This window comes from Halichoerus grypus, chromosome 10 (genome assembly GCF_964656455.1).
Source record: "Halichoerus grypus chromosome 10, mHalGry1.hap1.1, whole genome shotgun sequence".
NCBI lineage: Eukaryota > Metazoa > Chordata > Mammalia > Carnivora > Phocidae > Halichoerus > Halichoerus grypus.
The window spans coordinates 93043750-93115838 of record NC_135721.1 but is presented as its reverse complement, the minus strand read 5'-3'; the positions used below and the strand labels follow the sequence as shown (position 1 = coordinate 93115838).

The window sequence follows — 72089 nt, the reverse complement described above, 5'->3', positions numbered from 1 at the left end:
CACTGAGCAGGGAGCCTGATGCGGGGCTCGATCCCAGGATCCCAGGATCATGACCTGAGCCGAAGTCAGACGCTTAACCAGCTGAGCCACCCCAGATCCCCTGTGTTTACCTTTTCAATCACTTAACTATAGTGAGCATCTTTCCATGTTGATAAATGACAATGATATTATTACATGGCATTTGGTGGATACATACTCTATGTCAAATTCTCTGCCAAGCATTTTCTAGCATTGTCTCATTGATTCCTTGCCCAAACCCTAGGAAGATGGTATTATTGTCTTCATCTTATGGATAAGGAAAGTGAGGCAGAGAAAAATTAACCAGCTTGCCAAGGTCACACAACTTGTGGGTACATGAGGTAGAATTTGAAGCTAGGCTGTATGATTCTGGAGCCTGCACTTTGAATCACTATTATTTTACTTCCTAAATATACTGGATCCTTTCTGTGTGATTATATCATATTCTGCTTTAGATGCACCATGAATGATCTGACCAATACCAAAATGTTCATAATATTGCACACTTTGGTTCATTTAAGTTTTCACCACCAAAACTGTGTTACAGTGAATGTTCCTATGATCAAGTTTTTACAGGTCCTGGGTGATCCTTTCTGTAGGACAGATTGGTAAGTCTGTCTTTCCTGTGTCCATTTCTACGGCCTTGACACATATCAGCAAACTGCTCTTCAGAAAGGTAGTACACACCCACTGTGCTATACAAAAGTTCTCTTCGCTCTCCACCTGCAACACTGGGGGTCATCCACTTGTAAATTTTTGGTATTCTAAGAAAATATTGCTGTCTCATAGTTTTCCTTGTGAGTTATAACATTTCATTGCATATTTGCTGTATGTCTCAGGTGTTTTTCCTGCTATCATCCTTTGCTCTCTGAAATTTGTCTTTTTCTTATTGACTGTAGAGCTCTTCACATGTCTTATGTTTTGGAAATTAATAAATTTAGTAAGTAAATCCAATAGAGAGACAAAAGGAGACTTTAATGTTTTCCACAGCATTTTTACATCTTGTTCTTCCTCAATGCTGATGATAAACCCTAAGAAATGACTCGTGTGCTTAGAGGATGAAAGCTTACCCATTTTAACAAAAAGTCACTTGGAAACATTCCCCTTCTCCAGATGAAGCCTCCACCATCTCTCTTTGCTCTTCAGTCTCAGAGAAAGGGGACATGTCAGAGTGGAGTGCCAAAACTCCCTCAGCAGTGGGCCACATGGTCAGAAATCTGGCTTGCGGGGCACCTGAGTGGCTCAGTTGGTTAAGCTTCAGCCTTTGGCTCAGATTATAATCCCAGGGCCTGGGATTGAGCCCTGCATCTGGCTCCCTGCTCAGCGGGGAGTCTGCTTCTCCCTCTGCCTGTGCCCCTCACCTTGCTTGTGCTCTCTTGCTCACTCTCACTCTCTCACTCTATAAATAAATAAATAAAATCTTAAAAAATAAAAAAAAAAAGAAAAAGATATCTGGTTTGAGCAGGCTCTGTGCCATCTTTTGGTGAGTCAAGAGGGTCCAGGCCTGGTGTGTGAGTTCTGGATGTGACTCAAAAGTGGAGTAGTCTTGGGCGCCTGGGTGGCTCAGTCGTTAAGCGTCTGCCTTCGGCTCAGGTCATGATCCCAGGGTCCTGGGATCGAGTCCCGTGTAGGGCTCCCTGCTCCGCAGGAAGCCTGCTTCTCCCTCTCCCACTCCCCCTGCTTGTGTTCCCTCTCTCGCTGTGTCTCTCTCTGTCAAATAAATAAATAAAATTTTAAAAAAAAGTGGAGTAGTCTTGAATTTATTTATACTTCTTTTCTCTTTTTCCTGACGTTGACATTATTCTTGATAATACTGCTGTTTTAAGATGAAATTTCAGTGCCACTAAACTTTAACAGTTCAGTATCACACAGTTGATTCCATACAGCTTTCATTTCCAAGTGACCCAGGTCTGCCAGCATGACCAACCCTGGGGGTGTTGAGGGACCCTGTGGTACAATGGTCCCCAAAGGCTGGTCACAAACTAGTAGTGGAGATCTGGGAATGCAGAGTTTAAGGAGGTTGCTGTTCAGAATCAGTGGGCTGAGTGAGACCAATGGCTCAATGCTTGAACCTCAGGTCTTTCTTAGAAGGCTGGCCTCCCATCCATGCCTAGATGTACCCTATGTCCCTTGATCCCAGCTGTCACAGGAGGGTTCCTCAGGAAGCTGGCTCTGAGATGGAAGGTAGCATGCAGGATGTTCCCTCAGGAGTGCCCTTGGGATCGATGTGTGTGGGAGGGGAAGGAAGGAAGTGGGAGCAGGCAGAGGGAGGAGTGGAGCCCCGATGCAGGTCCAAGAACAACCTCCACCAGCCCACAGGGAGCTCTACGGTAGGATGGTCCTTCTGAGTTGTTCTGAGTTGGTCTAATGGCCAGGCTTTATACTTCCATGGTAATGAGCCACTGGGCATGGGATACAGGACACGGAGCAGCCTAGGCAAGTGGGTGGATGGGGGTAGGCAGCTCTCTGACCCAGACCCAAGTCACGGTGTCCACCATACCCTGTCCTTTATCTCTGAGGCTGTTTCTTTTCTGGGTCTTGTTCCTCTACCTTTTCTCTGTTTCAGAGAATCTTTGCTTGACTCCTGCTCTCTCTCATTCCTTCTGCTCGAAATATGCCTTCACTCTGTCACCATTTTGGCCCCTTCCTATCTGGTTTCTCGTTCCACTCCCCTGAAAATATTTCCCCTATCACCAAAAGGATGGGCATCCATACACTCTGATGCCCCTCTGACATCTGCATCTGAAGGAGACCATCACTCGCCCTCCCCAGCCAGCACCAGCTGTGCCTCTCAGATTTTGTACCGCAAGTTCTGCCCTGGGTCAACAGGCAGGCTCTCGCTCCATCCCTTTCCTTCCTCTTCAAGGAAAGCAAGCAAGTGAGTTGAACAAGCTCAGATCTGCTCTAGTTTATTAAGAGAAGTTGCTGATTAGAACCTTGTCAATATTTCAACAACTATTAGTTATGGATTCCTTGTGACAAACCTCCAAACCGATATAGACCAAAGGGTGTGCGGGGCTGGGAACAAGTTGTGGCACCCAGTGCAAGAGAAAAAATGTAGGACCCCCAGCTGGGAGCAGGGAACTTGGTGTCCCCTTCCCTCTGGGCCACTGCCCAGTCCACAACTGCTAGGTGAACCCCAAGGGATTATAACCTCCATGATACGGGGACACGCTGGATGAGCAGTGGGCAAGAGACCCTACCAAGTGACCCACCCGATGCATGTGGTGCTGCCAGCCTGGAGCAGGATGGCTGCCATTTTGCCCTGCCCTGAGACACTGTGGGGTGAAACATCTGATCCTAACCTCCCTTTGCCTGGGCCCCAGATCCTCCCGCCTGTTGAGACCAAGTCACTGCTCCATGCGGAGGGTCACAGGAACCAGGGGGCAGGGAACAGGTGGCCAAGACCCCATTCTAGGAAAGCGGGGAGCTGGGGGCTGAAGGATTACGTGTGGGAGGAGGCTCCAAGCCCCTGGCACATGCCCCATGTCCCACAGGACTTCACTTACAAACCACAAATCCAAAAGTAATATCAAGCATTTGAAAACAACAGATGCAGAGCCATAAACCCCAGGCAGGAGTTCCTCTTACTGCTTCTAGCTCCAGCTCATGTCTGACCTAGCTTTAGCTCGCTGAGTGCCTGGTGTACAGTCTTGCCTGCTTCTGTCACTTCTCAACTCCGGTAAGCCCACATTGATCTCCAAACTAGCACCCTGTCCAATTTTACTTGTCTTGTACAAAGTACCACCACTCCCCCAGGCCAGTTTTTTTTTTTAAGATCTTATTTATTTATTTGTCAGAGAGAAAGAGCACAAGCAGAGGGAGGAACAAGCAGAGAGAGAAGCAGGCTCCCCACTGAGCAAGGAGCCCGATGCAGGACTTGATCCCAGGACCCTGGGATTATGACCTCAGCTGAAAGCAGATGCTTAACCGACTGAGCCATCCAGGCGTCCCCTACCCCCCAGGCCAGTTTTCAATTGGGGGGATCATCTTTGTGTCTTTGTTCAGCAGAGTGTTGTTGATAAGGACAACCATATATCTGTCTGTTGTTTCAATCTCCTTCCTCCACACACGCACGTGTACTTGCACACACACATACACACCTCTCCCTCTGATTGGGTTGGTCCTGGCAGAACAGGACTTGTTTCCTTTTCTGAGTGTGGCCTGATGTAGGATGGGCCTGAAGATGCTTCTGATGAATGCCTCGCTCATGGTCACATACACTTCTTAGAAACCATGTCTTTTGAGAAGCTGGTTACCTTTCTGTGGTTCCAGGAGAAACTCCACAGTCTTGGGATTAACTTTTATTTATCCTTCCTTTGGGCTTTGAAAATACATTCATTATCATTATATTGAATATCACTATAAATTATTGTAAAATTCTAATTGCACTGACGTAAAAGGAGATCATGAAAGCAGTTTGAAGTGTAAGTCTGTCACCCACATGTACCCTTTCCCTTCTTTGCCTTCTCTTTTTTCTTATAATAATTTTGTACAGGATTTGACTTGGGTCATTTTTTTGGTTCTCATTTTTATGAGAGGTTTAGAAGGAGGCATGATTTAGGGTCACTTTTATAAAATGGCTCCAGAAAGCCTCTTCTATGGTTGGTGGGAGGTATTAACGAACCTGGCAGGTGACTTTTGGAGGTCTTTGGGGTCTGTGTGTCCCCCACACTTCCCTGGACCTTCCCTTTTCTTTATCTCTCCCATGACCATCTTGTGCAGGTGGGATTCCCACCTCTATGGTCTACTCCCAGGCTTGCCCTGAGGGAGTGTGGGCGACTGGTTTTGGGAGTGTGTTAGTCCCATCTGCTCCAACCCCTGGGGACATTAACTAAGCTTTGTGGAGAAGGCAAGCACCTCTGGGTTCAGCTGGTGGTTTGAGGGAGTATCTTTGTCTCAGGGCTCAAGATACCCCTTCACTTTCTGCTGCTTCCTCATGAGCAGAAGCCGGTACTGTGCAGGTCCTGACACAGCTGGGTGGTTTGTTTCCATCCACTGGTGTGTGGGGCTCATGGGATTTGGGTTTCTCTATTCTAGCTGCTCTATGTGTTTTGATGGTGGTGATTGAAGAGATTAAAAGCTCATGCCACCTCACCACCATCCTCTTGTGCACCCTCCTTAAACTCTTGTAACCTCAGCCACCTCAAATAAGAAAAGCTATGAGACATTGCAACATTGCAGGGACACTTTTATCATATATTGTAAATGGCAAAAGGGTTGACTCTCCCTTGCTCACCTGGTCTACTGTGTGGCCCAAGGCAAGACTTTGAAACCCTCTGAGCCTTGGTTTCTTCGTCAGGAAGGAGATCAGACTTACTACATCACAGGATGGATGTGAAAACGAAATGAGTCATTGTAGGAGAAATCACATTTCAAATAGTACAATTCAAAATATAAGGTGCTGTTATGATTATTATTGGGAAGAGTCATCAGTCTGGGTATCTATCCATGTTGAAAACGTAGCTCCAGTAATAGGGGTGGTCTTTGTGAATATATCAGCAGCTCTGCGCTTTGGGACATCCTTCCAATTCTGTCTCAGGATGGGTTAGAATCATTACAAGAATGTCAACACAAAGAGTCAATGTTCAACTTTTGTCAGATCAAGGATGATGGTTTAGTTCCTGACTCTAATATTGAAAGTTAGGCTTTCCAAGAGGGGGGGTGGGGGAGGGACACAAATATTTTCTAAACTCCTTTAGTCCATCAGCATATCAAGAGCCCAGCTTCATGGGGAGCATCATGAAGTTTTACTATAAATTAGGGCTAGAGAGGGAATGTCAAGACTTAAAGGAAGTCCATGCAAAAGAAAAATAAAAAAAGGATGATACACATATTAGCGTGGGGAAAAGGGAGGAGGCAGGGGCAAAGTTCTGGTTTTCCACTTCTGAGCCAAAATCCTGCAAAGGATGTGTTGGGTATTTTGCAGGGTTAAACCAAAGGCAGGGACTTGTTTCCTTTCCCACACTGAGTGCCAGATGGAGGTCACCTTGCAGGGTGGCTTGGTGGCCTCAGGGGTGCAAGAACGCATGGTGCAGCAGCGGGAGGCAGAGGAGTCCAGACAGATGACCCTGGGTGCACGTTCCCAACTCCCTCATGGCTCCTGTATGGCACAGAAGAAACCACAAGTCCTCATATGCTGAAAGGGGGTGGCGATTGTTCCAGTTACCTGCTGCTGCCCTATAAACTACCCCAAAACTTAGTGGTATAAAACAATAACCATTTTTATTATGCTCAAGGATTCTGTGGGTCAGGAATTCAGACAAGGCCCCAAGGGGATGACTTGTCTCTGTTCTGTGATGTCTGAGGTCTCAGCTGAGAAGATTCAAACTTTAGGGGCCTGGAGTCATCACAAGGCACCTCTGCTCTCGTGTCTGGTGCCTGGGAGGGAAAACTGAAGGATGGGAACTGTTGCCTGGAGCAACAGTGGTGTGGGCTTCCTCACAACATGGTTGCCTCAGGGCAGTTGACTCCTCAAGTGGCAACCTATGGTTTTAACAGTGACCTATGGTTTTCCAGTAGGACAAGGCAGAACCTCTCATGGTCTTTTATTACCTGACGTCAGGAGCCACATACACCATACTTTAGCTATATCTAGTGATCCAAGTAGCCACAAATCTTTCCAGATTCAAAGGACAAGGATGGAGACACTGCCTCTCAATGGGAAGTGCAAAGAATTTGCAGCTATGTCCTTCTTCTTCTTCTTCTCCTTTTTTTTAAAAAGATTATTTATTTTAGAGAGAGAAAGAGAGAGAGCACACACATGCATGAATGGGGGAAGGGGCAGAGGGAAAGAATCTCAAGCAGACTCCTCGCTGAGCATGGAGCCCGATGCAGGGCTTCATCTCATGACCCATGAAATCATGACATGAGCCGAAACCAAGAGTCAGAGGCTTAACCAACTGAGCCACGCAGGTGCCCCTACAGCTATGTTCTAAAACTATCACAATGATGTAGTTAAAAGTGTGGCCAGGGAATTTATACATGGCAAGGGGAAAATGCCAGTAACTGAGAAATACAGGGCAAGTAACCAGACTGAGGACCACTTAGGAGCAAGGGCAGGGGGCTCTGCAGTGCCAGCAAGAGTCAGGGTGGCTGAGCCAATAAGAAGAGATCACTTGACTATTAGAGAGTCAGGGGAAGACAGTGAGCTCCCCAGAGGCAGACACTGGCAGAGAACACCAACAACGCTCCCAGAGGTGGTCACCATAAGCCGTACCTTAGCTATACCATCTGGCCCACAGCCCCTCAGCCACACCGCGTAAAGATAGATAGGAGTTGAGGGAGACCTGTCTATCTCTGCCCCAGGTGACATCTTGAGAAGGAGGCAAGGAAAGCAACAGGAGCCCAAGTTTGGACCCTACAGAATATTGCACCAACAGAGATTCCTTGAAATAGAAAGTGATTATAATAGCATGGAGTGTACATGGAACACCAACACACCAGCAGAGGAGACTTCCATATATGTTCTTTTCCCACTTAGCGCTTGTTATGATTTTAATAATTCACATTCATGTTTAAGATTATTTACAAATATCTCTTTAGTGTATTGTTAACTTCACAGGGGCAGGTGTGGTGGTTATAAAACATGGCCACAGATTTTTAAACCCCTCTCATGGAGAGGTGGGATCTGTGTATTTCTTCCCTGGAACCTAGGTGGGCTTGTGACTCACTTGTAATCTACAGACTGTGTGGAAGTGATCCCTGGGACTTGTGAGGGGAGGTCCTGACAAACCAGGCAGGCTCCAACCTGTACATTGGAACGCCTGAGTCTTGAGCCGTGTGTAGGAAGTCCAGGCCTCCTGAGGCCACCATGAGGAAGCCCGAGCCACAAGGAGAGGCTTCTGTGGGCCTTCCTGTCAGTTGCCTTGTTCTTGGAGTCATCCCAGCCAGGGCACCACACTCAGGAGTGACTGCACCTCCAGAAGATTCCAGTCAGTCACATCTTCCTGGCTGAAGCCTCAGATGTGGAGGGGCAGACACAGGCCACCTTCCCTTTGCTCTGTCCAAATTCCTGACACACAGAATCCCTGAGAAGAATCAGTGGGTCAACAAAGGATATTGTTTCACACCACTAAGTTGTGGGGTGGTTGTTACACAGCAATAAATAACAGAACAGCAGGGATGGAGTCATTCTTTCTGGGGGTTCTCAATCCCACAGGATACCCTGGATGAGATGCCCAATGTGTAACTGGGAATTTGGACAAATCTGCTTTCATCCAACATTGAAAAACCAGAGCTGCTCTACCTAATGGGGGTCTGTTATTGCTTAGATGCGGGCTTCAGTTTGAAAGCGTTTGTCAAATAAAGTAAAACTGCCACAATGCCACATTGTGGATAATTTCTGATTACCTTATTAGGAGGTTAGTTTTTTTATTTAAGAAAATATGGGCTTTGGTAAACAAACTCAAAGCAGACACACACAAACGTACACACGTACACACACATACACCCCGCGCCCCTCTCCCATGCAAGGTCATACCCTCTCTCAATCTCTAGACTATGGGGATGTATTTGTCTGATGTGACTATGTTACAGGAATTTTGCTCCTTTAGTGCCCATGGTTCTTGGTCACACCCCTTCGAAGAATAAAGAGATAGACCAGACGGAGAGCGGTAGGCAGCAAAGCAAAGTTTATTGAGTGAAAGTATAAAGCTCCTGGAGAGGGAGGGGACCCAAGAGGGTTGCCGTTTTGGTGTTCAAATCTAGGGGTTTTTATAAGCTCTTTCAGGGAAATATCTTAAGCATCCTGAGAGTGGGCCCTCTGTGGACTGGCTGCTAAGATGTGCCAATCAAGGCTTTGGTCATGCACCTGTACACCTATCAGGTTATTGTTCATGTGTTGATGGTCTTTTGGGCTGAGATCTGGAGACTAACTGCCTCAACTTGTGATAGTGACCATTGTTTTATGGTTAATTGTTTTTTTTTTTGGGATGTTTTGCAAATGTTACTTCTGTAGAAGCTGCTCAACAGGACCAGCTATTGTGGTCTTGTCTAAGCTGTAAAATAGGATGCTAGTGCGGTTTTGTCTTAGCTGCCCTGGCTCCCTGTTTTCTTCTTGGGGACCCTGGCCCTGATTACCTAAGTGTCCAATTAACTCCTAACTACTACAGTTAGGTGAGACAATAACCGAAATTTCTCAGTGAGAAAGTCTTCCAATCCAGAAACTTAGGAGAAAGAAACACAGTATGGAAAACCTGTCTAATGAAGCCCCTCTGCCTTGGTGCATCCAGACTCTGGGTGCCCCTATCCCTGCCACCCCCAAGTGGCCTCCAGGTTCAGGTCCTGGGCTGCAGTTCTCACTTCCCTTCCCCTACATCGTTCTTCAGTTTGGAGAGGGATTCAGAGGGCGCAGGGCCTGGGGAGACTTGGGTTGTCAGTAGGAGAATGACATTGCACTATGGGAAGGGATGAGAAGGAGGGGGTCGGGGTCCAGAGGCAGGGCTGAGAGTCCTGGGCCCCTGCCTGAGCAGAGCAATTGCTGGGATGTGAGGCTTGTGGTGCATGGTGGGGGCTGTGGGAAGCAAGGCTGGTTGGTGGGATGGGAATGGGGGACCAGGCTTCAGAGGATGACAGAGGATGAGGGGGCCGAGGCTGGGAGTGTTGACAAAACCAACAGCAACCCCACAATGCAGGTGCTGAGAACGATTTCCTGGAACGGTCTTTCAAACCTCAATGAGATCTGAGATTCCAGCGTCCAGAGAAATGTGATAAGCAATGAGCACAACCTCCCCCTCATCTCCTAAACGGGCATTTTGGTGAGTCTGCAGTCCTAAATAGGAGTGTAATGTGTCTGTTAGGGACCTGCCTTTCATTCAAAGGCAGCATTTTTAGGCAGCACAGAGCACTCCTTCCTGAAAGCCACCCTCCTCAGCCTCCCCATTCCAGTTGCTGAAGTGGGAAGAAAAGCATCCCTAGGTAGGAACAGATGTCCTGACGTTCTGGAGCTTTTGCCTTGCCAGCTCTGTCTCCACACAGGGTGAGTGGGCATGTGTGGTTTGCCAGCTATTTGAAAGGGGATGTCTGCTCAATTGGTTTCCTGTCAGCTCTGGAGCAAAAGCTTTTGGGATTTTCTCCACCAACTCTCTCTTTGGTAGACTTTTCTATTGAAAAGCTGCCTGAAGTCAGATGAAAACTTCCCTCCCCTGACCTTTTCCAGTGTTATTTTCAATGTGACTGGATCTAGGCATGTATCCTAAAACAGAGTCATATGCATGAAAGTAGTATTTTTTGACAGTAGTAAGGAAGATAATAAGAGCTGATACTTTTTGACTGTCTACCATGCGCTTAATCCTAATTTAATCCTTACAATGCCCTTATGAGGTGGATGCTATTATAACCCATTTTACAGATAACACTGAGGCACAGAGAGGTTAAGTACTTTTCCCAACGTCACACAGCTAGTAAGTGGCAGAGCAAGATTTTACTCCAGACAAACTCATAAAATTGTACACATTAAATACATGTAGGTTTTTTTTTTTTCCCCACATATCAATCGTACCTCAATAAAACTAAAAAGAAAAAAAAGATTGGAGTCCTGGGAGTGTGGTTCTAACATTCATGTTCTAGTCAAACATCAGTGTTGCCCCACTGCACCATCCAGCTATGCTCATCATTTTGATTTTGAACTCGTATTGCAAAAAAGTTAATTTCATTCACTCACAAAGACTTTCCCCCACTCCACACCTTGATTAAATTAACTTCCTTTCCTGAAATCTACTTTGTTTTAAGAAGATGAGGATCAGTCTCAAGACTACTTCAAGTGTTGTTTTTCAGCAAAGACATTCCAAGACCATCACTGGCTTCTATTTCTTCAGGTACAAAATGAGTAGAAAAGCAATATTCGAAAGAATTGCCATAGCCAGAGACTTCCAAAGGCTTTACCAATCTACCCTCCCACCGGCAATGTTTGTACACTGTCCCCCCCACCCCTCATTCACAGTTGGCTTTGTGACCTGGCCCCCATCCCAGCTGCTCAGGGGGCATTTACATTAAGTATTCACTGAGGCTGAGGCTGCCTCAAGAATGGGTGGGTAATCCATTCTTATGGATTATAAATGTTTATGGATTATAAATGTTTCCAAAATACACCGTTCAACAGGGAAGGGAAATGGTGTGGTGCCCTCTCAGGACCTGTGCAGAATAATGCCCCCTCTGGACCCTTCTATGGCACCACAGAACAATGGACTGGTTTATGGTGCCTGCTTACTGGGTGGAAAAAATAAACGAGATTTAGTGGTTGTGAATAAAAGATATACTGAATTCTCAAAAGTTTTAAGTCATGAGAATGTAATAGAGATATCCATATCCCACCATCACGAAAAAGGTGCTCCGTTTAACTACATTTCAATGCCCTTGACTTACCTATTTTTCAAGAGTTCAAGCTTTACTCTTTAAAAAATCCCATGTTCTGGGGATAGAGGTGGTAACCCTTTTGTAATATAAAAATGTGTCAAGTCAACACGTTGTACACCTTAACTTACACAATAAGTTAAAATGTCAAGTATACTTCAGTAAAGGTGAGAAAAAACATCTTGTGTTCTATCAGTAGACTAGGTCTATGATGATGATTTTAAAACCCAATGACCTGTAAACTCCTCGCAGCCATCCTTCTGTCTCCAGGTCACTGTGTTGCTCCCATTTTGCAGATGAAGATAGAGGTGCTGGTTGTTAATGATGTGTTCAGGGAAAGGCTGGGGGTGAGAGACAGGAGGGAACCTGGAACATTATATCCCCTCGCCTGGCCTCCTCCCTCCCAAAAAATGTGTAGATTAAAATAAAATGAGTCTGACAGAGGTTTCACCCAGTTCTGGGCCATTGCTTCTTCCTGCAGTGCCGGCTTTGAAGAGAGGCCACCTCCATGAGAAAGAAATTGTCAGGGGGGGTCAGAGGAATCCACCCCAGTTACCTGAGAATCCAAGGTGCAGACATTTTTGCATTATAATAATTTCTGCTTTTAAAACCCTCTGGACACGCTAAGTAGCCCACCCAGCAAATGCACATAAGGATGACCGTCATCTGTCCTGCAGATGAGACAGCTGGGGAACGGAGAGAGAGGGCTGCAACCCATGGACACTGGGCCTCTGTCCTTTCCTGGAAAGTTACTACAGAGATGTTCATGCAGCCTGTTGAGAAGTCTCTTCTCAGGCAGCCAGTCTGAACTGCACTCACACAAGCGCTTTGCTAAGGCCTGAGGCTGGGAAGGGCTCCCCAGATGCGGATGTCTAGGAATGTCCCAGGCAGCTGATGAAATGTGCTCTCTGGTTCCTCCTTCTGCCACTTCTTCACTCTTGGCTCTACGCTCCGGTTCAGACACTTGGTCTTCCGCAGCTTCTCCCAAGCCAGATACCAGGCAACACCCATCTGTGTGTGTGCTGGGGAGGGCTGGCCTGGGCCAAGATGGTGCAAAAACCCAGCCTCACTGCACAGTGCTTTCACTCCCCCAGGCAGTGACAGCCTCTTGGTCTGCTCTGCTGGCAACGGCTGCCTTGGGGTCCCACCGATTCATCACGTCTCCAAAGTGCGGTGGCTGCAGGCAGCAGATCTCCTGGCACTCCACTGGAGCTGCTGCATTTGGAAGTGATTTGGGACTGAGAAAGCTGGCAGAACGAGGAAATGCAGGGCTGCTCTCTTCCATTTCTGGCCACCCACTTTCTGAGCCGAGAAAGTGGGATCTGGCCAAGCTGGGGCAAAGTGAAACTGTCTGAAATCAAGAAAGATGGTAGCCAACATGATGGGAGGGAATGGGTGAGAATCCCTTCATCCTTCTCAGCTTAGTGGGCTGTCAACTCACATACCTGGGATGGGGCTTTGCCAGCCCTTCTGCCACTCTGTCTGTGTGGCCTGGCATCCATTTTCCATCTGCATAGGACAGTTCTTCCTGAGTCGTTCAAGTGCCCGACACATCTGCTTCCACAGACATCACGATTTCTCAAGCTGGCCATCGATTTGATTTTCTTGTGGTCTAGAGACCCATCCTCTTCTCATGAGCTCATGTCCCTTTGCAGAATGTAAAGGTTCTTTACACAATTGAGGTCCTTTGTGGTCCTCTTCCCCTTAAGCCACTGTCCCCCCTTTCTGTTCCTACTCCCCCAATCTAAGCAGATGTTGAACTTTCCCATCACATATTTCAACTGCATATCACCAACTGCATGTCAAATGGTGATGTTAGAAACGACTTTCCCTAATGATCCAGAAAAAGTCCCATTTTTCATTAAGTTTTTCTCCCCAACTTGGTTTTACATATGATTATTGTTTGCTATAAAGTCCAAGTTTTCCAATCAATCATGCTTCCTTTCTGACGCCCCTCTCCCCGAGGTGCTGTCCCCCCTTCCATGTTCATCTGCCCTCCCCGAGCCCCCTCCCTCTGTGGACTGTGCCAACAGTGTAGCAGGAGGAATTTATGGAAGGAGGCCAAATTTGGCTTCAGATCATTTCTCTTCAACACACACCGGCCTCTGAAAACCAGATTCTGTTTGTCATTTGGTTTGCTCCCCCAGCATTGTGTCATTCCGATGGTAATGCTGATGGATTTCAAGCTTGCCTGGTAGAGTAACGCACAAGGTTTTCATAAGCACATTAATCTTAAAAGAAAAACTGTCAGATGCAAACAATACCCATATGACTGATGTTGTAAAGACACAAACTAACTCTTAACATCCATTCCCAAAGAATATTATCTTACCAGGGCCTTATGTTGGCTTTAACTCCCTTCATACAACCATACCTGTGTGTTGCAGGGGTTCGTGGCATCTAAAAAGCTTGCTTTCCACACCAAAAGGCTGGGGATTAATGGCATGTCTGCTCATTTGCCAAGTCCAAATAATAGGCTCGGTCACGTGACCATGTAAATAAGACCATGATTACAAGAAATATGTAATTTCATTACTTTTCACAAAATGTAATATAAGCAGTCCTTATGAAAACCAAATTGGAAAATCATTATACCACAAGCAAAGGGACTCTAGTCTCCTTGAAACACTAAGAACTCATTAGCAGATGGGACGAGCTGCCCCAACCCTCTCTCCAGTGGAAGTGTCCCTAGCTCACAAATGGATTTGTGGAAGGCATTTTCCTGTTTTGTTCCGAAGTTAGCAAAATGTGTGGTATGAATTAAATATCTGATATTGCTGTAAACGTCATTTGGAAGTGTGCCAGGCCACAATCAAGAATAAGCTAGTAGCTTGTTTTAATTTAATGGTGTTGAAGTGTTCCACTGTAATTAAGCAACTGAAAATTAAATAGAAACAGTCATTAGACTCAGCGATACAAAGCCACCAGACCAAAGAATATACATTTTTTCAAACAGAGACCCTGAAGCGTTATGGGGCCTTCAACACAGGCTTGACTGACCACCAGACTTTTGAGCCATTGAAATGAATAAGCGCGGGCAGTTCATCTCAGGGTTGCCAGGGAAGCCTGAGTTTGTAAGCAGTGGCCATGTTTGGTTAACAATTTCTGGGCAAGGTTAGGCCCAGCCCAAGTACTGTGACCCCACCTGACTCCTACCTGGTCAGTGTGAATCAGAACCTGAGATGGAGCCGTGGCCAAGCACTGACTCCATAAGATGAAGGAGACCGATCCTTTCATATGCCCTTAGCACCGAGGCTCTCCTCTCTCTGCATCTCAGCTCTTGGGCCACTGGGGAGGCCAGAGTCCTTGCAACTGGGAAAACAGTGGTGTTTCCCAACATCCAACCTAAAGAAGGACAAGTGAATCTCTTTCCAATGCCCACCTTTCGTGGAAGGGAAAGATCTATGGGGTATTTGGTGAGGCAGGATGACTACTTGTCCTTCATCACTCTCCAAAGCTTAGGGCAGCATTATGTACTGACTCTGGGGGACATTCTCTGGGGTCCAAGTACTTCCCAAGGCAATTTTATAATTTTCAGACCCACAACTGAACCACCGCAGTTGGTAGGCAAGATAGATATTGTTATGCTCCTTCACAGATAAGCTGGCTGAGAATGAGTAGTACATGTCTATCCTTGGGACACATATTGGTCAGTGGCTGAGCTGGCTCCATAACCAAGGTCTTCCAATTCCAAGTTCAACGTGTCTTTGGAAAGGCTAAGTTGACTCCTGGTAAGAAACAATAGAACTTGCTGTGCTACCACAAGTGATTTTTTATTTGCCACCAATCCTATTTCACAATAAACTTTCATTTGTCCACAAGTTTGAATAACAAAGAAAATAATGATTTTAGTTTTTTGTGTTTTTTTTTTTTTTTTTTAGTTAAGCTCTTTGACAATATAATGAAAACAAAGGATACTCTCCTGAGAAAATATACAGACACAGCTTCTCAATCAATTTTAGGGGTTTGTGGACCTGTTGCCCATGGGACCCAAGACCTCCAGTTAAAAAGTAATGGATGTATAATTGAAATCTTCAAATTATCCCAGGTCTTCACTTTATGAATCACCTTCAAGCATCTCCTCTACCGATTCGTTTTGAAACCAGCTTTAGTCAAATTTCCCTATTACCTACCATCATCTGGCTTCCCACCAGCCACCACCTGGTGGGGGTGCTGGTGAGCAATCAACACATCTCTAGGTGGGAAGCTGGAGGGTTCACAGGAGACATTCAGGACCTTGATAGCCCACTGGCCAGAAATCGGTCCTGGGAAATTCTGAGTGGACTGTGTAATGGATCTCAGAGGAGGGTTGAAGCCTCCTGGATTGAGAACGGAGTGTCTGTTCCTCAATGTTTCCATCCGCATAGCGTAGTGAATAAATGTACACCCTGGAGAAAGATGTCAGGTTCAAATCCTGGCTCAGCCACTTCCTGGTTTTTGTGGCCAGGGACACACTGGCCTCTGTGTGCCTCAATGTTCTCATCTGTACAATGGGAATAATTCCACATTAGTTTAGTCTCCAAGGGCTGTTGTGAGACTCATATAAGATAATATGTACAAATGCTTAAAATAATGTCTGGCGCAAAAAAGGTACATGGATAGAAGAAATGTTCCCTCTAAGCAGACTTTTAATTTAAAAGCACCTCATCTTCGTTTTTTATTTTTTCATTTCTTATCAATCTTTTTTAATGTTAGGAAGCTTTTCAACTCTTCTGAAATTCAGAGTTCCAATTCTACTTTCATGACCTGAATTGTCAGTTTAATGCAATGTAGGGTATTCCTACCTGGAAATATTAAAGAACATCCTTCCCCACACGCCCCCCCCACAAGTGCTCTTGGGACTGTTGCAAAGCAGGCTTACAGGAACACACTTCATTCATTGGGCACAGCTGACACCCAAGACACTCAGCCTGGGTGGCTCTTTCTCAGTGGGTGCTTTTGGCTAGGGCAGTTCTGGTGTGGGAGTGGAGATGACCCAGGACAATTCACATGCAGGTGAAGCAAAGCATCAAGAAGGGCTGATGACCCTGAAGGCCATGGTGCACAACGACATTGCTGTATCTGAGCTTCACACCACACTGTGGTTGCTGCCTTCCTTCATTGTGGAGCAGTAGGCAGAATCTGCTTGTGTTTATCAGGAATAACGTGGTGCTCTCTTGGCTGTCCACCATGACCCATAAAAACCTGTGAGCCAAGAGATGAGGGAAGCACATGAAATGAGATGGCTGATGTCCCATTCCAGAGGAAAAAATGTACTCACAGATAGAGCTGTTTTATGCAAGACTGTAGAGGGAAGACTTCCCCCCAAATACCAGGCCATCACTTATCTTTGTCTTCCACCACATCAACACCTGACTTTGTCACCATCATATGCAGTAGGGTCTGGCTGCTACTACACATGTCAAGCTTCTTTGAAAGTTCAAAATCTTGGTTTTATTTTATGTTAGTGTACAATAGGGTTCCATATCAATAAGACCAATAAAATAGCAAGGTCACAAAAGGATTATGACATAAATGCTCCAGGCATGCCTGCTGGCTCAGTTGGTGGAGCATGTGACTCTTGATCTGGGGTCATGAATTCAAGCCCCATTGGGCCTAAGGCTTACTTAAAAAAAAAAAAAAAAAAGGAGGTCACCTGGGTGGCTCAGTTGGTTAAGGATCCAACTCTTAATTTTGGCTCAGGTCATGATATCAGGGTTGTGAGATCGAGCCCTGCATCAGGCTCTGTGCTGAGCATGGAGCCTGCTTAAGATTCTCTCTCTTCCTCTACCTCTACTCCCCTAATCCCCCTCAAAAGGAAATAAATGCTCCAGTGATGATATCCAATATAATTGTGGTAGTTGAATGTTAAAATTTGGGGAAAACATGATGGTTATACAGTTCTGCTTTGGAAAGAAAGCAGGGCAGTCCTTTTTTTTTTTAATATTTCATTTATTTATTTGAGAGACTGAGAGAGAGAGAGAGAGGTGGCAGAGGGAGGAGCAGAGAGGGACAAGGCAGATTATACCCTGAGAGCGGAAGCTGACACTGGGCCTGACCCACTGCCTTGAGATCATGACCTGAGTTGAAATCAAGAGTCCGACACTTAACAGACTGAGAAACCCAAGTGCCCCAAAGCAGGCCAGTTCTTTAAGAAAGACAAATGGGGAGTGGGTCTAGGAAAGATTCTGCCCAAGGATATCATGCAGGGAACACTGATGGATAAGTTTTTTAGTATCCCCCATGGTGATGTCCTGATAAAATCAACACTAGAAAAGTACGCTTCATATTACATGTATAGACTTAGCCTCAAAATTTAGATCAATATATTGCACACAAGTAAGAATTGTAGATCTATAAATTATAGGTGAGCAAGAAGTTGACACTTATTTTTTAAAAAAGATTTTATTTATTTATTTGTCAGAGAAAGAGAGAGAGAACAAGCAGGGGGAGTGGCAGGCAGAGGGAGAAGCAGGCTCCCTGATAAATAAATAAATAAAATCTTTTCTAAAAAATAAAATTGTTTTTAATTGTCACTGCTTTTTTTTTTTTAATTGTCACTGCTCTGCAGAGGAAAACTTTTCTATCCCTCAACTTTTTCAGTATCCGTATTGATTCATCAATTTTTTTAAAAATTTTATTTTATTATGGACCATTTCCTTACACCACACACAAAAATAGACTCAAAATGGATGAAAGACCTAGATGTGAGACAGGAGTCCATCAAAATCCTAGAGGAGAACACAGGCAGCAACCTCTTTGACCTCAGCCGCAGCAACTTCTTCCTAGACACATTGCCAAAGGCAAGGGAAGCAAGGGCAAAAATGAACTATTGGGACTTCATCAGGATAAAAAGCTTTTGCACAGCAAAGGAAACAGTCAACAAAACCAAAAGACAACCGATAGAATGGGAGACTATATTTGCAAAAAACATATCAGATAAAGGGCTACTATCCAAAATCTATAAAGAACTTACCAAATTGAACACCCAAAGAACAAATAATCCAATCAAGAAATGGACAGAAGACATGAACAGACATTTTTCCAAAGAAGACATCAATTCTTATTATATTTAGTGTGTTTCTGACATTTAGAAGGACGAGCAGAATGATTGACTGGCCATTCTTGGAGAACCGTTTGAGTTCAACCATGTTTGGGAACAAAACAAAACAAGTTTTAAGAACCATTTGAAATTGACTACATTGATTTTTTTATTTTCTTGTGCCTCAAACACTTAAGAAGGGGTTGGTGGCTCTTGCTACCACTATTTTCCAAGCTCCTGTGAGGAAGGAGACTAGGTATTAAAAATAGGTTTGACAATGTCTTCAATGAAAAACTAAGAATTCAACTCTCACCAAACTAACTGCATCTTATCAGATTCATGTGATGACCCAGCTTGCCTAGAGGTAACCCTCATATTGAGGGGCACTTGGAAACCAAGCTATGCTCCTATGTTCATGTAACTCTGTGCTGGGAGAATTCTGCAAATGCCTCCTGGAAACTCAATGCTTGAGGCCCCGTGGAAGGATGTAGGACCTGCCTCCTGACTTTAAAGAGCTCCTGACATAGTAAGCATGGGTTAGAAATGTACTAGAATACAGGTACATTTGCTGGATTGTGGTAAAGTCAATCCCTGATGCCATTTTATCAGTAAATGTTTTAATATATACAGCTAAGAGATGAAGATTTTTTAAAAAACAAAAACACCATTATACACCTAAATAACTAACAGTACCTTTAATATCTTTTAATATCTTGTCAGTGTGCCTATTTCCATGTTTGATCAATAAATTTGTTTTTGCAGTTGTTTTCTTTGAATCAGGATTCAGTCAAGATCAACTCTTTCCATTGGTTGATATACCTCTTTGGGCTTTTTTATTTATCTTAATTTTATTTTTATCTATTTTATTTTTATTTTAAGTAGGCTCCACGCCCAACGTGGAGCTTGAACTCATGACCCTGAGATTAAGAGTCACATAGTCTACCGACTGAGCCAGCCAGGTACCCCTATATGTTCTATTTTTTTTAAACTTGCCATTTATTTATTGAATAAATTAGGTCACTCACATGTGTAGCATTTCTCACATTTTGGATTTGATTAATTGCATCCTCATGAGGTCATTTAATAACAATCTTTATCTTTCATGTCCTGTAAACTGACAATTTCAGCTAGAGTTTTTTGATCAGACTCAGGTTCACTCTTCGGGCCTTCCACGGCAACATACAGAGGCAGACATGGTCTGGTTTTTCCTCTTTTTGTGATAAGATTGGTTGTTGGGTTCAAGTGTTGTCAGTCTTATTGATGGACAGTTTTTCACCTTTCATGAAAGGCCGGAAGACAATTTTTGAACTCTAACGTGTTTCAGGTATAGCTGACAGACTAGTATCAAAAAATAAAGAGCTCGTATAAGGACACAAGGCAAGATGTAGAAGTGCAGAGGCGTTTTAGAAGGAGACACCGGGCAATCACATATACACAGGGGGAATGGCATGAGATGACATTATCAGAGGCCAAGAATGGCAGGTTAGGAAGCTTTGGTCATCATCAAGCCAGGAATTGTGCAGTTGTCAGCTCAAAGTGACACTTCTATGAGTGAATCCTCTCCCAGGTGGCCCTCTGGAGAAAGACAGACTCACACCTCACACCACACACTCAGGTTAATGCCAATGGATCACAGATTAAATGTAAAACATGGACCCATGAAAGTACCAGATGGAAGCATGAAAGGCTTACAACATGGAAGGAGGCAAGCTTTTCTAATGGTGACACAAAATCCAGAACCCATAAAATTAAAGAAAAAAGGAGTGATCCAATTCTTAAAAGTCAAGAATCTCTATGTCAAAAAAAAAAAAAATCACCATAAGCAAAGTCAAAGACAAGTGAGAAACTGGGGGGAAATCTGCGTCTTATATTACAGATAAAGTGTGAATTTCCCTAATATATGAGGATTTCCTAGAAACTGAGAAAAGAGCCAACAACCCAATATAAAAATGGGCACAGACATTTCACAGAAAAAAGAACTGCAAAATGCCTTCAGCATGTGATAAGATGTTCCATCTCGCGCATATAAAGAGAAATGCAAACTATGACCGCAACAACACACCATCCATCCCCTAACAGATTAGCTGAAAAAAGTTGCTTTGGGAGTGCAAAATGGCACAACCCCCATGGAGGACCATTTGGCAGTATTTATCAAGATTACGATGCATATATCCTTTGGTACAGAAATTCCACTTCTGGAATTTATCCCACAGATGCATACCTGTGTACCCACAACATAGCAAAAAACTGGACACAATTCAAACACTGAATAAACTCTGGTACTCAGACAGTGGAACACTATGCTGCTATTAAGAAAAGAACGTGAGGTTCTTCATGTGCTGATATAGAAAGATCTCCAAGATAAGTGAAAACAGCCAAGTGCAGAGCAATGTGCCTGGCACACTGCCTTTCTTGGAAGAAAGGGAGAAAAGACTATGTGTTCTTTGCATATATTTGCATAAAAGGACACAAAAACAAATAACAAGAATGTGTCCATGTACATTGCAGGGAGGGGACAGGGCAGGTTGTGGGTGAGAACAAGGCTTCTCAAAGGGAAGCTTTTTATATCTTTTAGACACTTGGGTCATATGAATATCTTACCTATTAACAAAAAATAAAATCAAACTTAAAATTATTTATTTATTTATTTATTTATTTATTTATTTTGAGAGAAAGAGAGAGAGAGAGAACACATGGGAGCGGTGGGGGGAGGGACAGGGGCAGAGGGAGAAAGAGAGAGTCTCAAGCAGGCTCCACACTTTGCACAGAGTCCCACATGGGGTTGGATCTCAGGACCCTGAGATCGTGACCTGAGCTGAAATCAAGAGTTGGCTGCTTCACTGACTGAGCCACCCAGGCGCCCCTAAAGTCAAATTTTGAAGAATGAGTAGTCCATGGTCTCAAAGATGTATAACTTCGTCAGGGAAGAGACCTGTGTACTGGTGTAGATGGTCCCACCATAGGCCTGGCCCATCAATCTCCAAGGAGGCCCTGGACATGATGCCTTTGTTTCCCTCTCGCCCCTGGGCCCTCTAGGTTATCCCCAAAGTGCCATTTTGCTCTCCAATGGCTGCTCCCATATTGAGTGTTTTGGGATGGGATGTGGGGGGTTGTGGGGGTGGAGAGAACATTTTGAAAGCAAAACTCAATTAAAAAGCGTTTTTTTTAAAATGAGGTCCTGTTGTTCTCCAGGGATAAATAAATTGGAGGCCAGCAGGCTGTGGCTCACAGAAATTCTGCCTTAGTGAATAACTTGAGTGTTTTACAATTAGCAGAGCAAAATGCCTTCCTGGGTGACTCTCCTCTCTGGCATTCCTGGCTCATGGCTCACCCGGCTTCCTCTTGATTTCTCACTCACATTTCTTGAGAACCATCATAGCCAGTATATATTATATTAAAAATGTTATGTATCATTATAACCAATAATTGTTACTATAACATTTATTGGGCACTTGCTATGCAGCTGGCTCTTTACTAAGGGCCTTATCTTCTTCATCTCATTACCTCCTGACATTCTCAAGAAACGGGTTCCACTGTGATCCCATTTTCCAGATGGCAAAACCGTAGGTTTGATGCCTTGCCCACAGGAGGAAAGTGGGGGAGCAGAAGTTACCCTTGGTGTGCACAGCCTGGGTTCTGAAGCCAGTGCTCTTTCCCCTGGGATCCGGGCCTCAGCTCAGCAGCCTCCCCTCCCTGGGGCCCCCGAATTCCACAGCTACCCCTCGACTGGTTTTCCACGGCCTCCGCTGCACAATCTCCACCCCCGCCCTGCTTTTCTTGCCACCACTTTCCGCGTGGGGCCCTGCTCCACTCCCAAACCAAACTGTTTACTCTTCACCCCTGCTTTCCCATGACCTTCCCTCTGCTCACTTACCTTTCCTGGAAACGCCCTTCCTGCTCCTCCTTTGCCCTCTGGGCCTCCACCTGTCAAAACCCACTCACCCTTCAAGGTTGATCTCAGAAGCAAATTCCTTCCCCAAACGCCCAGCGGCCCCTAGCCATTTGTCACTTCTTCCACCTAGGAACTATGTTTTTACCTCTGATTTGCTCTGCCTGCAGTGGGGCTCAGAGGTTTCCACCACAGCACTCCTCCTGATGCCCATAGGTTCCAGGGTGATATCTATTTTGTTTTTCAAATGGGCAAAAATTCTGTATCCTATGCCATGAAGAATCCATGCTTGTTTTTTTTTTTTTAGGGAAGAAAATTTTAGTTTTTTATATATATTTAATTTAATTCCAGTATAGTTAACATACAGTGTTATATTAGTTTCAGGTGTACAATATAGTGTTTTAACAATTCCATACATCATTCAGTGCTCATCATGACAAGTGCACTCCTTAATCCCCATCACCTGTTTCCCCCATCCCCCCACCCACCTCCCCTTTGGTAACCATCAGTTTGTTCTCTATAGTTGAGTCTGTTTCTTGGTTTGTCTTTGTTTTTTTTTCCCCTTTGCTTGTTTGTTTTGTTACTTATTTTTTTAAAGATTTTATTTATTTATTTGACAGAGAGAAAGAGAAAGAGAGTGCACGCAAGTGCACAAGCAGGGGGAGGGGGAGCAGGAGATGGAGAAGTAGGCTCCCCACTGAGCAGGGAGCAGGACTCAGGGCTCAATCATGATCATGACCTGAGCCCAAGACAGACGCTCAACCAACTGAGCCACTCAGGAGCCCCTTGTCTGTTACTTAAATTCCATATATGAGGGGCGCCTGGGTGGCTCAGTTGTTAAGCGTCTGCCTTCGGCTCAGGTCATGATCCCAGGGTCCTGGGATTGAGCCCCGAATCAGGATCCTTGCTCCATGGGGAGCCTGCTTCTCCCTCTCCCACTCCCCCTGCTTGTGTTCCCTCTCTTGCTGTGTCTCTCTCTCTCAAAAAATAAATAAAATCTTTAAAAAAATTCCACATATGAGTGAAATCATATGGTATTTGTCTTTCTCTGACTTATTTTGCTTAGCATTATACTCTCTAGCTCCACCTATGTCACTGCAAATGGCAAGATTTCATCCTTTTTATGGCTGAGTAATAGTCTATTGTATATCTATACCACATCTTCTTTATCCATTCATCAGTCAATGGACACTTGGGCTGCTTCCGTAATTTGGCTATTGTAAATAATGCTGCTAGAAACATAGGGACTATGCTTGTTTTGATATAAAAATAATGTTATTTTCCAAAATCATTAGGTGAGATTGACATTTCAGGAAGGTGTGCTTTCCCATGGCTGGAAGCACCAGCTAGAGATGCATACCCAAGTTTAAGAAACAGGTAACCAGAACATAAAGTCTATAAGGGACAAAAACTACATCTTGATCCCAAACCCTGAATTACCACCCATGTGTTGATTGTAGAAAGAACTTTATATTTTCGCAAATGAAATACCCATTAACACAACTCTTTTAAAGAGGCTGAAAGTCATTTATTTCTCAGTAGATATAATTTTTCCTTGTAATCGAAGCTAGTTGATTAATTTGCTCAGTGAAGCTATTTTTTAGAGCTGGTACCAGCCCACCAACACAGTTTGTATTCCCTAATTCTAATTTGTGGAGACCCTAGGAGTTCTGTTGTATTTCCATTTCAGAAATTTACATACATTGGAAACAGAGCCAGACCACATTTTTAAACCGCTGCCTTTGTCCCAGAGCCGCCCCCACCCCGATGCCTTCATGCTTAGTGCCCTTCTCTTGCTTCTCAGATTCTAAGAGCCCTGATATTAATCTGAGATGGCCCTGCTAGAGATTCCCCAGCTCCCTCCTAAATAATTTCCCTTCTCTGAGAACTGCCACCTGCTTAGCGCAGCTCCCTCGGTTGGTCAGGAGGATGGTGGGGCAGCTGGAAGCCACACTGGCTTCCATCTCTGTGTCATTTGGTAGCAATGATTTTCACTCCATGTCTCCACCCTTCATCTTTGGAACAAACCCACACGATTGGCAAAGGAGGTAATATACATCATGGGCTGGGTTCCCCAGAAGCAGACTGGGTTGGGATTTGTGTCAGGAAGTTTATTGCAGAGTGTTTTGGGGATCAGCATCTCTGAGGGATGAAGGCCCACAACGGAGCTAGGGGAGAAGTTTGGTTGTGATGCCGTGATGGACGACAAAAGCCTTCACCATCCCTTTTAGCTCTGGTGCTGAGACAGCCCTTGGCAGGTGCCCTTCTTTGGGGAAGTCTGTACCTCCACATGAGCAGTCATTAGATGGGAGCTGCCCCCAGAAAGGGGTGTCTGCGTGTGTGTGTGTGACGGCTGTCATCAGCCCAGGGCAATGGGAAGGGGGCTCAGCTGCAAACTGCCAACAACAGCATTCTTAGCAGTGGAGGTGAGTGTCTCAGAGCTGGATAGCGGGGAGGGTGTGGGGTCTGGGCAGCACCCAACAATGCCCACTGTAGTACATAAAGTGCCTGTCCTATAATAAACAGAGGTCATCAGAACACTAAAGATAAAGCACTTTGCCTCCATGAATAAGGTATAAATAACAAATAGCCTGGTTATCTCAAGGGTATTGACCTTTTTAAGAATAGAAGATGCCACATTACCAAAATCTTGGATCTGAGGCACTTCAGGGTATGGGGAAGAGTTAAAAATGTGGGACACCTCAAGAGAGATGTGAATTTCTGGGGAAAAATGGTAATTCGTGGTAGTTAGGAGACTCAAACCTCAGTCTTATTCAGCCAGGGACATGCCGTCACAGAAGGGGTCTCTGTGGGGAGACAGCCCCTTAACACCAAAACCTTGGGTTTGGTTCATAAAACAGTAGGCCTATTCCCTGTGGGAGCCCCCAGTGCTTCCTCTGGGAGAAAGAACATGTTTAAAAGGCAGACAAGCAAGGGAAAACTCTCCACTCAGGACAAAAGAGCAAGAAAGTAAACACAGAAGTAAAGGTCTTCTTATCTCTGACAAAGGAAGAGAGTGACATTACAGCGGGTGAAGCCAGAACAGGCCTGGGATCCTGTTAGTGCAGAGGGCCCAACATTTCCAGAAGAACTGGCTCCAATAAAAACCGCAGTTCTCCAATGTTATTGAAAAACTCTGGGCCAACTATTGATTTCCTTCATCCTTACTTTCCTCAAACTGGAGAGTTTACAGCTTCCACTTGACACCTCTGTTACTTGCCTTCCTTTGGCAGTAGACCCTGTCTCCCCAATGGGTGTCATTATAGTGCCCTGAGCAAGTCCCGTGCCTCAGAACCACAAAAGAATGTGGCAAGCAAACAGAAACTCAGGAAAATGCTTTAAGCTGTTTTCTTCTGAAGACACAATTTAATACAGCTTGATTTATAAATATTTCTATTAGCAAATCACCCACTACATGTCTAACAGATGTCATATAAAAGAGACAAAAATTAAAATGTATTAGTTTCTTAAAAATATGGAAAAATAATGTAATGAGAACAATAGCCACTGATTAACCACCTCCTGTTGTGAAGCATTTTCCATGGTTGGAGTAGTTAATCCTTACTATGACCCTCTCTTGTAGGTGAGCCCACAGAGACTCAACAGGGTTAGGTCTCAGTAAGTGGTAAAGCCTGTGTTCCAACGGGGACTTTAGAACTAATAAAAGGCCCAGACTCATCAATATTGTGCTTTCCGCAGCCAGGTCATTTTCTGAGTTTGAGGTGCATGTGCATTTTTGATCCAATAGATAGTGAGCCTTAAAGAGGATGTATAGACCCTCTGCACCAACTCCACAATTAAAAACACACGATCCTGCCCTGAATAGTAGCTCTAATCACATCTGATCATAAATTTCCCCAACCTTCCCATCAGCTTAAATATTAGAGACACAAATAAAAGCTCTAAAGGCACAGTGAGAACAGAGAGCCATCAAATTAAATCCCCATTCCCTCTGTGATGAAGGGCAGGGTGAGTACAGCCTAAAATGACAGAAGCACCTCAAGCCTATGATGCCATTAAACCACCATCAAACTGCACCTAAGGCTATTCATCCAAATTAAAGCTCCGCTGGTCCCCAAGCCCCAGCCAATTCCACCGCCCCTCTTCCAGAGTTACCTACGCCCTAGTTTAAAGAGAGACTAAGATGAAAGTGCCAGATTTGTTCTGCCCAAATCAGTTGGCTGACATTGCAAACATGAACACATGTCTCACACATGCAAAGACCAGCTCCTCGCAAAATGACCTGGGTTGTATTTTGTGAAACGTAATTACAGAAGAGACATGAAACCAAGCAGACTCTTGGCTCAACCAGAGGTGTTATTACAAAAAGAAAAATGGACGGCACCTCTGGTGCTGCCCTATTACAGGGGAGCAAATCTCTCGCCTGCTCGCCTGTCAAGAGGCAATATTCCAAATGCTGAGTATTTCCTAGTCGGATGGCTATTAATTCAGTTATCCACTTTGCCAACGTCTCAGTGCTTAGAAACCCTGTCAAAATTCATTTTCTCAGCATATCCGTTTGTAGGGTCTACAGTCCTGTAGCTGTCCATGTTCAGCATCTGTTACTGCCTTTTTACAGTCCTGTAACCTTTAAGCTTCTGGTTGTTGCTGAGAAATGCTGGATCACTTTAAGAGCATTTTAGTTTTTATTGTTACTATTATTATTCATTTTCATGTACCATTAAATTATTTTAACATTATCTTAGAACACAGTATAAACAGGATAATCTTATTAAAGTAGATGAATATAAAGAATTTTTTACAAGATTGATACTTTGTAAAACATACATTTTAAGGTCTCCTCAAGAGGTGCCCGTGTAAGATTTTAAAAAATAAACAAGACCTAAAAGCCCCACAAAAATTAGTGTATTTGTTCTTAGTTGTGGCAGTGGCTTAGAAACAAAAATTTATAGCTAAAAAGGCTCTTTAAAACCTGCACTTTAAAAGTCAAAGACATTTAGATCCTGCAGCAACGGACTTACTCTCAGATTTCCTTGGAACTTGTTTAAAAATGAAATGCAGTTTATATTTTGAAATATGCATGAGCTTATAAAATAATAAAAATCAGATCAAATAAAGCAGGCTAAATCTTAACGTTTATTACCAATGTGAGGTTAATAAAAATGAAAAGTTTTCTTTTAATTGATTTCTAAGACTTAAAAGAAGATCCATGAAGTATTTCTCCTTTTTTTCTCTTACCTCCTCCCTCCTTCTCTTTCTACCCTCCCCTGATGATATTGACATTTCTATTGTTATCCCAAGACAGCAATCTTGTGAGAAAGCAACCCTGAGATCTAAAATGCAACACCGCCAGAGCCTTTGTAAAAAAGTTGTCCTACCCTAAATGCACGGCAATCAGATAATGCTAACATAAGAGCAATGATAATAAAAACATGAAACGAAGATTCAGTGTTTCTTAGGTGCTACCAGAAGCTTGAGCGTTTTGCTTGTTCGGCTATGTTAGGTGTCTAGGATACAGTGTTAAAAGTCTAGCTGGACTCCCACTTCCTTGGACAATGCAAATATTCTGACTCTCTTTGGGCCAGCGTTTTTGATTCATTGCCACCTCTCTCAAAGTCCATCTTCTTCAACGGGCATGGCTGTCAATTGCTCCCTCCAGGGTGGCCCCCACCCCCAGCTCACTGGGCAGATGGTTACACTTAACCAGGAGGTTGTGATCACCTGTGTGGGACAGGGAGACAGAGGATTCTTGTTTTAAAAGACATCAAACCTAGAGCAGCAAACAGACTGAGAAGGCAGCGGTCTTCCTTTTCAGCTGTTTCCAAGAGCCAGAGTGACACCGTATAAAAATGCACAGGATGGATGTTTTAGATGTGGATTTAAACATGTTTTCACTGTGTCATGATCCAGGAAAACAGTGGCAAAGCAAGAAGCATCACATTCTATAGTCCCTCCCCTAAGGCAGAGATTCCAAAACTTAAATGCACATTAGAATCACCTGGGCAGCTCTTCAAAATTCTGGCATCCAGGCTGCACCCCAACAATGAACCAGAATCTCTGGGGATGGGACTCAGGCATCAAATGTTCTAAAGCTCCCCTCCTCCGCCCCCCCTTCCCCCGCTTCCTGGTGTTTCTAACGTGCAGCCACCTGGAGAAGCAGTGTCTTCAAGAACCCTTTTTGCATAAGCAGGACTGGCTGAAGTGGTCTTCATCCAAAGGCATAAAAACTGAACATTGATTCTAGATGGCTGTGCAGTCGGCTTATTGCAGCACTGGGGACGAGCACTCAGCTCACAATTGTGATGCGGGTCTTTTCCTGCATACAATCTGCAGACCCTGTCTAATATTTTCCATACCGGGCAATGAGATCACAAACTCCAAAACACTAAATCAAAACCGGAGGCATTACGGGTCTTCAATAAAACTCCATAGCCCATACACGAGGGGGAGGGGGGGGAGAAAATCAAAACCATCACCAAGCTGTGGACATATATATATATATATATACATATATATATATACATACATATATATGTGTGTGTATATATATATGTAGCAGGCATGGGGATATTGCAGCAATTAGACAGAAAAAGTTATCAAGCAGTAATTAGCTACAAGTGACCAGTAAAAAGTTATAAGTAAAAATCTCATTTGTGCCTGAAAGAAAGCTCAACATAAAGGACACTTGATTTCTGACAAGGAAAATTATTTAAGCGGCATCGTGGGTAGAAATAACATCAGAATATGCATATGAAAAATTAAATGAACATGGAGATCCTACTTTGAGAATATGCAGTTCCAGAGGCCTTCAACTTCTGAGCTACAGACAAATCCACAACCAGGGAACAAAGCTTTTATTCCAAAATAGCAACGTTTCTAAACAGTATGGGGGATACAAAAAATAGTCAGTAACATCTAACTATGAATGATAATTTTTAAGCATGCAAGAAATAGGTAAACAAAATGGGGCCAGGACTCTTGCTTCAGTGTCCATCTGCCTGAGGGGAAGTTGAGAATCATCTCACAGCAGGTTTCAGCGTTCTTTTCTCTTCTGTGCCCAGCTTATTATTACAACAATCATTCTGCAAAACCTCTTCACTACCCAGTTTCCAGCGCTTGAATTACACACACACACACACACACACACACACACTGAAGATTGAAGAGGACTGGTCTTTTATAAGAAATCAGACAAATTCAGGTAAACCGGACTGGCTGGGCATTGTCTTTAATTCAAGCCCAAAAAAGGGCTCTCCTCTTGTCCTTCAGTTTCCACAGCCTCATTCACATCCAGGTTCTATGTCCACGGAGGAAGAGAAATTTCCAAAGCATTCAAGGGCAGCTCACTTCAAGCTGGTTCCAATTAGGCTGGCCAGTATGAATGTCTCAGACGTGTCAATATTTGCAGCAGAGCATGTCTGATTCACCGGGGCATCCTCTAGGCAGCAGGAAACCCTTGCCCACTGTTGCCTACCCAAGTCATCTTATAGGCAGGCATGCCATCACCCTCTCGCTTCCCTTCAAAACTGTCACTTCTATTTTTTGTACCCATGTGGCTACTCCTGGATCTCTCCTTTTCCAAGTACCCAGACTCTTCACAGGAGATAAGCCCCATGGACATTTTAAGTTTCCCAAATATTTCCACTTTAATATTGCTGTTTAGACTTTTAGCACTCTCACATAAACATTTTTGAGAGCTCACTGCAAAGGTGGAATTTTGACCAGTGCCTGAAGCTCTGTGCAGGATTTTATGTTGGTGGAATAAAATGAAATAGATCTAATTAAACAGTATAGGTCATTATATAATGGATATTGAAGCTTATCTGACATGACCATGGCCAGGAAAATGAGGGAGATTTAAGAATAAAGGAAACCCTGGATTTGGTGCCTATTTGAACACATGCAAGAATGACAAGGACGTTGCTCCTGCAGAAGGTTCAAAGAAACCATTCCTTCCTGCAAATGGCACGGTTTTCCTGTAGTTTATTTTTATCACCCAAATGTGACATTTAAAATGTTTCTACTCCAAAAGGAATGCTACAAATGGAATAGTTAGGTTCAATATGCTACAAATAGAATAATTCTATCTGCATCACAGGATAGAAAGTATCTTAGATCTTCATTTGCCACGCTCAATTTATCCGTGTTTACTTCTTGTGGGAATTTTACCGCAGATGTTTTTCGATTTTTTCCCCTACCTCTTTGAACGGAATCCGGGGACTGTTTTGTTATTCACGCAGAAAATACTCATCTATTCTTTCATTTTAGGAAAGTGACAAAAAAAAATTGTTTCTCTCCTCTTGCATTTCTAGCAGCAGCCAGTGTAGACAAACATGGCTCTCCACCCCCCCACCCCACTGCTGACTTGACCTGCTTTCGATAATAAACATTTCCAGGATAGCAAATAAAATGCGAAGCATGTCAAAGAACTTCAAGCCCACCTTGGTCACCAGCAGGCCGAGTGGAAACAAGCGGCGGGAACGGGGTAGAAGACGGTATTTTTTCTTCTTGGCGCTCTTATTTTAATACTAATTGGCACCATTTTCAACACCCTCCATTTGGATATGCGGAGTGTCTATCCTAAAGTGGAGCGGCAGGTGCAGGGCGCAACTCCCCCACCCCCCTTCCCTGTGAGTCCACTTGGTGGGGAGGTCGCACCAGCCCAGCCCTCGGCGGGGGACCACCGCAAAGGAGCGGATTCAGCCCTGAGTCCTCCTTCCTCTTATCCTACCCCCGCCCTTCCATTTCATTGCCTTTATCTCACATTCCCGGTTCCGACGAGCTAGTCTGCTGTTCTCGCTTTTGCGGAGGGTTTACAATTCCCTCTTAGGGGTCAGCTCTTCGTGCCATGTATCTCCTTGCAGATAGCCATTTCTTAGCATTAGTATTTTTTAAGTGTGATGCGTGAGATCTCCCTTGCAAATCTGTGTGTGGGAGAGGGGGAAGGAAGGGAGCACAATGTAACCTAGTGCATAAAGTGCATTTATAGCCTGCTCTACTTTTTTGAAAAAAAGAAAATTAAAAGATTCGATTTGACAGAGCTCTTAAAATCATAGTAAAAACTCGGGGACTGGGCTGAACCAGGACACAGGCGGGAGCAACTGCGGGCTCGGCAGGCCCGAGGCGCGGCTGTGGGAAGGAAGACCCAGGATTCTGACCCTGCTCGCTCGGAGCCTGCGCTGGTTCTGCGTCTCTGGAGGGAGGCTGCTGGGTACCGCCGTTGATCGTTAGGCCCAGACTCTGCCCAGGGCCCTCCTGGGATGCTGCCTGTGTTTCCTGGCCTTGGGTTCTTCCTGGCAGAACCGAAAGGCAAGCCTGGGCGCGTCTGGCCCCGAGGTTGCTTCTTCAGCCCAGCGGGACCCGAGTCGGGCTTTCATGGGCGTGTTTAGGTTTCTCCCGAAGACTATGAAATACGTGGCTCCCGGGAACACCCTGGCCTATTGCGACTGGCACGTTTCGTTTGCACCCAAATGGCTCCCTGAGAGAGTCCCACCAAAAATTAAAGCGACGCAAGAAACATAAAGCAGGAGTGACTGTCACTCCAAGGATGACCCAGAACGACCCTTCCTGCCGCCGCCAGCTTCCAATCCCCCCCAGGGTGGGGGGTGCAGGCACTCTCTTCCTGCCTCATCTTTAACTCACGATTTTGGCACGGAGTCTGCCTCTCCTTTCTCTTTGCCTTGGGAAATCTGGGTCAGTTCCCAAGGCCATTCGGGGATCCTCGAATCCGTCCTTCGCCCCTCAGGGCGTCCAGCCCTAGCTGGACCCGTCAAATCGCAGGACCCGGCAGGCGCCCTTAGCTCGGCAGCTCCCGAGCCCCTGGGAACCGTTCTTCACTTGGCTGCAAGCTGCGCCCGGGGCGCTCCAAACAACCAAGCCAAACCCAGCCCGGCATACACATACACATGGAACAGAGACTTTTTTTTTTTTTTTTTTACCTCTGTGGGTTCAGCGCCGACCATGCTGCCGTCCCTTCGGTCGTGAAGGACACCAACCTGCATCCAAGGGAAGTGGAAGAGACGTTTTCTTTCCTTCCTTTTCTTCGACAATCCTACCTTTGGACTACCTCGCCCCCAGCCCAGCCCGCCGCGGGAACCTGCAGAGTCCAGCCTGAGGCCGACAGGGGGCGACAAACTGTAAGCTTTTTCAGGGGCCGGGCTGTGAGAGGACTGTGGCTAGCGCTGTGTGGTCCCAGCAGCAAGCAGCTGGCTGCTGGAGGGGTGGGGTGGGAGGGAGATGTGGAATGTGAAGTGAGGGTCGGCGGGCTCTGACACCATAAAGAACTCCCCGGCGCAACCCTCCAACCATCTCCCCCAGCCCCAACGGCCTTCGCCCCGGGGGAACGAGCAGAAGATGCTCTCCTGGACTGCACCTCCTTGCACCTCCTTGCCAGCGTCCAGCGCTCTACTAGCAGAGGTGGGGCGATGTTCCCCTGATAGGGCAGTTGAGAACCAGCTCTCACCGTGGCTCTGACCTTATTTGTTCTCTGAGCGTGTATGTCACTCCTCTCCTACAGGAAAAAAAATGGCTTTAGCTGCTTTACCTGGTCTTTCAGGTGCACTGGGTTATGGATACTGTGGTTCCCAGGTCTAGGAACCAATGTTTTTTGGTTTCCATCGCCCAACTTGAAATCCAGGCAATGAAAATCTAGATCAGAGGCTAACAGGTTCCAAACTACCTGGAGAAAACTAAGGGGGGGTGATGCGCATGCCACTCCCTGCAGCCTCTGAACACTCCCGCATCCTGTGTGTGCTCAGTTCTCTGCTCCGTGCCTTTGCAGAGCTCCTTGCTCTGTGCACCCACCTTAACCCAAACTGCCCCCTTCCCCCCTTTGGTAACCCGACCCGGCAAGGTAGTGAACAGGCTTAATCTTCCAAATAGTTCCACCCTACCCACCTCTCACCAGAGCGCTGACTGTCCTCTTCCCCCATCCCCGTGGCCTCCCTGAGGCTCCTAGAGCCCAAGACTGCACTATGTTCTCTGTGCAGTGGGAGGGGAGAGACCTCACCTCTTTTGAACCTGGTTTTTCTTTTTCCAGGGATTATTCTTGCCTGGGCCCGTCGCTCTCTGTCTGGAGAGCCCAGGGTACACGGCGCAGGCTCTCCTAATTGACACATTCCGACAGATTGACTAGGAGCTGTTGACTGCTCTTTGGTCCGGTAGCGGAGGGTAAGAGGATCGCCTGCGCTAGTCCGGTCCATGTGTGGCTCTGGCCGTGTCGCCACTCGGGCTCAGTACGCAGCTCTCTGCCGGCTCCCAAGCTCTAGAATCTTCGGGGACGGAGGACAGGGGAATCTTCCTGTCTCCTGAGGAGAGCTGGGAATCTGGAGAACTGAACGCTCCCTCCTAGGTGCCCCTTCCTGCTCTTGCCAGTTCTGCCAATGCCCTCGGCACTCACTGACCCTCCCCAGGTCCCGGCCTCCTCTTGTCAGTTCGGTGCAAAATCGGGAGCTTTCTACCTCCACACCTGCTATCTCTTGGACCCCACTGCAAGACTCCCTCTGGGACTGCCATGGTTGGCAACCCAGACTGGGAAGTCCAGAACCAGGTACTGCACTGACGCAGTTTGAAATGGAGAAGAGTTGACGGTTAATGCTAAGGCCAAAGAGTTCAGGGTTGTGCAAGCCCCCCTACAAATAAGGGCAAAAGAGCCATTCAGTGACTTAATGAGGACCCCTGGAAGCCTTGGGTGCTGGGTGAAAGATGAGGCTAGGTCGCCTGGGCAAGGAAGAATGTGGGGTTCTTGGCCTGGAAGAAAGGAACTGTCCTTTAGGCCTAGAGGGGAAGCAATGGCGTGCAACCTCCCAAAGGCCAGGCCACCAGGACAAGCCTGGGGTCCAGAGACTGAAGAATCCCTGTTCCTGGGGGCAGCAATTCACAATTACTTTCTGACTTGCGTCCTGTGCCGCCTATCAGAAATGAGTGTGGGTGGTGGACTTGTCCACAGAGAGACAGAATCTAAAATGTGCCCTTTTAACATCACTGAAATCACACCACTATCCTAGTGGAGTGGGTGGCAATTAAATATTGTAAAGATTTCCCTGAGATCAGGTTTGGGGTGTCGTAGGGAAATGAGACACGCAGCAGTCTGTCTGCACAACCGCAAATCGCTCTCCCCCCCAAGCACCCTGCACTACGCTGAACGCTCACCACAACGCACCCTTGCCCGGAGCTGGGGCACTGGCACCACTCTCCCCATGCCCCCCCCCCCCGGGGGGAGAGGGGCGGTAGAGGCAGCCATGAGCACTAACCTTGCTAGGATCAACTTTTACCCTCTGATATCTTAATGGTAATATTGGTGGAAGTAGTAATAAAACTAAAACCAAAACTAGTACTAGTACTAATAGTAGCACTAATAAATGCTCATCAGTTTGGAACGACTACCTCATCATTCTCAAAAGTCGAGGCATAAGGGGCTTTGAGAGGAGCCAAAGAGAGTGGAAGGTCCCAGGTCCGGCTGAGGTTAGCACTTGTGTGTGTTTGTGTGTGTGTGTAGGGGGATGGGTTACAGAGGAGGGCCGAGGGGGGAGGAGAGCAGGAGGAGGTGGTAGAGTTTCAGGCCCGGGAGGGGGGCGCCGGGGTGCAGTGACGGGAACCAATGAGCTGCCAACTCGCGCGTCTCCGGCGTGACTGCCGAGATTGACGTGGAAGACACGTCAAATTGATCTCCGCACGCTGCAACCTCCCGGTCAGACGAATTTCTCCTAATCGGATGAAGTTCACTCTAGGCCTGGGGTCGCGGGCGTGGAGAGTGTCCTGGGAGCGCCCGGCGGCGGCGGCGGGCCAGGGGGAGGGCGGCTGCGCGCTCGGCAGCGGCGCACGGCGCGTTTCCAGCCCGCGGCCCGGCCGCCGCGGCTCCCGACTCGCGCGCGCCCTCCCTCTATGCCTCTCCCGCGGCGGCGGCGCCCGAGCTCCCCCGGACTGTGCCGGGCCCAGTCCCGGCCGCTTCGGCGCCAGGCAGCTGGCTGGCCCGCGCGCTATGGGTAAGGGGCGAGCGGTAAGCGGGGCGCGGGCGGGCAGACGAGGCGGGTTGGGTCCTGGCACCTCCCTTTCCTCTCGTCTGCTCTCCTTCGGAGAGCAGGTCCCGGGTCCCTGACAAGTCGCGTTTTCCGCACGCCCCAAGCCATCGGGGGTTGGGGAGGGGAGTTCGGCGTGTCGCAGGAGGGGATGTGCCAATTAGGCGCGTCAAAAGTCCAGAAAGGGCACACAGGGCTGAAGCGCCCGGCGTCCCCCTCTGCAGCCCTTACGCGGGCGTCCACTCCTGGAGCCCGGATCCGGTCCGTTTGCTCGCACTGCGAGATTCTGAGGACCCGCCCGCCGATCACCTTCCAAGGCGCGCCTCGTGTGGCCCTTTGCCTGGTGTGGCCACCCTTTTTGGCTAACCCGCCGGTGTTTTCTATCCCCCCTATTTACTCTCGTCCGGCGCGTCCGCAGAGCAGACGTACGGCGAGGTGAACCAGCTGGGCGGCGTGTTCGTCAACGGCCGCCCCCTGCCCAACGCCATCCGCTTGCGCATCGTGGAGCTGGCGCAGTTGGGCATCCGACCCTGTGACATCAGTCGGCAGCTTCGCGTATCCCACGGCTGCGTGAGCAAGATCCTGGCGCGCTACAACGAGACAGGCTCCATCCTGCCCGGGGCCATCGGGGGCAGCAAACCCCGCGTCACTACCCCCAACGTGGTCAAGCACATCCGGGACTATAAGCAGGGCGACCCTGGCATTTTTGCCTGGGAGATCCGCGACCGGCTGCTGGCCGATGGCGTCTGCGACAAGTACAACGTGCCCTCTGTGAGCTCCATCAGCCGAATCCTGCGCAATAAGATTGGCAGCCTGGCGCAGCCTGGGCCCTACGAGGCGAGCAAGCAGCCGCCGCCGCAGCCGGCGCTGCCCTACAATCATATCTACCAGTATCCCTACCCCAGCCCTGTGTCGCCTACTGGCGCCAAGATGGGTAGCCACCACGGGGTCCCGGGCACAGCAGGCCACGTCAGCATACCCCGTTCATGGCCCTCGGCGCACTCGGTCAGCAACATCCTGGGCATTCGGACGTTTATGGAGCAAACAGGTCAGTCTCGGTGGCCCTCTGTAGCGTTCCTGGAAAGGGCTGAATTGGAGATTGGAGGTGGGGGGGGGGCGGGCATGCGGGCAAAGGGTCGCACTTGTCATCCTCCTCAGACCGGTTTTGGCTCAAGGGAGGGTGCAGGGCTGGCCAGGGAGACTGAGGGTCTTGGGCCTTCTGTGGGAGTCCTCGGACATCTTGAACTTTTTATGACAAATATGGAAAATATTTCCCAAATGGAAGAGCAATCGCCGACCACAAATTCGGAGGCCTGAAATTGCGCTTTTTCATTCTTGCAAAAAGTATGCAAAACCCTATCACCAGATCTAAGCCAAACAAACCAGAGTCAATCCTGCGACTGTTTCTTATGATCCCGATCTTTCGGGTTCCCTGAGCATTCCCCAAAGGGTTCTGTTCCTCCCAGGCCCATAGGCTCTTTTGAGTCAAAAAGCACAGGGGAGCTGTCTGCAGGTCTTGTCAAATGGCCTGTATCTCCAGCAGGCCGAGCCACCCTGCAGCTCCTGGAGCTGGGATCTCCCTTGTCAGTGCCCCGGGGCTGCAGCCATCCTGGGGTGAAAAGTCGCAAGGATTTGCCCTTTGCCTGCAATTTTCATCCAGCACACTGTCATTCCTCTTTCTTGGCAGGGGTAGGAGGGAGCGAAGGGGGAGCGAAGGGGGAGCGAATGGGGCAGCATTGACTTGGTGCTCAAAAAGAATTTTTGTGGGCTGGGACTGAGTCCCCAGTCTCTTCACAGTGTCCCCTGCTCCCAACAACCAGCCAGGGAATTGTGTGCTCTTAAGTGAGCAGACTCTACGTGCGTAAGAAGCAAAACTCACCTCATCCCAAGACAGAGGAGGGTGGGCTTGAAGGAAACTGAATGCTTAGCTCCAGTGGCAGTGGGGTGCTCCTCCAAGGCCGAGACCGGGCACAGCTTTATTTATCCCGGTGACTCAAAAACCCTGGGCCGTTTGCTGGGCCAAATCTCCCCATGGTGTGATCAGTGGACAGTTGGCTGGGAGGTGACCTCATCAGGTCAGTGCTCAAATCTGGAATCTTCTCTCAGTTACCTGTGCACACACCTGCTCCAGGAGCAGACATGTGCTTGGGACGAAGGCGGGTGTCTGGGTTGTTGCCTCTTTTGGGAGACCTGGGATGTCTCCAGAGGCAGTTCGGCATATCCTTCCAGACGCCTGTTGAGACTGAGAAACCCATGTAATTCTCACAAGCCTGCTGGGGATTTGAACTTGGACCTTTCCAGTCGCTGTTTCTGGACAGCGGAAAGGCACCTTGGCTGAGTGCGCCCAGCCCTGGCCCTACAGGCCACCTACCGCCAGAGACTTACCATTTCGTGGGAAGCGGGTCAAAGGCTGGGAGGAACGCGGAGCAGGACTTTCTTCCCTCTGCCCTACAAGGAATGAAAGCAAAACCCAGTTCCCAGCTGCCCCTCTGCCTCCGATCGCTCTCTGAGTGTTTGAGTATCTCAGGTGTTCCTGAGGACCCTTCGCCACCCGCTCAGATATGAGCCCAGCGCTTGTAGGCTTGTGTGGAAACGTCTGGACTGCGCCTGTGCCCAGTGCAGATTGGGATGCCCCTTCTAATCCATCCTGTGTCCCCGCAGGGGCCCTGGCTGGGAGCGAAGGTGCCGCCTACTCCCCCAAGATGGAAGACTGGGCCAGCGTGAACCGCACGGCCTTCCCGGCCACTCCAGGAGTGAATGGTCTCGAGAAGCCTGCCTTGGAGGCGGACATTAAATACACTCAGGTAACTGAGTGCCGGGGGGAAAAAGGTGTCTTTAACTGGGGGAGCGGGAGGGTTGGCGGATGAGGGGAGAGAGAAAGAGAAGAGAAAACTCCCTCGGGCCAGGGAGCGTGTTGGTGTGTCTGGCTGCCCGGCCAGTGAGCGTCTGCGCCAACCTATTTCTCTCCTTTTCTCAAGTGCACTAGTTTGGGGGAGGCTGGCTGTCCAGGCGATTGCTTTGCTTTTTGCCAAGATACTTTTGTTAAAAAAAAAAAAAAAAAAAAAGCTGGAACCCGGAACACAGATGGGAGATGACTCCCTTTTTCTAAATCCCAGTTGGTGGACACCATCACCCCCCTCACCTCTTATTATTATTTATAACAATTTGCATGGAAATCACTTTGCCAGAGTCCTTACTGGGAAAACGAGAGGCCAGGCCTCGCGCGGGGATAATGGAGGGGACCGCAAGGGGAAATGAGGATTCCCTAGCTCAGTAATTGCGCGGGCGGGGGAAGACTGCCTGGCCGCCTGCTGCTCATGGTCTGTCCTCAATCCCTACAGTCGGCCTCTGGCCTCTCTGCGGTAGGCGGCTTCCTGCCGGCGTGTGCCTACCCGGCCTCCAACCAGCACGGCGTGTATAGCGCACCGGCCGGCGGCTACCTCGCCCCAGGCCCGCCGTGGCCACCAGCGCAGGCGCCGCCGCTGGCACCTCCCGGGGCCGGCGTCACCGTCCACGGTGGGGAACTGGCCGCAGCGATGACCTTCAAGCATCCCAGCCGGGAAGGTGAGGGGCGCGGGCCGGGAGGGGGTCGGATGAATGGCTCCTTAGGAAGGGTGCAGGGGAGGAGTGTAAGCATGGGGCATGGTGAGAGAGACAAAGAGACAGATACAGAGGCGTACAGAAAGAGGGGAGAGCTGGGGTGCTGGAGTGGGTCCCAGGCATAAATCCTTCCTAAGCCTGTAGCTTCTTGGAGCAGACTGATTTATAACAGGTGTATGCCTTGTTCCTAGAAAGGCAGGCAGAGTTGAGAGAGTCCCCGGGACTGTCCCTCCTGACTTGTATGGAGAGAGAAGGAAGAGGGTCAGGTTGGCGGACAGGACTCCTAGGTTTGAACCTAGTTTTGTGTCCTTGACCAAGTTATTGCTCCTTTCTGGGTCTCAGTTTCTCCATCTGCAGAAGGATTCAGAAGCACCATCCTGCTCACCTTTCTGGGGCTTGCAGAGCTTTGCCTTCTGTGGTGGACTACACTTGGATTTTTCTAGGCACTGCGTCTCTGTTTCGTTTCTCCCTTCCCTTCCCTTCTTTCCTTCCTTCCTTCCCGCCTTCCAGGCCCTGGTCTTTGATTCATTTTCTTAAACATGTGCTTTGGGAAATGGGGAGAGCATTTCAATCATGTATCCCCAAGTCTAGACTCTTGAACTCTGTGTGATTTGGGGTCCATCTTTCTGTGGGAAATGTAGCTGGAAGTTCTCCTTCCTCTTCTCCCTCCATGAATCCACTCTCTGGTAAGTCCACTAACAGATTTGAGGTATTTAATTGATGGTCAGCAGTGTGAGGGTCATCTTCTTACACTGCCCTCTGAGTTCTATTTTTTTCTTATAACTTGGGAAAAGCTCACTTGCTCTTGAGTCTCATTTTCCTCATTGGTGAACAAGGGCTGGATTTGCTAATTTCAAACCTTCCTGCATTTAGGTTCTCCTCACCAGAAATTTGCAACTTCTACAACCCTACAGAAAAGGAAGAAGTCACCTGAGGGGGTCCCAGCCCTGGCAGTGAAGGAGACAGAGCATAAACTGGGAGGGCAGTGTGGGGCAGAGGGATGTTCTAGATTACAAAGGGATCTTTACCACCTGATCTTCCTCACACCTACCAAGGTGGACATTGGGGGCAAGTGGCATTGGGTAATCAGGGGACAGGAGGGGGCTTCTTCTATGTGACATCCAGGCAAAAAGCTTTATTTCCACGTAGTTTCAGTGAGATGCAATAGCATGATGAGAGAGAGAGAGAGAGAGAGGAGCCATTAAGGTGCCATCAATAACAGTCAAGTGGAGGGAAATTTTTTTTTTTTTCATTTTTCACTTTTTCTAGAACATAAACATCTTGGAGTATAAATTACAAAAACTGAGAATTAGAACTCCTTTACGCTTTACATTTCAGGATAGATGGGGGGATCTTTTTCATCTGTAGAAGTGCTTTTGCTTAGGGTCTTGGAGTGGTGGAGTGGGTCCCAGGCATAAATCCTTCCTTGTGCTTTTGCTCAGGGTCTGGTCCTCGGCCTCAAATCTAACTGCTTCCTTAAGAACGGAGGTTATCTGCTGAATTAGGAACAGAAATGGAATCTTCTCCATTACACAAATCAAATCGTTTAACTAAGCAGGTTCATTTGAATTAGAAAAGCATATCTACAAATTGAAATGATCTCAGGGAGAAAGAAGACTTAAGAAAAAGGACTCATTATCTTTAGAACAATGCCATCATTTGCTAACAGAGCCACTTTGTCCTGAGGCATTTCAGACTCCACATTAGAAACAAATTATGACGTGGGTAGGTAACAATCCAAAGGGAAACCACACAGTTCAGAATTCTAAACTAATTCTAGTGAATTGGGTGGGGGGGGGGTATCTGTTGGTGGCTGATTTTCTTTAGAAGATACTTTCTTTCAGAAATACAGGGCCATTCAGTGGCCCTGACATTCATGTCCCTTTTACCAGTATATTTGCTTCCTGTTATGAAACGTCCCACCCATTTTCAAAATCCAAAGCAATAAATTAGCTACCTTAGTTATTAAATTAATACCTTAATTTCCTGACCCTCACAGTTCTTTAAAGATCTAGGTAAATGATCATTGAATAAATCAGGCCCATCACTGAAAATGATTTCTCAAGCTGGCATACAAGTGTAAGTGTTTGAACAGAAACATAAAAATCATGAGAATTACATGCCTATTTGGGTCATGGAGTTTTACCCTTCTCACTGGCAGAAAAGTTGACTTCAAAGACCCTCCCCTTCCCCTTCCCTGCTTCTCCCCCTCCTTTGAAAAATTGCAAAGTAATAAGAATCACTGCCTTTAATTTTTCTAATCATTACTTAAATTGTCTTCAAAGAAACTTATCCCATAAGACAATTTGCTATCATTAATTGTCCAGTTTTTAAGAATAGTAAGAATAGCATTTACTGAAATTTTTTCAGTAACAAAAATTTTCTACCGAAAGCAATTTAATATTATGCATGTTCAGTAACAAGCAAACACTTTTGATCATCTAGTGCTTACACGCACAACACACATACAATATTTTATCTGTCTATCTTCACATCCGTTTCAGTGCATCCTCCAAATCAGTGCAAATGAACATTAACTGTTACCCTGAGGGAAGTCAAATCAAATGTCAAATTATGCATTGCTACTTATTAATTTTTTATTGGTAAAGGGTAGCGAGGCTGGGCTACCTATTTTGTAGGCGAGGAAGTATGATTTACATTTTCCATCCGTGAAAGGAAACTTTAATTCTTGGGGCCTGAGAGAAAAGGAAAGTTCCACCCCACCTACATTTGGAGCGGACCTGGTATTTTTGGAATCTCAGTACTCATCTTTCTTTTTGTAGCCAGGACACACCCTTTCCCAGCCTCTGGACAGGTGACAGACCCCACCAGAGGTTCTTGCAAGACAACTGGTATTTACAATTTATGGTGTGTTTTCAGAAACCATCAAAGCCTCATGGTTCTAAAATCCCTCCCAGAGGGGCTTTGGAAAGACTAAGATTTCGAATATCAAATCTAGAAGATATTGCATATTCCTCAAAGAAAATATGTTTATACTTCTTAAACTCAACTCGAAGCTTCGTTCCACTTAGCTCTGCTTGGGATTAGTTCTTGAGGGATCGATCCTGAAAACGTACTTTGCCAGAGAGCACTAGGTTGCAGGCGTTTGTGTGAGAGACCCAACAAAGCCAACCAGGTTTCATTTGACCTGGCTCTGGAGACCCCTTCTCAGACCCCGCCTCTGTCCGCCCCTACCGTGGTCCCAGTGGCCCTGCAACCGCAGTCCTAATATTTTGAAAACCCTTGTCCCCATTCCTGCCCCCTAAGATTAAATGAACCCGCAGGGCGCCTAACACCGCAGGCTCAAGCCTCCGAGACCTCCAGGACACAGCCACTCAGGTTGCCTCTGGCTCTGCGGGTGGGAAAGGAGGGGAGGAGAGGTCCTATGGCAAGGGCTGGTGTGGACAGACCTAAAAACGCAGCAGCAGGGTGGAATCTATCTCTGGGCCCCCCGGTGTTTATTTTTTACTAGTTCATTTTCTCCCTTATGTCTAAGGCAACTGTCCCATAGCTGAGAAACCGCGGCCTCCTCTGATGTTTTCTGAACAGGTCCTCACCTTGAAGGGGAGTACAGGGTGGAAAACAAGGGTCAGAAGACCTCGTTGGCTGAGCAGCCACAATCGTCTTTAGGAAAGAGAGCTGAGAGGAGGGGGAGGGCAGAGTGGTCACTCTGCCCTGGAAAGGTCTTTAGACCCCTCTGAAAACCCCTGTGAAACCAGATGTTCCAGGGGTATCCGGCGCAGCTCCCGCGCAGTCACAGCAAATTGCGCCTGCTACTGGAGCATGGGAGCTGCAGGGGAAAAAAAATCCAGAAATATCCCGATCCCAAAATGAGGCGCTTCGAGCTTCCGCTTTTAAAAGAGGACTTGAAGGGGAGAAGAAGAAAGCTGAGAATGGGCGCCTTTAGGTATAAACTACATGAGCTTCCTGCAGGAGGAGCTGAGCGGCCAGGGGCTGGGAAAGGAGAAACAGGTTGCGCAATCGTGGCGTCACTTTGCTGGTTTCCAGAGGCAAAACTAGGGCCCCTTCCCAAAACCCTAAATAATAGAGCAACGCGCAGAATGCCGTCTGATCTCGCAGATTCACTGTCACTTATTCCGGAGGCCCATAGGCTCCAGGGCGTGCTGTGACCGCAGTGGGGATAGTAGCTGTGTTCCCGGGCCGCGGGGCAGAACGAAGTCGGCCACCCATTTAAAGCGCGGCCGCCTCCGGTGCCGAACGGATCCTGACCGCCGCGGGCCGTCTATCAGGGGCGGCTTTGGTGACCCGCTTCACGCTCTGTTACCCTCTGTCCACCGCGAGCGTCCCGAGCCGCTCTGGGGACAGTGGACCTGATGCGCTGGCATCTCCCCAGGCCTGAGCGCGCAGCTGGGGTCTGGGTGGCGGTGGAAGGAGGGGAACGGGGGTCTCCGATCTGAGAGCCTCCCCCGCCGGGCTGCCCTACCGACCCGAGCGCCCATCACCTCCTTTATTGAGAGGGTGCGGGGCAAAGGCAAGTGCACTCGGGCTGCGAACAGGGAGCGTTTGCAGCACGGCCAAGGCTGTGCTCACTCGTGGCTCCCTTAAGGGGATCCGGAAAGATGGGCGCCAGTGGGCCTGTGGGGTCCTTGGAGGACGCGGGTCCGGGCTTCCTTCTTCCAAACCCCTATAGTGTCAACCCCGGATCCTCGCGTTGTCACCCGCATTTGCGGACGTCGCAGACCTCTGGGTCTCTCACTCTGAGCCGCGCCAGCCAGTGACCCGACGTCCCTGTGCTTCCTCCCGCAGTGGCCGATCGGAAGCCGTCCAGCCCCGGCGGCAAGGCCCCGGATGGCCTCAGTAGCTTACACGGACTGCCCATCCCAGCCTCGACCTCCTAGGGGCAGCGCTTCCCCGAGCCCCAGCCCGAGCCCAAGCCCGGAGCAAGAGGCGGACCGGTGGGCGGAGCGGGGCGTGCAGCTCGGCCTTGCAGTCTCGGTGGCGCGCGCGGGACCCAGGACAAGCCGAGGAGGTGCCCAGAGCCAGCCCGCGGGGGGCCCGCCCCATCGGTTCCGAGGCGCACCGGTTCCCAGGTTCCCCACCGGCCTGGCGGCCATACTTCCTTCACCGGCCAGGGTTTTTAGGCTTCTCTGAAATTTGGCTTTAGATTGTTGCACCCTCGTCCCGATCCTTGCTCCGACATGGCCTCCCTCGCCCGGCCAGCCTCAAGTGTCTTTTCCTACCTCTCCCAAGGTGGTTCGGCACCCTCCCTCCCTCCCTCCCTCTTCCATTCTCTGCCTCGCGTCCTTTCTGTCTTTGCTTCCTCCCTCCTTCCTATCCTAGGTTCCTTTCCTTCTTCATGTTTCCCCGCCTTCCTTTTGTCCTCTTTAATTTTTCTCCCCGCAGTCTTCCTGCTTCCCTTTCTCCTTCACATTCTGCGCCACTGTGCTCCCTTTCCTGGGGTCCTGCCCCCCTTCTCTCTTTAGTGTGTTTTACAATAAGTGACTCGGTTTCTCTTCATTCCTACTGCTTCCCTGACCTAAAGGCCTTCCCAGGAGAGCCCCAGACTGGGCTCCCCATCAGTCCTCGCTCTGCAGCTGGTACTCTTTAGTCTCCACCCCTCGGAGCCCCCCAGCCCTAATGGAGGGTTCTGGAACCTAGGAAATGGACAGAGAGGCCATGGCCTTTATTTTATATTTTTATATTAATGAACCCAAGCAAAACCTGGTTGAACTATCTTATTTTTTCTCTCTCCCCCAGGATATTGTCTGATAATCTGTATGTTCTCAGTGCTTAGTGGCTGAGCTTCTCCTTGCTTCCTCTGAGATGATGTCACCCCAAAGAAGATTGGGGAGGAGAAGGGGGCATTGTGGTCATTGGTATTTTCTTTCCTTAGAAAACTGCATGCCCTGGAGGTGCTCCTTCCTACCCTTACACACCTAACAGGAGGGAATCTAACACAATGTAAATGCATCAGCACTGTTTTCGGTTTTCAGGGGTCAGCACATTTGTTAATTTAAATCACAAACTGCTTCCGGGTACAAAGGTGCAATCTGGCTTCTGGTTTGCAAGGGGATGAGGGACAGAAAAACCCAGAAAGTGTCTTCTAGAGCTGGACGCAAGAGCTGTTCACTGCTTCCAAGTTCAGGCGCACTGGTGGCGGGACCCTGGACATAAAACTGCAATTTTTGTAGTCATAAAAATGTCACTGGTGAGAGTGTGACATCACCTGTTAAACGTGGCTGCCTTTGAATAAAGGAAAGCATCTGGAGAATGCTCCATAAGGGTGAGCAAGTCTGTGTCCAATCTGCATTGTTGTGTAGGTCCGCCTCACCTACTCTAGTCCCTCAGTTCCCAGCATGAACACAAATATTAAGATGACATTATTTGAATGGTTTATTCACTAGCAGCCTGGGTTGGGCAGGAGGTGGAGGAGGAGGTGAAGGAGGAACATTTTCAGGGCTCTGCCCCAGGAAACTCCAGGGAAGAGAAGCACTGTGCAGAAATCATGCTAACAGGAGGCTGATTCTTAGAAGAACAAAGTGGGCAAAAGACAGTGAGCAGCAATGAGGACTTTCCCGGAACATTTCTAACGTTCTGAAAGCGAAAGAAAATTATCCCAGGCTACCAAACCATTTAGGGATTTCTAACTACACAGGGGTCTCTGGCTAATTGTTTTGTTTTTTCCTTTCCGCATTTGGCTTTCTCAAACTGACAGAAGATATATATTCTTTTTTTCAGAAGACATTTTTGAATTGAAGGTTTTGCTTGTAAGTGGAGCTGCCAGTTCGGACTAATGGAGGGGACCAGTGGGGAAATTATTTTTATTATATCTCGTTGCAATCATACCCACTGAAGGTATTAATTACAAAACAGTATCTGATTTTTTTCATATAGAAACTTTTGTTTCCAGGTTTTCAAAGGCTTTGGCCTTAAAAAAGTTCCACTTTATAGGTAGGAACATTGAGGACTAGCTATTTGGTTTCTTTTCTCTGGACCATACAGCTAACTACAAATTGTGGGGTTTGGGCACAAAAACTAGGTGACACCATCTCATCAGAGAGCCAGGATTGGGGCTGGAACTTTGAGTCTGGGGTCCTTAGCCTTCTGTGCTGGCATTTCCTGCCGAGAAGCTGGTCAAAATGATAATAGGAATAAAGTATGAAAAGGAAGCATGTTTTCAAGTCGCTAGTCCTCTCAGCCTGTCCTCATGTACTTAAATGAGCTTTACATGCTCATGATTTTCATGATTCCATGCTTGCTGCCTAGAGGAGGACAGGCTTGCCTGGGCCAGGCAGAAGGCATCCCACTGCTTTCTGAAGAAAAGAGAAGACTCTGTGTTGAACCTGTCTCCGAGTTGCCATCATCCCTATTTTCCTGACATTTCCCACTTTTGTGTTTGTGCTCCCAGAGTTAAGGGTGAAAAAGCTGGGAAAAACCACCCAGGAAGGTTGGAAGACACCTATGTTGTAAATGCCACCTGCAAAGGGCGGCACATTCCAAGTCTGTCCCCGGTGGTTCCCCATATCCTGTGGCCGGAGATGGGCCTTTCAGAGTTCCTTGACCTTGGGGTGAGCTTGCACGGGGCATGGGCAGCATTCAGTCACAGAGCCTACCAGCAGGCTTTGACATTGCATGTGGGATATGCAGCGACATCCCTTCTGCCTTGAGGTCTCGGGCCATGGGAAGTCCCAGGGAGCTTGGGTTAAATCCCTGCTCCACTGTAGTGTGACCCACTGAGGCTGTGACCTCTGAGCCTCTGTGGTCTTGTCTATGAAATGTACCATCCAGTGCAGTGACACCTATGGTGACCTGGCCTAGAGGAAGACTGACACTGGTGTTGCTTCATCTCTCTGGAGATGACTTTGCTGTTAAAGAAAGATATGAGAGTCATTTTAACAGTTGATGGGGGACCCAGAATTTTAAACATTTTTTTTCAGAAGATCCCATCAGAATATTGCAGTTTTGGTGTCTGTGCTTACGGATCTGTGGAGGTACTGGGGATGTAGGATAAAATTAGGTAGTACCATGTTAGGTAGAATAATTTAAGAAACAATCATTCCTGGAAGCAATTTGTCTTTCTTCTTGCCTTTTATTTTTTTAACTTAAGAATAATATTTCTTTTTAATATAGAGAAGCACTAAAGAGGAAATAAACAAAAAAAGACATAATCACTCAAGTAACCTTTTGGTTTTTTTTGAAAGAATGAAAGTAATATATGTACATTGTTAGAAAATTCTAGCAGTACAGAAACATTGAAATGAAAAGTGAAAGTTTCTTCCTATGCTCATCTCTGTCCTTAAAGGTGAACACTGTTACAATCTTTTATGAATCCTTCCCAGAAAAAAAAAATGCAGACAGCAGAATCTGTTTCTGTATGTGTGCTATTTAACAGTGCCCACCAAGGATCTGTGCTATATACACACAGATAGGGTCTGGATATCTGATCTCTGCATACCAGCAGCTTCAGCTCCACTGTATTCACTTTATTCTCCTGAAAGGATGCATATCAACAGGGTTTATTGAAAACAGAGTATTTGTAAAGAGGGCCAGCTTCGAGCTTTAAATGAATAAAGGCAGGATTTTGTTGCATTCATTATTGGAGCAAGTGCTTCAAATGGGTTGTAATAACGTCTCTGGGAAAGGTGGCTGTTTTTCGGCAAGGAGGAAGGGAAGCAAACCAAAGGGAAGGAGACAGAGAGACAAGAGACAGAGTTTTGTCCTTCTTGACATTCTGACTTGTTTTCCAGATCACCGAAGGGCATTTAAAGCTTTGAGGGGCTCGCAAATGCAGTTTTCCTTTCCTTTGAAGAGAGTCTGTCTCTCTAGGTCAGGAAAGAGAGAGAGAGGCAAAGGGGTGGGGAAAAATGTTGGATAGGAATAAAATGTAAATATCTAGTCCTGGCATAAGCTTGCTTCTTACCTGTCCCAAATTCACTTGGAATCCCTGTGGAATTAGCCTCCTGACGGATGAACCTTGCTCATAGACAACTGTGTTTCCCCATTTGCTTGTTTCTTGACTCCTGTTAAAGAGGATGGGATTTATTTAATTGAATGGTGGTTCAGGTTAAAGCACTCTGTAGGTTTCCTGGCATCAGCTTCCCTAGCTAGAATTACATTGGCCTGGGTTTCTTTTCAAAAGAAACTCTACCTGCTCCATGTTATGCTGGATAATATGAATTTAGAATCTTGCCAAAATGTGCCTGAGGAGTTCAGTTGAAAGGACTGTGCATCCAGACAGCCTACATAATGAGAAACACTTGATTCTCTTCTTTTAATGGGCAGGAATTATGCGCAAAATGGTATTTGGTCTTCACCTTGACCTCGCTGTCTGAACTATAGCCTCATTCACTGAAGAAATGTCCCGTGGCTGAGATAGTTCTAGCCAAATGATTGGATCTCCATTTAGAAAAAACAAAACAAAACAAAAAACTTCTGTTTTTGGATTCTTCTTCTCTTTTTCTTTTTTAAGGCCAGAGCAAGGAGGACTCACAGTGCCTCTTTTTCAAGGCATTACAACAAGAATCACACATTTAGTCAGAATCCAACTCGGGAATTCTAAACACTTGGAACAATTATACTCAATTTAAACAAGTCTCTTCTTTGGAGTTGAAACTGGTTGAAACTCCTGTTTCACTCTAAAGAGCTCTTCTCCAGGAGAAGCAGTCTGTGATCTTGGTCGGAACACACATCTGTTACTGGGCTGGCCAAATCCAAAAGTGGAATCCCAATTACAGTTTTCATGGCTGATGGAATTTCAGCTGCACTGCAGTTGAACCACCTGGGCTGCCTCCACTGTCTTTTTTCATCTTTAGGATGAAATAAGCTGATCGAGTGTTCATTCAGCTCTTAAATTACATTTCCATCCTGTAACATTTTATTTCCTTTTTCTCTGGTGAGATATATTGACCAATGGGTTATCTCCAGTTTCTTAGACCAGCCACATAGTGTTCACTTTTGGGAGTTCTCCTGGTCGCTGGTGGATGTGGTTTTAGCTTCCTAAGATTTTTTTTTTTTACCCCAAACAACACACAACAGAATGAAAATTCTTTAACTAGTTGGTTTGGATTTAGCAAGAAATCTCTTGGAGGAAAAAATGAGTGAGATATTTGAATGAATTGAAAGAAGTAGATTTTTTTTTTGAAAAGTTGAATTGGAACCTAGAACCCCATGAAACATTAAAAAAAAAAAAGAAAAGAAAAAAAGAAACAAAGGAGAAAGAAAAAAGAAAACATTCCTTAGGCAAACAAGGTGTAGAAAGATTAGCTTGAAGATCTAAGAAGCCAAAGGTATCATTCTGGCCACCAGGGGGAGCACACATTGTTCCATGAAGATAGAGGGGAAAACAAAGCTAACAATCTACAAAAATACTCATCATTCTGGTGAACCTGTCTGGGTTGTGAACAATACCTGTTTACGAGAAGAGCGCTTTTGTTGTTGATATTCTTATTGTAATTGTTGACTAGACACTTTGATTCTGAGCAAAAAGGACCAGTTGGGCTTGTGGTGAAAAATGGATTTTTTGGCTCATCCACATGGGAATTATTAAATAAATTAGCTGAGAATTCAAGAACCCCTTATAAATAAGTTTCACTTCTGATTTTGACTCTGGTAGATACATACATCCAATTATCTGAATACAGAACAAGTAAATATGAATTTGAAAAAGCAACTTGTTCGAAACATATTTTTAGGAAATACAGTGGATTTTATCTGTATTTGTGCAATGTTGATGTTTTTGATTAATTTGAGTTTGAATCTCAATTTTAAGCAACATACCCATTTTTAATGATTTTTGAAGTTCTTAATCGTGTAAGGTCACAATTTACATTTACAGTAACAGTCAATGTATTACAGAGAGGCAGCAAACAGCAAGGAAAAAAGCTTTTATTTTCCTTACTTTTCTATTTATTTTAGGATAAAAGCCTAAATAAAGGCGGGAAGGCTCTTTTACGATTTTTTCCGTTCTAACCATTTTTTAACCTGGACTTTTACATATACTGAACTCATCCTACCAGCTGTGAATCACCCCATGGGCGGAAGGTAGTCTAGGAAGGGATGGGGTACATGGTGGCTAAAAGTTGGCAGAGCTAGCTAGGTTCAAATCTCAGTTTTACCACCTGGAAACTGTGGTGCTTTGGGCAAGTTTATACAAAACTTACCAGCCTCAGTTTCCTTGTCTGTTTAGTGGGACTAATATTCCCTCCTGGGGGCACTTCTGTGGATTAAATTTGATTATATGTAAAGAGTAGAGACTTGCTTTGGGTCAGTCAGTCGGGATTAGTTTTATTATTGTTCTTTTCTTCTTGTCCTTTGTGCATTCCCATCAATATTTTATAGTGAATTCATTCATGTCACAGCCCTGCAGACCATATTTTCTATATATCAGATTTGTGAAAAATACAGAGACCTTCAAGACTGCTAATGCTAGTCTTGGAATTTCCTGAAACTTTCAACAGCATCAAAGGGAGTGCTACTGTCAGCTACTAATCAGAGCTGGTAGCCCTGGGACATTCACCAAAACCTAAAGAGTACTTGATGATTTTATGGTTAAACCAGTGAGGATTAATGACCGGCCAGGTTGCCATCATTACCGTGTTGAAGTAGATTTTATGTGCCAAGTGCGCTTAGATCAATGTCATGTGACTATGCTTCCTGTCAGGTCAACAGACCAGAAACAGAGCCCTTGTCCTACTGTGTTCACCTCAAGGGGGCCAAAAAGCCTGTTGCTTTTCCTGCTGACTATAGCATGCTGATTATTGGCAGCCATGTTGGACTTTGGCCTTTGTCTTCCTGCTCCATACTGATTAAATGTTTTGTAAAAATAAAGCCACCCCCATTCCTGCCTTCTCCCTCTGGCTGGCTGCCACTGGGGACACAAAGAACACAGAAGCCTTCAACTCAATACCTTCAGGAAGATCCTAAGAGACATTTCAGGACATCAGGAGAGGAAATGACTTGTCCCCATCAGGTGTCCATTTTGGAGCTTGAAGTGTAGGTGAGATCTTCATATGTTGTTGTTTAATTAGAGGAAATCCACACATGCTCAAATTTGTGTGGCAAAAGAACATTTAAAGTGTAGCTCTAGAATTTACTATTTTAGTAACATTCATATGCATCCATCTACATCTTTTTACTTAATGCTTCTTTGCTCCAGAGGGAGTCCATGGGTTTTTTCCAAATGTTTGTAGCCTTATCAGTTGTGTGTGAAAGGTGTCTACTGATTGAATATGGCAGTTGCGTTCTGACTCCAAATTATTTGGAATTTATTCTCACAGAACGGATGCTTTCAAAAGTAAACAAAGACATTAAAACATGTGTAAAAAGACTCTGTCACACATTGTGAAGTGCAAAGTGTAAATGAATTTTTATAAGCATATGGATCTCATTTCTCTTAGGGTATGCATGAATTTAAAAATTAAAAGAAAATGTGCTGGCTACAATGTGTTTTTAGTTCACATTAGACTTTAAAAACAATCAGAGGTGCCTAATATATTCATAACGGAGCAGACTCCTTCATCCTATGATGTCATTTGAACCATGGGATAATGATTAATATTACCCCCAAGAGTCTTTTTTGAAAGAAGCTCCAGAGTGGCACTTGCAATTTGAATTTCTGTTTTTAAGCACATTCTACAGTTTATGGCCAGACTTCTTTCTTCCTGCACAAACTTCCAGGTTGCAATGCTCAGCACACTATCACTGTCATTTAAGGTTGGCTAGCACCATAGTGCAGTCAAATAGTTGAGGCTTCATAATATTTACATTGAAGTGGAAGAGGTGTGAGAGAGGAAAAAAGTGCAAGGGAAGCAATGTTCAGCCCCTGTGGTCACATGGAATGGATTCTGTCAAGAATGTAAAATAACATTTGTATCTAAGTCATGCTCAGAATTGGTAAAAGATCTACAGTCCAGTCAAGAATGTAGCCAATGTTTTTAATTTCAGTTTTCATGATAACATAGCCTTAGAGAATTATTCAGGTTGTACTAGGCTCAGCATCAGAAGAAATTTTGGCTGCAAGAATTTCATTGCATTTAGTTAAGCGAAAACAAATTAGCATAGACATTTTTTTCTTGCAAGCTTCACTTTCTGCTGTGATGTTAGCAACTGCTGTTAAGAGTGGTAACCATTGGTCCAGTAAGAGATTTCTTTTTTTTTAAAGTTTTTTTTCTAAAGTATTAAGCTTTTTTTTTAAAGATTTTATTTATTTGACAAAGAGAGCACAAGCAGATATGGGGCTCGATCCCAGGACTCTGGGATCATGACCTGAGCTGAAGGCAGATGCTTAACCATCTGAGCCACCCAGGTGCCCCCAGTAAGAGATTTCTTTTGAGAGTTTAATACACGTGAAAATAATAAATGGTCTAGTTGACTTCCATCTGTTTTGATCAATGTAGAGCCTTTTAACTCAGGATTCCTTGGATAAAAATAAAATTTTCATACCCTCATACACGTAAAATATTATTGTTTCCAAAAAAGTATTATGGCTTAAAAAAAAAAAGAAGTAATATAGGAGAAAAAGTTCTAATCTTGAAAGAGCCATTCTCCCTGCCCCCCCACCCCATATAGATGGAGAATCTCTTGGATTCTCTTGTTTGTCCCGATCTCGTGGAATTTCTTGTTTGTCCCAAGCTTTTCTAGCAGAGATAGACACCTTATCAATGATATCTAATGTAAAGCCTAGGATTTTTAAAGCCAGGGTGTAGGAGAACAGGGTCCATGAACATTGGCTATCACTTTACATTATTAAATTCACTTTTAAAAAGTGCATAGGCTCCCTCCATCCTCAACAATAAAGGCTAACATTATGCTTTTAATAGGTGCCGTGTATGTTTCAAAATAGCCTATGAATATTTTCTAATTCAATCCTCACAGACCCTGGGGGAGATACTGTTTCTATCCCCATTGGGAGATGAAGAAATTAAGGAACAGAGAGGTAACATGACTTGCCTGAGGTTATTCAACTAATAATGGCAGGTCCAGTACTCAAGTCCATACACTTTGGCCTCAGAGCCTGTGCTTAATCCCTACAAAACCAAGAGATTCTGATAAGCCCTCAGTGATTTCACCCTTTCCTCTCCCTGACCCCAAGTGGAGAGTCTCTGCCCTTTAGGTCTTACCTGTTTCTGATGCTTATATGATGTTATATTTGGAAAGTCCCTACATTTGGGATTGGTTCCAAGGCAGTGCAGAATTATCATCTGTACGTGACATTTGCAACATTACCATAGATGTATCAGCTAGCCATTGCTCTGTAACAAACCGTTCCAACACATAATGGCTTAAAACAGTGATTTATGATTTCTCATGATTCTGTGGGTTAGCTGGGTGGTTCCTCAGCTGATTCCCCCAGGGCTCACTTATGCAGCTTTATTTGGTTGAAGGTTGGCTGACCTGGCTGGCAGTTGGTGCTGACTGTTGCCTGGGGCTCCACAGGTCTGCCCCACATGGCCTTTTCTCATTCAGTAAGCTAGACCAACTTCTTTGGTTGCCCTTGCAGTCCCAGGGCAGCAGTCCAAGAGGGCCAGAGTGGAAGCTACAAGGTCTTTTAAGGTACAGTCTTGAAAGTTGGATAATGTCGTTTCCACAGACTTCTGTTGGTCAAAGCAAGTCACAAGGCCAACCAAGACTCCAGAGATGATGAAAGACTCTAGGGTTTCCACTTCTTTATGGGAGAACAGCAAAGTGACTTTGCAAAGGGCCATGACTACCCAGATGGGAGGAATTTATGGTCAAGTTTTTCAGGGTTATCAATTTTTAAATAATCACAACAAAATATAGTTTTTACAATATTTACAATGTTATCTTTAATGGCTTGGAAGTCATTTCAGCATCTTACTTCCAGGTGCTCATTAAGACATTGACAATCATTTTGTTAAACAAACGTTAGATATGGAATCGGGGGCACTTATGGATTGTTAGTAAATCCAATATGAATGAGAAGGGTGAATAAATGTGTTTTCTTTTAAAACTTCTGTCCAGTTGTCTGCATTCTGGAGGGAACAGGGGATGTAGGAAAAAGTATAGATATTTGATGTTTTATTTTGATACCTATATGTAAACAGTAAACTGAAAAACTAAGAAAGTCATATATCCCCTGATTTTGGCTTCAATCATGTAAACGGTTCAATTCCTGCTTTCAGACTTTGCCCTGGGTCTGGAGGCCTCCGTGAAAGGAGACCAGACACACACACAGTGCTGTGAACAGGTCATTTTAGCTTTGTTTCTAGCAGGATCAAAAGCAGAGGGCTAATCAAATGCAAAAGCCTGTATAACTGCCAGCTTTTAAACACTACTGGGTGAAGGCAAGGCTTAAGTAAGTAACTGGAATGCTGGGGACCTGAACACACTTGTGTTTTTGAGATTCATTTGATGAATCCTTAATGTTCTATGCAAGAATTTAAATTTTTAAAAATTTTTTATTGAGGCTTGGCATTCAGCTAAGAACTAGGAAAACAACCTGCTGTTTATACAGAGAAGGGGAGAAAAAAATCCTTGTCTTTAGCAGAAAACTCAGCTCTCAGCCCTGAAGCCTTGGCATGCAAGTTCATGTCTGTTCAGGAGCTCCTGGTGTTTCATAAGCATGAGGCCCGTTTTAAGGCGCGTGAAGTTCAAGACCACCACGTGGACATCCCCACGGTCTTCCCAAATCCAAAGTTTCACTTGTGTTTGTGGAAGGTAGGGACTGTGATCACGGTGCCAAAACAACATGGAGCCAAGAGGGAGACTCTGGATTCAGATCTGAATTTGAGCCCCTGTTCACTGCTGATGGGCTGTGTTAACTGGGGAATTTACACTGTTTCTCCTCAAGCCTCAAGTTCCTCATCTGTGAAATGGGTCTGTATAGTGGTGCCTGCCCCGTGGGATTGCCACAAAGGCTACAACAAACCTTCCTGTTAGTGCTTTTAGCCCAGGGTCTGGAGGATGATCATTATTGGCAGTTATTGTTGAATTTTGGATTCTGTCTTTGGGATCTTCAAAGATCTCACATTTCAGGTTTTCACTTCAAATATTACCCCCAAATTGCCCGTAGGACTTGCAGTCTGATAATCTCCTTGGTATCATTGCACTCAGCTAATTCAGTCAAAAAGAATTCAGTCACATCCTTTTTAGAAACTCATCAAGTGAAAACCTCATGAAACATTTTTTGACCAGTTTAACTGGTCTACCTGATCAAAAAAACTGATCTGGAAGGATTGGTCTCTATGTCCTGGGCAGGTGGCTTCAAGGGTTTTTGATCTCTGCATTCAGTCACACAGGGTCCTGTGCTTAGAAGAAGCCCAAGCTTGGCTTAATGTTCTGTTGTTGCCCTTTGGAAATTATTAATAATCTTTGAAAAAGGAGCCCCATGTTTTCTTTTTGCACCTTACTTTAAAATTATGTAGCTGGTCCTGATCCCAGGAAAGACATTTTATTTTATTTTTTTTTTTAATTTTTTTATTGTTATGTTAATCCCCATACATTACATCATTAGTTTTAGATATAGTGTTCCATGATTCATTGTTTGTGCATAACACCCAGTGCTCCATGCAGAACGTGCCCCCCTCAATACCCATCACCAGGCTAAGCCATCCTCCCACCCCCCTCCCCTCTAGAACCCTCAGTTTGTTTTTCAGAGTCCATTGTCTCTCATGGTTCTTCTCCCCCTCCGATTTCCCCCCCTTCATTCTTCCCCTCCTGCTACATTCTTCTTCTTCTTTTTTTCTTTCTTAACATATATTGCATTATTTGTTTCAGAGGTACAGATCTGAGATTCAACAGTCTTGCACAATTCACAGCGCTTACCAGAACACATACCCTCCCCAGTGTCCATCACCCAGTCACCCCATCCCTCCCACCCCACCCCCCACTCCAGCAACCCTCAGTTTGTTTCCTGAGATTAAGAATTCCTCATATCAGTGAGGTCATATGATACATGTCTTTCTCTGTTTGACTTATTTTGCTCAGCATAATACCCTCCAGTTCCATCCACGTTGTTGCAAATGGCAAGATCTTATTCCTTTTGATGGCTGCATAATATTCCATTGTATATATATACCACATCTTCTTTATCCATTCATCTGTTGATGGACATCTTGGCTCTTTCCACAGTTTGGCTATTGTGGACATTGCTGCTATAAACATCGGGGTGCACGTAGCCTTTCGGGTCCCGACTTTTGTATCTTTGGGGTAAATACCCAGGAGTGCAATTGCTGGATCATATGGTAGCTCTATTTTCAACTTTTTGAGGAACCTCCATACTGTTTTCCAGAGTGGCTGCACCAGCTTGCATTCCCACCAACAGTGTAGGAGGGTACCCCTAGGAAAGACATTTTAAAAGGCAGTGAAGGCTGAGAGAGTCCTGGAGAAGTCTGACCAAGACATATGCCTGTCCTGCTGAAATGACTGTGACTTCAGAGCCAGTGGGACAGAGGACAGACATTCCTGGATGTGGTAGTGGTTGGCTTTTATTTTCTTTCTTGACAAAATAATAACTTTTAACTTTTAATTTATTTCTATTTGTTTTATTTTAATTTTAAAATTTTTTATTTTTAAGTAATCTCCACACCCAACATGGGGCTCGAACTTACCACCCTGAGATCAAGAGTCACATGCTCTACCGACTGAGCCAGCTAGGTGCCCGCCCAAATAATAAATTTTTAGAACATTGACACAACAAATGAGACCATAGCAGAGCTTTCCCAATTTATATAGACAATTTCATATTCTTTTAGGCGGTTCTAAATAATCTTTTCCCTTGGCAAATATTTATATAATGCTAGGGTAAGGAAGGACTTCATGTATGTGATATTAAAAACACAAGTCACTGTAATAAGAGATGAGGAAGGACACTATATCATACTTAAAGGGTCTATCCAACAAGAAGATCTAACAATTGTAAATATCTATGCCCCTAACATGGGAGCAGCCAATTATATAAGGCAATTAATAACAAAAGCAAAGAAACACATTGACAACAATACAATAATAGTGGGGGACTTTAACACCCCCCTCACTGAAATGGACAGATCGTCTAAGCAAAAGATCAACAAGGAAATAAAGACTTTAAATGACACACTGGAACAAATGGACTTCACAGATATATTCAGAACATTCCATCCCAAAGCAACGGAATACATATTCTTCTCTAGTGCCCATGGAACATTTTCCAGAATAGATCACATCCTAGGTCATAAATCAGGTCTCAACCAGTACCAGAAGACTGGGATCATCCCCTGCCTATTTTCAGACCACAATGCTTTGAAACTAGAACTCAATCACAAGAGGAAAGTCGGAAAGAACTCAAATACATGGAGGCTAAAGAGCATCCTACTGAAGAATGAATGGGTCAACCGGGAAATTAAAGAAGAATTAAAAAAATTCATGGAAACCAATGAAAATGAAAACACAACTGTTCAAAATCTTTGGGATACAGCAAAGGCAGGCCTAAGAGGAAAGTATATAGCAATACAAGCCTTTCTCAAGAAACAAGAAAGGTCTCAAGTACACAACCTAACCCTACACCTAAAGGAGCTGGAGAAAGAACAGCAAATAAAGCCTAAACCCAGCAGGAGAAGAGAAATAATAAAGATCAGAGCAGAAATCAATGAAATAGAAACCAACAGAACAGTAGAACAGATCAACGAAACTAGGAGCTGGTTCTTTGAAAGAATTAACAAGATTGATAAGCCCCTGGCCAGACTTATCAAAAAGAAAAGAGAAATGACCCAAATCAACAAAATCATGAATGAAAGAGGAGAAATCACAACCAACACCAAAGAAATACAAACAATTATAAGAACATATTATGAGCAACTCTATGCCAGCAAATTAGATAACCTGGAAGTAATGGATGCATTCCTAGAGATGTATCAACTACCAAAACTGAAGCAGGAAGAAATAGAAAACCTGAACAGACCTATAACCACTAAGGAAATAGAAGCAGTCATCAAAAATCTCCCAAAACACAAAAACCCAGGGCCAGATAGCTTCCCAGGGGAATTCTACCAAACATTTCAAGAAGAATTAATACCTATCCTTCTGAAACTGTTCCAAAAAATAGAAATGGAAGGAAAACTTCCAAACTCATTTTATGAGGCCGGCATTACCTTGATCCCCAAACCAGACAAAGACCCCATCAAAAAGGAGAATTACAGACCAATATCCCTGATGAACATGGATGCAAAAATTCTCACCAAAATACTAGCCAATAGGATCCAACAGTACATTAAAAGGATTATTCACGACGACCAAGTCGGATTTATCCCTGGGCTGCAAGGTTGGTTCAACATCCGCAAATCAATCAACGTGATACAATACATTAACAAAAGAAAGAACATGAACCATATGATCCTCTCAATAGATGCAGAAAAAGCATTTGACAAAGTACAGCATCCTTTCTTGATCAAAACTCTTCAGAGTATAGGGATAGAGGGTACATACCTCAATATCATAAAAGCCATCTATGAAAAACCTACAGCGAATATCATTCTCAATGGGGAAAAACTGAGAGCTTTCCCCCTAAGGTCAGGAACGCGGCAGGGATGTCCACTATCACCACTGCTATTCAGCATAGTATTAGAAGTCCTAGCCACAGCAATCAGACAACAAAAAGAAATCAAGTCATCCAAATCGGCAAAGAAGAAGTCAAACTCTCACTCTTTGCAGATGATATGATACTTTATGTGGAAAATCCCAAAGACTCCACCCCAAAACTGCTAGAACTCATACAGGAATTCAGTCAAGTGGCAGGATATAAAATCAATGCACAGAAGTCAGTGGCATTCCTATACACTAACAACAAGTCAGAAGAAAGAGAAATTAAGGAGTCGATCCCATTTACAATTGCACCCAAAACCATAAGATACCTAGGAATAAATCTAACCAAAGAGGCAAAGGATTTGTCCTCAGGAAACTATAAAATACTCATGAAAGAAATTGAGGAAGACACAAAGAAATGGACAAACGTTCCATGCTCATGGATTGGAAGAACAAATATTGTGAAGATGTCAATGCTACCTAGAGCAATCTACACATTCAATGCAATCCCCATCAAAATACCATCCACTTTCTTCAAAGAAATGGAACAAATAATCCTAAAATTTGTATGGAACCAGAAAAGACCCTGCATAGCCAGAGGAATGTTGAAAAAGAAAAGCAAAGCTGGCGGCATCACAATTCCGGACTTCCAGCTCTACTACAAAGCTGTCATCATCAAGACAGTATGGTACTGGCACAAAAACAGACACATAGATCAATGGAACAGAATAGAGAGCCCAGAAATGGACCCTCAACTCTATGGTCAACTCATCTTTGACAAAGCAGGAAAGAATGTCCAATGGAAAAAAGACAGTCTCTTCAACAAATGGTGTTGGGAAAATTGGACAGCCACATGCAGAAGAATGAAACTGGACCATTTCCTTACACCACACACAAAAATAGACTCCAAATGGTTGAAAGACCTCAATGTGAGACAGGAGTCCATCCAAATCCTAAAGGAGAACACAGGCAGCAACCTCTTCGACCTCAGCCGCAGCAACTTCTTCCTAGAAACATCGTCAAAGGCAAGGGAAGCAAGGGCAAAAATGAACTATTGGGACTTCATCAAGATAAAAAGCTTTTGCAAAGCAAAGGAAACAGTCAACAAAACCAAAGACAACTGACAGAATGGGAGAAGATATTTGCAAATGACATATCAGATAAAGGGCTAGTATCCAAAATCTATAAAGAACTCATCAAACTCAACACCAAAAGAACAAAGAATCCAATCAAGAAATGGGCAGAAGACATGAACAGACATTTTTCCAAAGAAGACATCCAAACGGCCAACAGACACATGAAAAAGTGTTCAATATCGCTCGGCATCAGGGAAATCCAAATCAAAACCTCAGTGAGATACCACCTCACACCAGTCAGAATGGCTAAAATTAACAAGTCAGGAAATGACAGATGTTGGCGGGGATGCGGAGAAAGGGGAACCCTCCTCCACTGTTGGTGGGAATGCAAGCTGGTGCAGCCACTCTGGAAAACAGTATGGAGGTTCCTCAAAAAGTTGAAAATAGAGCTACCATATGATCCAGCAATTGCACTCCTGGGTATTTACCCCAAAGATACAAAAGTAGGGACCCGAAAGGGTACGTGCACCCCGATGTTTATAGCAGCAATGTCCACAATAGCCAAACTGTGGAAAGAGCCAAGATGTCCATCAACAGATGAATGGATAAAGAAGAAGTGGTATATATATACAATGGAATATTATGCAGCCTTCAAAAGGAATGAGATCTTGCCATTTGCAACAACGTGGATGGAACTGGAGGGTATTATGCTGAGCGAAATAAGTCAAACAGAGAAAGACATGTATCATATGACCTCACTGATATGAGGAATTCTTAATCTCAGGAAACAAACTGAGGGTTGCTGGAGTGGGGGGTGGGGTGGGAGGGATGGGGTGACTGGGTGATGGACACTGGGGAGGGTATGTGTTCTGGTAAGCGCTGTGAATTGTGCAAGACTGTTGAATCTCAGATCTGTACCTCTGAAACAAATAATGCAATATATGTCAAGAAAGAAAAAAAGAAGAAGAAGAATGTAGCAGGAGGGGAAGAATGAAGGGGGGGAAATCAGAGGGGGAGAAGAACCATGAGAGAGGATGGACTCTGAAAAACAAACTGAGGGTTCTAGAGGGGAGGGGGGTGGGAGGATGGGTTAGCCTGGTGATGGGTATTGAGGAGGGCACGTTCTGCATGGAGCACTGGGTGTTATGCACAAACAATGAATCATGGAACACTATATCTAAAACTAATGATGTAATGTATGGGGATTAACATAACAATAAAAAAATTAAAAAAAAAACACAAGTCACAAAGGAGAAGAGAGATCTGACTATATACAAATGAAATGTCAGCTTATTTAAAAGTATTATAAATCTGTTTTGAAGACCGAGGATACATTTGAGAAGAAACCAATCAGTAGGGGAAAGATGCTCACTGTGGTAGAAAATGGGCACCTGGAAAAAAACATTTGTATGTCAGTCACAAGGGCAAGAGCAAATGCCCTGGAAGTGATGAAACAAAGCCACACTTTCGTAGTAATCAAAGAAAGGCCAAATAAAACCAGTTACCATTTTTTTCTTTGTTCACTGAATATACAGAGATTCTTTTAAAACATCAGAGGGGCTTGTCAGGGCAGTGGGCCTGGTGGTTGGCAGAGGGAGGAGAATTTGGTGCTGTTGTTTCTGGCGTCCAGTGGGACAGTGTGGCAGGGCGGGGGTCCTCAGCAAGCAGACTCCAGGGGAAACTGGAGTGAGTTGTGCTGTGAGATCCGCAGGAGTGGCTGCAGGACAGCAGGGCTGTGATGCTGGGGACAGAGTTCTGAAGATGAATGGCCCTCCAGGGCTGTCCCAACCTTAGGGAGAGCATGGGGCCTTCACATCCCTGGAGTGGGCCACTGCTGGCAAAGGATGACAGGTGACTCTCTGCAGCTACGCCCTAGAGGCGGCATGGACTGTGAGCTTGTGGCACCCCAGCAGCTGTGGAGGTTCCTGCATTCCAGCACATTCCACATCAACAGATGCAGAGAGCAGAGCATCTACTAGGTGGAGGACATTTGGGTGTGGATATGACTCCCCAGTGTCTTCCTGAGCTTTCCAAGGGCAGGTCTGGGGTTCAGCAGTTGTGGTGGCCCAAGGAGGGCAGACCTGGGGCCCCCAGCTGCTTCCATTATGCACTGGGGAGCAGCTGCATCACCGTCTACCAGGGACCTTAGGACCAAACAAAGGCCACCCATACTGCTCCTTGACTTCTCTGTTCGATTTCTTGCAGTCTCACCAGGCCTACCCACAAGGATCAGTTTATAGTATGCTTACATTTTTATAAAATAACTATTTAATTTATATATGCTAAGCAAAGTTTTAGAAGTAGATAGGTCAAAGTGTTGAAAATGCTCCCCAAAGTGGTAGCTTGTTTTTTTTTTAATTTAAATTTAATTTAATTAACATAAATGTATTACTAGTTTCAGAGGTAGAATTTAGTGATTCATCACTTGCATATCACACCCAGTGCTCATTTCATCATGTGCTCTACTTAATTCCCATCACACAATTACCCCATTGCCACCCCTCCAGCAACCCTATTTGTTGCCTAGAGTTAAGAGTTTTTTTTTTTTAATTTTTTTTATTGTTATGTTAATCCCCATACATTACATCATTAGTTTTAGATATAGTGTTCCATGATTCATTGTTTGTGCATAACACCCAGTGCTCCATGCAGAACATGCCCTCCTCAATACCCATCACCAGGCTAACCCATCCTCCCAACCCCCTCCCCTCTAGAACCCTCAGTTTGTTTTTCAGAGTCCATTGTCTCTCATGGTTCTTCTCCCCCTCCGATTTCCCCCCCTTCATTCTTCCCCTCCTGCTACATTCTTCTTCTTCTTTTTTCTTTCTTAACATATATTGCATTATTTGTTTCAGAGGTACAGATCTGAGATTCAACAGTCTTGCACAATTCACAGCGCTTACCAGAACACATACCCTCCCCAGTGTCCATCACCCAGTCACCCCATCCCTCCCACCCCACCCCCCACTCCAGCAACCCTCAGTTTGTTTCCTGAGATTAAGAATTCCTCATATCAGTGAGGTCATATGATACATGTCTTTCTCTGTTTGACTTATTTCGCTCAGCATAATACCCTCCAGTTCCATCCACGTCGTTGCAAATGGCAAGATCTTATTCCTTTTGATGGCTGCATAATATTCCATTGTATATATATACCACATCTTCTTTATCCATTCATCTGTTGATGGACATCTTGGCTCTTTCCACAGTTTGGCTATTGTGGACATTGCTGCTATACACATCGGGGTGCACGTACCCTTTCGGGTCCCTACTTTTGTATCTTTGGGGTAAATACCCAGGAGTGCAATTGCTGGATCCTATGGTAGCTCTATTTTCAACTTTTTGAGGAACCTCCATACTGTTTTCCAGAATGGCTGCACCAGCTTGCATTCCCACCAACAGTGTAGGAGGGTTCCCCTTTCTCCACATCCCCGCCAACATCTGTCATTTCCTGACTTGTTAATTTTAGCCATTCTGACTGGTGTGAGGTGGTATCTCATTGAGGTTTTCATTTGGATTTCCCTGATGCCGAGCGATATTGAACACTTTTTCATGTATCTGTTGGCCGTTTGGATGTCTTCTTTGGAAAAATGTCTGTTCATGTCTTCTGCCCATTTCTTGATTGGATTCTTTGTTCTTTGGGTGTTGAGTTTGATGAGTTCTTTATAGATTTTGGATACTAGCCCTTTATCTGATATGTCATTTGCAAATATCTTCTCCCATTCTGTCAGTTGTCTTTTGGTTTTGTTGACTGTTTCCTTTGCTGTGCAAAAGCTTTTTATCTTGATGAGGTCCCAATAGTTCATTTTTGCCCTTGCTTCCCTTGCCTTTGGCGATGTTTCTAGGAAGAAGTTGCTGCGGCTGAGGTCGAAGAGGTTGCTGCCTGTGTTCTCCTTTAGGATTTTGATGGACTCCTGTCTCACATTGAGGTCTTTCAACCATTTGGAGTCTATTTTTGTGTGTGGTGTAAGGAAATGGTCCAGTTTCATTCTTCTGCATGTGGCTGTCCAATTTTCCCAACACCATTTGTTGAAGAGACTGTCTTTATTCCATTGTACATTCTTTCCTGCTTTGTCAAAGATGAGTTGACCATAGAGTTGAGGGTCCATTTCTGGGCTCTCTATTCTGTTCCATTGATCTATGTGTCTGTTTTTGTGCCAGTACCATACTGTCTTGATGATGACAGCTTTGTAGTAGAGCTGGAAGTCCGGAATTGTGATGCCGCCAGCTTTGCTTTTCTTTTTCAACATTCCTCTGGCTATGCGGGGTCTTTTCTGGTTCCATACAAATTTTAGGATTATTTGTTCCATTTCTTTGAAGAAAGTGGATGGTATTTTGATGGGGATTGCATTGAATGTGTAGATTGCTCTAGGTAGGATTGACATCTTCACAATATTTGTTCTTCCAATCCATGAGCATGGAACATTTTTCCATTTCTTTGTGTCTTCCTCAATTTCTTTCATGAGTATTTTATAGTTTTCTGAGTACAGATCCTTTGCCTCTTTGGTTAGATTTATTCCTAGGTATCTTATGGTTTTGGGTGCAATTGTAAATGGGATCGACTCCTTAATTTCTCTTTCTTCTGACTTGTTGTTGGTGTATAGGAATGCCACTGACTTCTGTGCATTGATTTTATATCCTGCCACTTGACTGAATTCCTGTATGAGTTCTAGCAATTTTGGGGTGGAGTCTTTGGGATTTTCCACATAAAGTATCATATCATCTGCAAAGAGTGAGAGTTTGACTTCTTCTTTGCCGATTTGGATGCCTTTGATTTCTTTTTGTTGTCTGATTGCTGTGGCTAGGACTTCCAATACTATGTTGAATAGCAGTGGCGATAGTGGACATCCCTGCCGCGTTCCTGACCTTAGGGGGAAAGCTCTCAGTTTTTCCCCATTGAGAATGATATTCGCTGTAGGTTTTTCATAGATGGCTTTTATGATATTGAGGTATGTACCCTCTATCCCTATACTCTGAAGAGTTTTGATCAAGAAAGGATGCTGTACTTTGTCAAATGCTTTTTCTGCATCTATTGAGAGGATCATATGATTCTTGTTCTTTCTTTTGTTAATGTATTGTATCACGTTGATTGATTTGCGGATGTTGAACCAACCTTGCAGCCCAGGGATAAATCCCACTTGGTCGTGGTGAATAATCCTTTTAATGTACTGTTGGATCCTATTGGCTAGTATTTTGGTGAGAATTTTTGCATCCATGTTCATCAGGGATATTGGTCTGTAATTCTCCTTTTTGATGGGGTCTTTGTCTGGTTTTGGGATCAAGGTAATGCCGGCCTCATAAAATGAGTTTGGAAGTTTTCCTTCCATTTCTATTTTTTGGAACAGTTTCAGAAGGATAGGTATTAATTCTTCTTGAAATGTTTGGTAGAATTCCCCTGGGAAGCCATCTGGCCCTGGGCTTTTGTTTGTTGGGAGATTTTTGATGACTGCTTCAATTTCCTTAGTGGTTATAGGTCTGTTCAGGTTTTCTCTTTCTTCCTGGTTCAGTTTTGGTAGTTAATACATCTCTAGGAATGCAGCCATTACTTCCAGGTTATCTAATTTGCTGGCATAGAGTTGCTCATAATATGTTCTTATAATTGTTTGTATTTCTTTGGTGTTGGTTGTGATTTCTCCTCTTTCATTCATGATTTTGTTGATTTGGGTCATTTCTTTTTTCTTTTTGATAAGTCTGGCTTGGGGCTTATCAATCTTGTTCATTCTTTCAAAGAACCAGCTCCTAGTTTCGTTGATCTGTTCTACTGTTCTTTTGGTTTCTATTTCATTGATTTCTGCTCTGATCTTTATTATTTCTCTTCTCTGCTGGGTTTAGGCTTTATTTGCTGTTCTTTCTCCAGCTCCTTTAGGTGTAGGGTTAGGTTGTGTATTTGAGACCTTTCTTGTTTCTTGAGAAAGGCTTGTATTGCTATATACTTTCCTCTTAGGACTGCCTTTGCTGTATCCCAAAGATTTTGAATAGTTGTGTTTTCATTTTCATTGGTTTCCATGAATTTTTTTAATTCTTCTTTAATTTCCTGGTTGACCCATTCATTCTTCAGTAGGATGCTCTTTAGCCTCCATATATTTGAATTCTTTCTGACTTTCCTCTTGTGATTGAGTTCTAGTTTCAAAGCATTGTGGTCTGAAAATAGGCAGGGAATGATCCCAATCTTCTGGTACCAGTTGAGACCTGATTTATGACCTAGGATGTGATCTATTCTGGAGAATGTTCCATGGGCACTAGAGAAGAATGTGTATTCTGTTGCTTTGGGATGGAATGTTCTGAATATGTCTGTGAAGTCCATTTGGTCCAGTGTGTCATTTAAAGTCTTTATTTCCTTGTTGATCTTTTGCTTAGACGATCTGTCCATTTCAGTGAGGGGGGTGTTAAAGTCCCCCACTATTATTGTATTGTTGTCGATGTGTTTCTTTGCTTTTGTTATTAATTGCCTTATATAATTGGCTGCTCCCATGTTAGGGGCATAGATATTTACAATTGTTAGATCTTCTTGTTGGATAGACCCTTTAAGTAGGATATAGTGTCCTTCCTCATCTCTTATTACAGTCTTTGGTTTAAAATCTAATTTGTCTGATATAAGGATTGCCACCCCAGCTTTCTTTTGGTGTCCATTAGCATGGTAAATGGTTTTCCACCCCCTCACTTTCAATCTGGGGGTGTCTTTGGGTCTAAAATGAACCTCTTGCAGACAGCATATCGATGGGTCTTGTTTTTTAATCCAATCTGATAGCCTGTGTCTTTTGATTGGGGCATTTAGCCTATTTACATTCAGAGTAACTATTGAAAGATAGGAATTCAGTGCCACTGTATTGCCTGTAAAGTGACTGTTACTGTATATTGTTTGTGTTCCTTTCTGGTCTATGTTGCTTTTAGGCTCTCTCTTTGCTTAGAGGACCCCTTTCAATATTTGTTGTAGGGCTGGTTTCGTGTTTGCAAATTCCTTTAGTTTTTGTTTGTCCTGGAAGCTTTTTATCTCTCCTTCAATTTTTAATGACAGCCTAGCTGGATATAGTATTCTTGGCTGCATATTTTTCTCATTTAGTGCTCTGAATATGTCCTGCCAGTCCTTTCTGGCCTGCCAGGTCTCTGTGGATAAGTCTGTTGCCAATCTAATGTTTCTACCATTGTAGGTTACATATCTCTTCTCCCGAGCTGCTTTCAGGATTTTCTCTTTGTCTCTGAGACTCGTAAGTTTTACTATTAGATGTCGTGGTGTTGACCTATTTTTATTGATTTTGAGAGGGGTTCTCTGTGCTTCCTGGATTTTGATGCCTGTTTCCTTCCCCAAATTAGGGAAGTTCTCTACTATAATTTGCTCCATTGTACCTTCTGCCCCTCTCTCTCTTTCTTCTTCTTCTGGGATCCCAATTATTCTAATGTTGTTTCGTCTTATGGTATCGTTTATCTCTCGAATTCTGCCCTCGTGATCCAGTAGTTGTTTATCTCTCTTTTTCTCAGCTTCTTTATTTTCCATCATTTGGTCTTCTATCTCACTGATTCTTTCTTCTGCCTCATTTATCCTAGCAGTTAGCGCCCCCATATTTGATTGCACCTCATTGATAGCCTTTTTGATTTCTACTTGGTTAGATTTTAGTTCTTTTACTTCTCCAGAAAGGGTTTCTCTAATAACTTCCATGTTTTTTTCAAGCCCAGCTAGTATCTTTAAAGTGATGATTCTGAACTCTAGATCTGACATCGTACTAATGTCCGTATTGAGTAGGTCCCTGGCAGTCAGTACTACCTCTTGTTCTTTTTGTTGAGGTGATTTTTTCCGTCTTGTCATTTTGTGCAGAGGTGAATAGATTAATGAGAGAACAAAATGCTAGCAGGGTAACAACGTCCCCAGAAAATATACTCTAAACAAATCAGAAAAGACCTGAAGCAGTGGGAAAAGAAAGGGAAAGAGAGAAAAAAGAAAAGGAAAGAAAAAAAGAAAAAAGAAAAAGATAAAGATAAAAACAAACAAAAGCAGAACAAAACAAAACAAAAACAGAATGTGATCAAATATGATCAGGCTGGTTTATAGATCAGTGCCACACACTAGATTTTGGGTGTATTTTGGTCTGTTAAAAGAAAGTCCCTCCCAAAATTTTAAAGAAAGAAAAACTTATATATGTACCAAAATAAGGGTTGATATGATGAAGGGATGGAATATGACTGTAAAGATGGAAATTATAAAAAATTTTTTAAAAATGGATTTGATAAGTTGTTTGAAAAAAGAAAGAAGAGGATTAAAAAAAAAAAAGAAAAAAGGGAGAGAATGTGATCAGGCAGGGGAGTAGAAAAAAACCATACACTAGAGATTTAGAGTATATTTTGATCTGTTAGAAGAAACTATCTCAAGATTTTAAAGAGAGAACAACTTATATATATATGCCAAAAATACGGGTAACTACTATGAAGGGATAGAATATGACTTTAAAAATGAAAAATAAAAATGTTTTTTTTAAAAAAGGGATTGATAAGATGTTGGTTGAAAAAGGGAAAAAGAAAAATTCAAAAAAAAGAAAAAAGGAAAAAGGAAAAAAAGACAGTTAAAAAAAATAATAATAATTAACTTTGAAAGACTAAAGAATCATGGTAAAAAAGCCATGAATTCTATGTGCAGTATTCCCCTAGCACTGGAGTTCTGCCGTTCTCATTGATCGGTAAACGTGGTCTTGGCTGGCTGTTCTCGCTGATATTCTGGGGGCGGGGCCTGTTGCCGTGGTTCCCAAATGTCTTTGCCAGAGGCAAAATTGCCCCGCCCTTGCCGGTCCGGGCTAAGTAATCTGCTCGGGTTTGCTCTCCGGAGCTTTTGTTCCCTGCAAGCTTTCCGTACAGCTTTGGAGGTGGAGAGTGAAAATGGCGGCCTCCCAGTCTCCGCCCTGGCGGAGCCGAGAACTCGGGGTCCCGCTCCTCAGCGAGCCCCCAGAGAAAAGCAGTCAGTCACTCCCTTCTCCCCGGCCTCCGGCCACACTCCGCGCTCACCCGGCCTGTGACCGCGCCTTTCTATCTGGCCCCCGACCCCGGGTGGAGTCTCCAAACCCAGCAGATCCCCGCGGTGCACTCCCGCACCTCTCCTCCCGGGGGAAGAAGGTGAGTCTCCCCGGATCTGCCGCTTGTTGGGTCCCTGCTGGAGGAGCAGTGGCCTGACTGTGCCGCGGATCACGGTTTATGGCAACCCCGAGCTGAGAGCCCGCGCCTGGGCTCCGTCTCTGCAGCCGGCTTCCCTGCTCCGATACCTGGGAGCTCACCCGCACTCAGGCACCCCCGGTCTTCCTGTGACCCCGAGGGTCCTGAGACCACACTGTCCCGCGAGGGTTCCACCCCCCACTTCGCCACCAGAGTGACGTCCCTCAGCAGAGCAGACTTCTAAAAGTTCCGATTTTGTGCTCTGCTGCTCTATCACTTGCCAGAAGCGGCCGACGGAGGCCCCTCCCCCGCCATCTATCCTCCCGAATATCGCCTCGGATTCACTTCTCCGCACATCCTACCTTCCAGAAAGTGGTCGCTTTTCTGTTCAGAGAGTTGTTGCTATTCTTTTCTTCGATCTCCTGTTGAGTTTGTAGGTGTTCAGAATGGTTTGATCCCTATCCAGCTGAATTCCTGAGAGGAGAGGAAATCCAGGTCTCCTACTCCTCCGCCATCTTGCTCCGCCCCCTAGAGTTAAGAGTCTCTTATGGTTTGCCTACCTCTCTGTTTTCTTCTTATTTTATTTTTCCTTCCTTTCCCTTATGATTTCACTCATAAGTGGAATTTAAGAAACAAAACAGATGAACATAGGGTTTTTTATTTTTCCTTAAATCTTTATTTGTATTTTGAAATTTTTCTAGTAAAAATCATGTTCAGGGCGCCTGGGTGGCTCAGTTGTTAAGCAACTGCCTTCGGCTCAGGTCATGGTCCCAGGGTCCTGGGATCGAGTCCCATATCGGGCTCTCTGCTCTGCGGGAAGCCTGCTTCTCCCTCTCCCACTCCCCCTTGCTTGTGTTCCCTCTCTCGCTGTGTCTCTCTCTGTCAAATAAATAAATTAAATCTTTAAAAAAATAAAAATAAAAAAAATAAAAATCATGTTCATTTAATAAGACAAAGTATACTTCTATTTTTTATGAAAAATGATGTAAGAAGAATGAAGAAAAATGTCAAAACAGAATCACTTAAGTATAAGACATTAAAAAATGTGGGGCTTTGGCATTAGGGTTAAAGAAGGTTAAGAATAAAAAAGAAATTAAAAACTCAAGTGTAATAGAAGAAAACAGTCAAAGAATCAAGTAGTGAGAATATTTAAAAAGCAAGAAAAGAAAAAAGATTTATAGAGAGGTATGGTGAGCAAAATGTAGAAAAATATTTATGAACACAATTTTCCTTCTGTAAAACAGGATGTTATTTTACAAGGCAAGAATTTATTGAGAAAACTTTCAGAATGAGAAAAAAAATGAATCCAAAAAATTTCATACATCAGTAGTAATAAGATTTTAATCAATACTAGAGTTTGAATTATTGAAAAGGAATTATTGATTTTTTTAAAAGAAAAATATTTCAGAATTTTTTTAGAAAAATTGAAGCAGGGGCGCCTTGGTGGCTCAGTCGGTTACATGTCTGCCTTCGGCTCAGGTCATGATCCCAGGGTCCCGGGATCGAGCCCCACATCGGGCTCCCTGCTCAGTGGGGAGCCTGCTTCTCCCTCTCCCTCTGCCTGCCTACTTGTGATCTCTCTCTCTCTCTCTCTCGCTGTCAAATAAAGAAATAAAATCTTAAAAAAAAAGAAAAAAAAGAAAAATTGAGGCAAAATGTTCTAGTGTTTCATTTTTCAAACATTTGTACCATCAGTAGAAACTTAGGACAATAGCATTTTATTAGTACAGGAGCAGGAAAGCGATGAAATGGAAAAAATAGTTTAAAGTAGAAAATAAACTGACCAGCTTAATTTTATTAAGAAAACAGAGGGGAAAATCCACTCCCAGCAGGAATGATGTTCAGCTGTGTTGAAAAATGTCCCAGCCATCTAAGTCATTGGTTTTTCTTTTTCTTTTTCTTTTTAAGATTTTATTTATTTGGGAGAGAGACAGAGAGAGCACAAGCAAGGGGAGGGACAGAGGGACAAGAAGTCTCCCCACTGAGCATGGAGCCTGACGTGGGGCTGACTCAGAGCTCGATCCCAGAACCCCGAGATCATGACCTGAGCTGAAGTCAGATGTTAAACTGACGAGCCACTCAGGTGCCCCTAAGCCATTGGTTTTTTCAATGTTTTAAGTTGGAGAACTGTTCTGTTTTGCAAAGGGAATCTTTGTGCAGAAACCCCTGTGTATAGCAGGTAATGAATGAGGTAATGGTGGGTGGCATGGCTGTGGGTGGGGACTGGGCAGCGTCTCCCCTAGACGTTATACAATCTCCTTTCTCCTCTTGTCTCCTTCCAACATTACCCCTTTCCAGCCAAAACATAGGTAATCAGTACCTAGCAACAGATCTGAGCAGCCTTGAGACCCCCTACCTGGCACCCTGCTCAAACAGTCCCTTTCAGTGTTATATTTAAACCTTCTCCACAGACCTAGAAAGATGCCCTTCAAATCAGGGAGAGACTCATTTATATCATGGAAAACAAGCCTAACACATACCAATGTTGCCCTTCTCCTTAAAGATTTAAATTCCCAAGGAAGATTATCAAATTCCATCACTGAAACGTGTGTGTTATAGGTTGAATTGTGTCACCCAAAAAGAGGAATTGAAATCTTAACCCCTGGTAGCTGTGAACGTGATCTTATTTGGACATAGAGTCTTTGCAGAAGTGATCGAGTTCAGATGATGGCATTGGGGTGGACTCCAATCCAATGTGACTGGTGTCCTTACAAGAAGAGGAAAACATTGTGTGAGGACAAAGACACACAGGGATGACAGAGGCAGACAATGCAGTGATGCAGCTACAAGCCACAGAATTGACTGTCACCCTCAGAAACTAGAAAGAGGCAAGAAAGGATTCTATCCAGACTCTCAGAGGAAAACTTAGTCCTGCCGATATGTTGACTTTTGATTTCTAGATTCCAGAGCTATGAGCTATTTAATTTCTGGTGTTTTGAACCACTCACTTTATGGTAATTTCTTACCACAGGCAGTATTCAATTTTAATCCTGAAGAGTTTCTATTTTTTTTTTTAAAGTAATCTCTACGCCCAGTGTGGGGCTCAAACTCACGACCCCGAGATCAAGTGTTGCATGCTCTATGGACTGAGCCAACCAGGGGTGCTTAAATTTCTATTTTTAATAATAATTTTAAAAAAGAAGGGAAAACATTTATTCTCAGCATCTGAGGGTGAGCTCATCAAAGACAGGTACTATGCCTTATTTATCTTTCCATTCATGCCACTTGTAATACTGTGCCTGGCACTCAAGAATTGCTGGATGAATAACGAATGAACCTAATGGAAGATTCTAGAGATGAGTCCTGATTGAGCCAGGGTCTTAACTTTGATCTGCACAATGCCAAAATCATCCTCTTAGAAGGGGTAATTTCTGTCAGTTGTCTATCTTTTGGGGTTTGTGTGACAGTAACCGTGCTTTCAGAGATGAAACAAGGAAAAACTGTCATGGAAACCTTATCTTTATACTGCGATTTTGGTTAATAGAAGTTAAATCTATGTGGCACCAGGAACATTTTAATAAGGTTTACACTAAAGTTTGCTTTTTTTA

The 72089-nt window shown here is 44.8% G+C and overlaps 1 protein-coding gene across 1 annotated transcript; it reads left to right on the top strand.

The window, feature by feature from the left end:
- Window positions 1-34953: 34953 nt before the first annotated feature.
- Window positions 34954-43716, top strand: PAX1 (paired box 1). Its single transcript, XM_036096633.2, has 5 exons — window positions 34954-35224; window positions 35676-36305; window positions 37919-38061; window positions 38599-38821; window positions 43625-43716. The coding sequence occupies exons 1-5, from the start codon at window positions 34954-34956 to the stop codon at window positions 43714-43716; spliced, it is 1359 nt and encodes a 452-aa protein (XP_035952526.1).
- Window positions 43717-72089: the final 28373 nt, after the last annotated feature.

Bases quoted from the DNA above. Each gene is read 5' to 3' on its own strand.
- PAX1 (XM_036096633.2), top strand. From the start codon at position 34,954: ATGAAGTTCACTCTAGGCCTGGGGTCGCGGGCGTGGAGAGTGTCCTGG. The intron at 36,306-37,918 runs GTCAGTCTCGGT...GTGTCCCCGCAG, and splicing joins GACGTTTATGGAGCAAACAG to GGGCCCTGGCTGGGAGCGAA. The intron at 38,822-43,624 runs GTGAGGGGCGCG...TTCCTCCCGCAG, and splicing joins CAAGCATCCCAGCCGGGAAG to TGGCCGATCGGAAGCCGTCC.